A 72,089-nucleotide genomic window follows, 5' to 3' on the forward strand; every position below is an offset into this window, starting at 1 on the left:
GCTCATCTGCCTACAGGTCCATGACAGTGAAATCTTTGCTGCCTGGTGCAGACCCAATCAGTGACTGAGAAAGCCTAGCCAGTGTGGTAGCCTGAGGGTAGTAGACCTGCACCTACTCAAAGAGCTAAATTCCAAGCACACTGGCAGCATCTTTGCTAACTCTGATGATTTCGATTAGCAGGATAATTTTTTAAAAATTGTACAGGCGTGAACACGTTATGTTATGTTATTATTTCCAACAATACTAAGTTATTAAATGTTGTAAATCACTGCTTTTAGTTTTGATAACTTTATGCCTTTTCAAATGGCTACATTTACAGACGAGAAGAACATCCTTTGCCAGGGTTTTGCATGGGGGCTGTATGAGGGCGTTGCTAGTTGCAGTTAACAAAGGACTCAATAAATTTTTTTTTGATTTTTTTTTTTTTTTTTTGAGACGGAGTCTTGCTCTGTTGCCTGGGCTGGAGTGCAGTGGCGTGATCTCTGCTCACTGCAGGCTCCGCCTCCCGGGTTCACACCATTCTTCTGCCTCAGCCTCCCGAGTAGCTGGGATTACAGGCGCCCGCCGCCACACCTGGCTAATTTTTTGTATTTTTTAGTAGAGATGGGGTTTCACCGTGTTAGCCAGGATGGTCTCGATCTTCTGACCTCGTGATCTGCCCGCCTCGGCCTCCTAAAGTGCTGGGATTACCGGCATGAGCCACCACACCCAGTCGACTCAACAAATTTTAATGGCTCAACACTTAAAGTAATACAGAGAGATTAAGGCACTTGCCCCTTGGTCACACAGCTAGGAAATTAAAGGACCAGCATGGCCGGCCCAGGCAATTTGACTTCAGAACACTTGTTCCTCACCTCTTTCCTATATTCCCATCTAACATGCTAAGACACCTCTGAAATGTTGTTTCTTCTCACTCTTTCTCATACTTGGGAGGTGATGTGTATATGTTCTTGCTCCAGTATGCAGCTAATTGGAGACATGGAAACGGTACATCACTAATACATCAAGTGTTCTATAGATCTATGAAATTAGCTTTTCCTAAGCAGTATCTGTGAAATCACAGGTTAGCTGAGCTACGCATAGCTAATATGCATTAAAATAAATGCATAAGTGCCATAACAAGTGTTTCCACTTGTACCGCCCAAAACCATCTCGCGTGTGACAAACTTGGGGAGGGGAACCATTAAATCTAGAGACTGTGCAGTGTATGTGCAGACCCTGTTCTGGAATCCTCCATGGGGCAGAGCAGACAGGCCCTTGTTTCATGCACAGCCTGCCTCTTCCAAGGATGGCACAATGACCTTCACATACTTTGCCCATAAAATGGCACAAGGTGACTGAGAGAGCCTTCCAGGATGCAAACTTTGGTTGGCAGGGCCTGACCAAGTGCTGGAGAGGTACCTGAACAGGACCTCTAACTCCGCCCTCTGCCGGCCCCACCCTCTGCTGGCCCCGCCCCTAACCCTGCCCCCTTTGCCTCCTGCCCCGATTGCCCAGCCATGGAGTTTGAGATGGAAAGAAGGGAGGATCCCACGCTTTCCGAGATGGCACTGGCGTCAGTGCTTCCACAAGAAATCCTGACAGAAGAGGCAAAGAGGCTGACTGCACAGTCCTTTCAACCAAAATGCAGTGTTTTGTCAATATCAGCCCTGGGAGGAAACGGCTTGGGCCGAGTTAAAGTTAAGAATCTGACTTAATCCCTAAATCTGGCAACATAAAGGGTGTAGACACCCAGGCCTAGCCCTGACTGGGCCTTTTCCCGGAATGGGCTGCGAGCTTTGGGTAGCAGACAGCTCTGGTCTGGTGCTGGCTCTGTCACTTTGTAGGCATGTGCCCTTGGCTACAAATTTTTTTAGTTCCAAATTTCCTAATATGCCAAATGGGGCTGAAACACCGTATGCACATGGTTCTCCTTCCAGAACTCCTGCCTTCAGACCCAATATTTATTTAAGAGTAATGAAGAGTGAGAATAAGTCAACTCATTCCACCAACCTGTGACTTTTATCCAACATTCTATTACCAAGTGTAAAATGTGCGTGTACGACAAGGTCCTCTGACTTTGGGAGGCTTACTAATTGACTGTGCTCCCCTTTTAAAACAGTCCATTTATGTAGCACTTTTTTCAGTCTCAAAGTTCTTTCCCTTAAACGATCTCAAAGTTCTTTCCCTTAAACCCTAACAAGTTTGTCATAGAAATAATTTTCCTGCTACTTACTTATAAATCTTCCAGCCATGAGATAACAAATATCCTCCCGCTCTCCCTCCCCCACCCCACTGGCATCTGCTCCACACAAACTCTTACCCAGACACCCAGACACCTGACTTACATCAAGCCCATCTTTTTTCTTCTGTGTCTCTAGCTGAACTGCCATGAGAACAGTGACGGTGTTGAGGGTGAAGGGTACTTGTCAGGGAGATCCTGAGAAAGTTAAAGGGCCAGGTAGGAGAATGAACTAGTGTTCCCCAAGTGTGAATTTCTGACCGGAGCAAACATATGCTGTCCATCAGCTTGATGGTATTTGCTCCACTTCCTGCCTCTGCCTCACTAGTGGTTGACATCTTCAGCAAACAGTGGGAAGTTCCTTTCCTACAGAATCACGTGGGCTGAGAAACCCTTTGACAATAAGGATGCGCCAAGCTACTCCAATTTCTTTCTGGAGATAATATATGGAGAAAATAAAATTACTTGCTGCATTTAATTTTGTATCTAACTGAACTAGAACATTTGTAATTAAAAACACTTTAAATGGATCCAATAAATTATTAAAAGTTATGGCTAGCGAAGCAATATTGTGATCAGTGGTAGCTAGAACAATTTAACCAGGAGAGGGGCTTCTTTGGGAGAGATGTGGGGCTGAAAAAAGTTTTATAAGATACAGAAGTGAGGCCGGGCACAGTGGCTCATGCCTGTAATCCCAGCACTTTGGGAGGCCGAGGTGGGCAGATCACAAGGTCGGGAGATCGAGACCATCCTGGCTAACACCGTGAAACCCTGTCTCTACTAAAAATACAAAAAATTAGCCAGGCGTGGTGGCGGGTGCCTGTAGTCCCAGTTACTCGGGAGGCTGAGGCGGGAGAATGGCATGAACCCAGGAGGCGGAGCTTGCAGTGAGCTGAGATCACACCACTGCACTCCAGCCTGGGCGACAGAGCAAGACTATCTCAAAAAAAAAAAGGATGCAGAAGTTCCCTTGGCACACTTGGCTAAGGAAACCTGGCACAGAGGATATGAAACTGGGGACTTGAGGCTCCCTGAATAAGAGATGGAGCTTGTAGAGGACACACTATGTGCCTGGCGTTGGCCTAAGCACTTTCCAGCAGATAACTCGCTTATCCTCAGGGCAACCTTATGAGGTAGGTACTATTATTACCCATTTTACAGATAAGGAAACTGAACCATCTGGAGGTGGACAAGCCAAGACGGATCCCAGGCAGCCTGGCTCTGCATACGAAACTGCTGTATTCTTTGCCCTCTGGTATCTCATACCCGGAAGGCAGGCAGGGAACAGAGGAGAAAGGTTGAGGCTGAATCGTTACATAAGTGCAAGGGCCCCAGGGTCCTGAATGGCACCTGAGAAGAGAGGGGCCCAAGCTACTAGGCCGTAGAATACACTGCCTGGTGTCTGCCACATAGTAGATTCTCCATAAGTGTTGAACTGAAATCAAGCATAATTACCTGAGCTATCAGCCCTGTCTCTCTAGTTCATCGACATTTCTCTTAATTCTTTGATTTTGTCAAACTTGGTAAACCATGGAAAATGTGTATTTCTTAAAAAAAAAAAAAAAATTGTCCAGTTCATGGAACACTGCAACAAGACATGTGAGAAGAAATCTTACTAGTGTTTAACTCAAAATCCCGAGAGGCTTGCGCAGAGGCTGGAGCCCAGCAACCATTGCTTGTCCTTAGAGCCCATTTAAGGGGCACCCTCCTATCACCACCCATTAGCTTTCTCCCGGTGAAGCATGAATATTTTCACAGTGAAGCTTAGGTCTAACTGTGACACTCTCACTGCCCACAAAATACACAGGATTCCAGTGAGCAAATAGCCCCGCCCTGAGTCTACCCGGCATCGGCCACAGGCATGCGTAGCAGGAACTGGGCGGCTGAGTTCGCAGGCAATCAGAATGGGGGCTGCTGCTAGCAAGGTTAAAATCATCTGTTCTGCCAATGTCACCCTCTGCCCACCCTCTAGGCTGTGGTCTGGGTCCCTCAGGATAGCCACAACTTGGGAGGCAGCCACTGCTCCCCTTGCTTTGGGCCCTGAGCTGCGTCCTGTTTACCTTCACCTTCCTGATACATTCCTTGGGTGCTTTGCTTGTGTGTGCAGGGGCTTTGATCAACTCTGCCTTCCTGGGCCTCAGGGAGAGAGACGGGCTGCTTCCGGGTGCTCATGACCTTTCCAGCAGTAAGCCAACAATGTATGACTCCTGCATTGCCATTGCTTGTTTGAGGTAACCACCCCATTTTCATTTCTATCAGAAATGCCTTTTTCAAATGTCAGTATGTTTGAGAGTTAGGCTTAGATTCTAAGCCCGGCAGGCAGAGACGAGTGTTGGAGCTGGGGCCTGGGAACCAGTGGCCCTGAGTGGCACCAACTCTACCACTCCTTATACCAGCAGGCTTAGAGCAGAACAACCAGGTGGGGACAGCCAATAGGAGTTGGGTAACTTTTCCATGTTGGCCAGTGTGCCTCACAGTCTAGCATTTGCACAGTCCCACCCTAGCTTATATACCTGTTCTGCTTCACCCAGTTCAATGGCTCCCTACAGCCTGTAGGACAAAGGTCAGCTTCCCTCTGGCACCCAAAGGCCTCTGGGCCCTGACCTTGCAGAGCTCTGTTTCTGGGGCTGCTCATTTTTCTCTCTCTTGCACCCCATGCAGCAGCTATCATGAATGATGTGTTGTCGTTCCTTGGCAGTAAACTAGACTGTTCCCTGGGTCATGCTACTTCCTCTGCTTGGATGCCCCTTCCTGGTTTCTTCTTCTGGTTCAACTTATTCATCTATCAGTGCTGGGTTTAGCTCTACCTCCATCTGAGAACATGTCTCTGACTTTGAAGGTTGGATTAGTCCAGTCTGCTTCCAAGTATCATGGGATGTATAAAGAATGGGAGGCTGTAAAAAGTAGCATCAAGACACAAAGAGACCAGGGTTCAAATCCTGGCTCTCACATTATTAATCATGTCATTTTGGGCAAAGTGTTAGCTTCTCTGGGCTGCAGTTTCACCACATGTAAAATGAGGGTATTAACAGTATTTGCCTTAGAACATTGTTTTGAGGCCTGGGGAAGTCCATGTCTATAAAGGGCTATAGTGGGTTGAATTGTAGCCCTTTAAAGAAATGTCCACTGGGGACTTTAGAATGTAACCGTATTTGGAATAAAGATTTTTGCAGATGTAATTAAGGATCTCGAGATGAGATTTCCTTGGATTTAGGGTGTGCCCTAAATTCAATGACAGGTTCCTTATAGAGAAAGGCAGAGGTAGATTTAAGAAAAAGAGACACAGAAGGAGGTTATGTGAAGATGGAGGCAGAAACTGGAGTGACACAGCCACAATTCAAGAAACGTCTGGAGCCACCAGAAGTGGGAAGAGGCAGGGAAAGATTCTCCTCTAGAGTCTTTGGAGAAAGTGTGGCCTTGCTGATATCTTGGTTTTGGACTTCCAGCTTCCGGAACTGTGCGAGAATGAATTTCTGTTGTTTTAGGCCGTGGAGTTTGTGGTGACTTGTTATGGTAGCCCTGGAGAACTGACACAAGGGTGTGTAGCATATTGTGGATACTCCATGAAGATGACCTGACAGTATTACTATGGTTTCAATGACTCTGTGTTAAATTTGTCTTCTCTGAGGTGTGTCTGTCTACGCCATGTCACATGCCCCCCAAATTTCAGCATGTGTTTTTCTTAACTTGTGTTTTCAATGCTTAGCACAATGTCTGGCACATAGTAGGTACTCAAGGAAAGATTTCGAGCAAGGACATGCTGATGTGGTACTGTCACCTGGAGGGGACTATACTTCCTCTTTGGCCATCCTGTGATCACACATCCTGAGGGTTCTCTGCTTGGTCACTGACCCTTTGATGACTTGAACGTTCGGGTTCAGTGTTAGTACAGTCTGTGGTGCCCAGTGGCAGTGCAGTAACCAGCAGAAGGGCGGGATACCCACTGGTCTCTCAATGGATGGGCACCAGGGGATGCAGCAACAGTGCTGGGCTTATCCTCCAATGGGGAGGGTATTGCCCCATGAAGAGAGGCTGGGACCGGGGAAAAGGTGCCAGATGATAGCTGAGCAGGCTAGTGGGTATGCATGGTTGATGGATGAGCTTCTGGGGACCAGCGTCAGTGAGTGGCTTGCCATGGTCACATAGATACTTTATGGCATCACAGTGCGACTGTTCAGCACTGGGGTTCAGTGGGCTCTGGGGACCAAAACCCTGGGCTCACAGCCCAGGCCGACATGCTCCTGCCTGCACTCTAAGCCTGTGGGGATGGTGATAAAACCACCAACATCGAGACTAGGAATTTGAGGTTTAGAGAATTTGAATGATTTGACAGAGGTTGCTTAGGAAGTGGTAGTGCCAAAATTTAAATCCAGTTCTTGTTCATAATGTCTGGGCTTAGCAGGGGAGTAAGTAAGAAGGGGACAGTGGCCTGAAAGAGGGTGATTGTGTTATTGCTATCTTATATTTTAATTCTACATAGTTTATAAATCCCACAATACAATATTGCTTTCCTTTAAATGGTCGTTGTCTTTTAAAGAAATTAGACAGTACTGTGTTATATGTATCTACATGTTTACCATTTCCAGCAAATTTTTCTTTTCTTCTTATATATCTGAATTTCCACTTAGTATTCTTTCCCTGCAGACTGAAGAACTGTCATAGTTCAGGCTTGCTGCCAATGAATTTTTTCCAGCTTTCCCTTATCTAAAAAGTCTTTATGCTGCCCTTATTTTTGAAAGATGTTTTTTCTGGCTATGTAGTTCTGGGTTGACAGATTTTTCTCCTTCCAGCATTTTAAAGATGTTAATTTATTTTTAAAAAGTATTTATTTTACCATGATATTTTGAAGAGTATTTTGCTATTAAGATTTTTTTTTTTTAATTTCAGTATTTAAAAAATACTTAATTGGCCGGGCGTGGTGGCTCACGACTGTAATCCCAGCACTTTGGGAGGCCAAGGTGGGTGGATCACAAGGTCAGGAGATCGAGACCATCGTGGCTAATACGGTGAAACCCCGTCTCTACTAAAAAACACAAAAAATTAGTCGGGTGTGGTGGCAGACACCTGTAGTCCTAGCTACTCAGGAGGCTGAGGCAGGAGAATGGCGTGAACCGGGGAGGTGGAGCTTGCAGTGAGCCGAGATCGCACCACTGCACTCCAGCCTGGGCCACAGCAAGACTCTGTCTCAAAAAAAAAATTAAAAAAATACTTAATTATCTTTTCACCTCCATTTATTTTCCTGGTGTAAAGTCAACCATCTTTCAAAGCATTATTATTCTCAAATCTCCTCCCTTTTATATTAACTGTTAAGATATTATTAATATTAGTTTATATAATTAATATTATTATATATTATGAAGATACACTTTGTTAACCAATATTATTATTAGTATATCTTGTTGGACTGGTAGCAGAAAGGAACTTTTACTTTCCTTTTCACACTCATCTTTGATTTTGTTCTATGATCCTGTATAATTTTAATTAAAACTAAACAAATCTTTAAAAGCTGATATGTCACAAACTATGCGCCAGGCCTGTCATTAGGACTATATGTCCATTTGGGATTAGGATTCACCCTTCCCACTCTTGTGCTAGCTCTTGAGTTGCTACCCTAGGATGTTCTCATTACTTCCTCAGTTGACATCTTGCAGCCCTATTATTTATACACTAAGAAATACGAGGTGAACATTCAACCATAAGGATCACTACCACTGGTCTTTGTATTTTTGAATCAGTGACAAAGTATGGTGGCTATAGTGCTTTTTGAGGGTACCAGTAGTATCTTTTGAGGTTAAGAAAACCTTTATCCAGAGGTTGCAAGCTAGAACTTCTAGGGCAATTTTTTTTCTCCATCCACAATATTTTTTGAAATTTTGAATCTGAAAGTCTAATTATCTCCAGCTAGCCAATACCCTACAATTCCCAAATTATAACTGTCTTATACCTGGCTGGATACACACATATGGGTTTGCAGAATGGTTCCCGAAGACATTTGAGTTGGTCACCCTGCATCCTTTGATAAAAGCAGACCTGTGGTACTAGGCCACAAAGGACTACATTCTAGAAAGAAACAAAGATAAAGTGGAGTGGGACACACTTGCCTTCTTTCTTCCCAAAGCACAAGCCAGCACAGGCCCCATCATCTCCAGGATCAAGCCCAAGTTGCCTTTGTTTGATTTTCAGACTCTCTTGGCCTAGTATCAGTCTGCTTCTTAGCTTTACCTGTCAGTGCTGCACTCTCCTCCTGTACTCACCCACCCCACCCACCCTTTGTTCTGGTCACACCCAAGCAGTTCAAGGCCCCGTAGCTGGCCCTTCTTCATCTTAGCTGAAATGGCATTCCAGATTAGCTCTGTTACAGCGGTCATTGTATACTGGGAAGTGGCAGGATACAGGGTGCACAGGTTATGATTAAGGGGCCCCCAGCTATATTTGAGCCCACAGATCCATTTTGTTTGGCCCACAGGATGTTTGAAAATATTTGAATCGCCAACCTTTAACACCCTGGAGTTTTCACATAAAATTCTAGATTTTCAGCTTTTCTTAGAAAATGAATGATCTGAAAATTCTAGATTTCCAGCTTTTCTTAGAAAATGAATGATCTGGCAACACTGGGTCCATATTCCTGTGAAGCCACACACAGGGGCATCTGAGTAGCTACTGCTCCTTTATATAAGGCATGAGCTCTTTCCTGTTCTCACATCTGCCACCCAGCCTGCTCTCTCAAGCACATGCTGACGTGGCCCACCCCGCAAGCGTGAAGATTTGTACTTTTTGTTTTGGGGAAAGAGGAAAGAAAAGCAAGGAAGGAAATTAGGCAGGTGTGGTGGCACGCACCTGTAATCCCAGCTACTCGGGAGGCTGAGGCAGGAGAATCGCTTGAACCCGGGAAGCAGAGGTTGCAGTGAGCTGAGATCACACCACTGCACTCCAGCCTGGGCCACAGGGCACGACTCCATCTCAATAATAATAATAATAATAATAATAATAATAAATAAAAAAAGAAAAAAGAAAAGCAAGGAAGGCGTGATTGATTCTGTCTGCGAGGTGTCTGGGACAATGACAAAGGAAAGGACATTTGTGCTGGAGCACTGGAGATGGTACTTGGTGAACATGAAACAGACCATGAATCCAGCAAGTCTTTGGCATTATTTGGGATGTTCTTGTGCTGAATGTGAAGGCTGAGGCTTCCATGCTAGAAACGCGACTGTAGCCCTCATCTTTCTCGTTCTCACATGCATTATCAAATACCAGGTCTCACTGAAGAATTGCTAAGAATCTCTCTAGTCCATCCCTTGTTCTCTCTCCTGTAGCACCATCCTAGTTCAGGACCACATTAGTTCCACCTGGAGGACTTGTGCTCATTCCTTAGGGCCTTGCTAATCTACGTGTGGCTGCAAGACTAGTGACATCAGCACCTAGGGCTTCCTTTAGACAGGTAAGACCTAAGACCTCACCCTAGACCTACTGACTAGGAATCTGCGTATTAACAAGATCTCCAGCTGATTCCTATGCACATTCAATTTTGAGAAGCATTCCTCTCAGGCAGTGGTTCTTGACCTCGTCTGCGCATTACAATCACCTGGGGAGCATTAAAAAATGCTTTAGTTTCTGGCAGCACCCAAACCAATTAAATCCAATCTCTAGGGGTGGGACCCAGCCGTTGGAGTTTATTAAAACTCTCCAGGTGATTCCAATTTGCAGAAAATCAGTGCTTTAGGACACAGGTTCTCAAAACTGGCTGCCCATTAGACTCACCTGGAGATCTTTTGCAACTTCCTAAAACCAAGCCGCATCCCAGGCCAATTAAATCAATGTCTGGGGGCCGGTCAGACACAGGTATCTACACTGGTGAAATTTCCCAAGTGATTGTGGAATGCAGCCAGAATTGAGATCCAGTGTTTTGGGACTCTGCTCAGGAATCTTTCATTTCTGGAGACCCCCTCACAATATGTCCCCTACTTCAATGATGCCCACCCTCCATGGTGCCCTATGCATATTGCACCATCTCTCTAATTATCTATTATGTACCTGCCCTCACCCACCCCATTTGGTTGGGAGCTCCTGGAAAATAGGGACTACATTTTACGTTTCTTTGTTTTTCTTATGCCTTGCACAATGCCTGACGTTTACAATATACTCATTAAGAGGTTATTAATTTCTTATTGCTTTTATTATTATTCCAATCCTGAGAGCTGCGTAAGGCAAATAAATCTCGGGACCTCAAAATCACTAAGTCAGGGGAAAAGTCAAACTGGGAACTATGTCAGACAAACCTGCCTCCCATTTTATTCCTAAATAAGATAGCTACAAAGTTAAGAAGTGACATACCTCCTTCACAATTTCCTTGTGGACAAAGGACAGACAGAACTCAAAGTCATCCCTGCTGAGACTCACCTGAGACAAATGCTATCTGATTGCTTCCTCTGCCTTATTTTTTATGTAATAATGCAGATTCACTGACCCAGACTAAATGGTGTATTCAGTGGAAGGCTGATCAAGGACTCAAAAGAATGCAACCTTTTGTCTCTTATCTACTTCTAACCTGAAAGACCCTACTTCAAGTTGTCCTGTCCTGCCTTATCTGACAGAGCCAATGTTCATCTTACACATATTGATGCCTCATGTCTCTCTAAACTGTATAAAAGCAAGCATGGCCAGGTGCAGTGGCCCACACCTGTAATCACAGCACTTTGGGAGGCTGATGTGGGCAGATCACGAGGTCAGGAGTTCGAGACCAGCCTGGCCAACGTGATGAAACCCCGTCTCTACCAAAAATACAAAATTTCGCTGGGCATGGTGGCACGCACCTGTAGTACCAGCTCCTTGGGAGGCTGAGGCAGGGGAATCGCTTAAACCCAGGAGGTGGAGGTTGCAGTGAGCCGAGATCATGCCACTGCACTCCAGCCTGAGCAACAGAGCAAGACTTCATCTCAAAAAAAAAAAAAAAAAAAAGGCAAGCTGGCCGGGTGCAGTGGCTCACGCCTGTAATCCCAGCACTTTGGGAGGCCAAGGCGGGCAGATCACGAGGTCAGGAGATCAGGAGCATCCTGGCTAACATGGTGAAACCCCGTCTCTACTAAAAATACAAAAAATTAGCCAGGCGTGGTGGCAGGTGCCTGTAGTCCCAGCTACTCAGGAGGCTGAGGCAGGAGAATGGTGTGAACCCGGGAGGCGGAGCTCGCAGTGAGCTGAGATCGCGCCACTGCACTCCAGCCTGGGAGACAGCGAGACTCCATCTCCAAAAAACAAAAAACAAACAAACAAAAGGCAAGCTGTACCTCGACCACCTTGGGCACATGTCATCAGGACCTCCTGAAGCTGTGTCAGAAGTGTGTCCTTAACCCTGGCAAAATAAACTTTCTTAATTGATGGAGACCTGTCTCTAATTTTGAGTTAACAGAGTCTATGGTGAGAGTTGTAGTAAGGAAAGCTCACCCTGGTGCAGGGGATGCTGGATGATGGCAAACTCTGGAGGCAGCAGAGCAGCTAGGAGGCTGTTGCAATCGTCCAGGTAGAAGGCGATGAACAACTGAACGAGTGTGGTGGCAAATGGGGAAATAGGGCAGAGGCCCAATGGCAAGGGCATCATGAGGTAGAATCAGTAGCTATATTAGTTGGCTGGGCTGCTATAATTTATCATGTCACAGTTCTGGAGGCTAGAAGTCCATGTCAACATGTGGCAGGGTTGGTTCCTTCTGAGAGCCGTGCGGATGAATCTGTTCCATGCCTCTCTTCTAACTTCTGGCGGCTTGCTGGCAATCTTTGGTGTTCCTTGGCTTGTGGCACATCACTCTGCCTTCATCTTTCCATGGTGTTCTGTGTGTGTGTGTCAAAATTTCCTCTTTTTATAAGGACACTGGTCAAATTGGATTAGGGCCTCCTCACTCCAGCATGACTGTCATCTTATTACCAGCAGAAGTTATCCAAGTCACCAGCGGTGAATCTGTAAGGGTCTGCAGCAACCTTGATCCTTGCCTCTTCAGAAGAAAGAATTCGATTGAAGGGCATGAGGCAGAAGAAGAGATGGAGGCAAGTTTTAGAGCAGGAGTGAAAGTGTGTTAAAAAGCTTCAGAGCAGGAATGAAAAGGAAGTCAAGTGCACTTGGAAGAGTGCCAAGTGGACATTTTGGAGGTCAAGTGCAGCATGTGGCCTTTGACTTAGGGTTTTACACATTGGCATACTTCTCCGTCCTGCGCCCCTTTTCCTTGATCCTTCCCTTAGGGTGACCTGCTCACATGAGCCATGGCCTACTAGCGCTTGAGAGGTGAGCATGCGCAGTGTGACTGGCTCGCCTGAGGCCTTCTTCCCTTTTCTGCTGGAATGCCCCCAGAAGGTCATCCTCTGCCATTTTGCCTCATAATGCACATGCTCGAGCCCAAGCCCAATTCCTGAGATTTTATTAAGAAGCTGTTGGCCGGGCATGGTGGCTCATGCCTGTAATCCCAGCACTTTGGGAGGCCGAGGCGGGCAGATCAAGAGGTCAGGAGTTCAAGACCAGCCTGACCAACATGGTGAAACCCCGTCTCTATGAAAAATACAAAAATTAGCTGGGTGTGGTGGCGTGCCCCTGTAATCCCAGCTACTCAGGAGGCTGAGGCAGGAGAATCACTTGAACCCAGGAGGCGGAGGTAGTGGTGAGCCGAGATCATGCCGAGCTGAGATCGCGCCACTGCACTACAGCCTGGGCGACAGAGCGAGACTCCATCTCGAAAAAAAAAAAAAAGAAGCTGTTGATCACCAATTTCAGGTGTTTTCTATCTACAGGGAAATTGCCTTTCCCTGGTGCTGTCACAGTGTGACAACTGCCTAACCATCACCTGGTGGCCACCTGACTTTCCTGTTGGGGTGTGGGTCGGGGGAGCCCTCTTCTGTCACGCTCATGCCTAACTAGCTACCTTCTGTAACAACCTTAACTAATTCATTTGCCACAACCTTATTTCCAAATAAGGTCACATTCTGAAGTACTGGGGCTCAGGATTTCAACATACGAAGGGGAGTGGGCACAATTCAACCCATAACAGCAGGTATGGAGTTTTTTGTGTGTGAACTGTGTCATGTGCAAGCACTTGAACTTCAGGAATTTTGGCTTTTCCATTTTAGAGATAAGCCACATTTTTTGCTGTGAGATCAACACACTCCTTTCTAAGCTTTTGTCAAAATCATAACTTATGAAAAGCAACTCTGGGGATGTTGACAAAACTGGAAAAACAGATGTCTTGAGCCAACTGGAGATCAATATGAGCCGAGCAGAAGCTTGAGAAACTCAGGTGAACAAAAACGTAAATAATTGGTCTTGGTTGTTCATTCACCAGTTATCAATTTCACTACTTTGAGCTGATGATTTTGGCAGACTTAATACCCTGAGATTTCACAAGTGAATGTTCATAGAAACTATTTACAATAACTGTATACCTGCTCACAACAGACTACAGGATTTAGATTCTCTTTCTTTTCCCTCCTCTCTCCCTCCCTCTCTCTACTTCCTTTTTAGGCACAACTGTTAGTACAGGGCTTTACTTGTTAATTGTTCTTTTGTGATTTTGTTTGTGGCAATTAAATGCAGTGGAGGTTTGGTAATTAGCTGCTGTAATTAGAAACACCTTTGGGTTAGGAAGGTGTTTCCTTTTCATCACTTTAGGAGCTCTAGCACTCCCTTCAAAACGCCTGCACTTGGCTGTGGGGGAGGGAGGGAGGGAGCAGCTGCACACCATTCACGCTAGAGGCGGCTTTCTGCTAATAACACCACTTTGCATCCTGCCTTCAGAATCCTCCCTTGCAGCAGCAAGCAGAACTGAAAAGTGTGCAGGGCTGCTCTTGCAGTTAATAATTCCCAGATCTCCTGCAGGCCCCTCGGCGCACACGTCTAGGCTGGAATCTGGACAGCGTTATCCTGGACAATTCAATCCCTGCCAGAAAGGTATCGCCTCCCCAAAGATTGTCTGTCTGCCTTTCTTCCTATTTTGGGCTAAAGGGACTTTCAGGAATTATATATGTACATATTTCATGTTCCACAATGGGAACACTTGTATCTCACGTCAAAACAAAAGTTAAAGAAAAATGAAAAACCTCATGAATTGTCTTTTTAAAAATTCTCTGTTTCCTGAAAAACAAACAAAACACCAAAACAAAAAAATCTCAGACTTGAAATAAAACCCTGGTGAAGACCTCCAACTGGGAGTACTTGCTGCCTGATCTCCTGGCTGAGGGAAAGGGAAGTAGTGTTTCTAATCCATTGTTACCAGACGCTGAGCTTCTGGGAAGAAAGAAATGCATCTTAAATTGTTATTTTCCTCTTCTTTTCCCAGTCTTGACTCCTTTTCTTCTGCATTGTTTGGCAGCTTCAGATTTCATACTGACTAAGGGAGCTTGCTCAAGGGACTAAGAGGAGTTTGAGGGTGCTCTTTCTGGGTTTAGATCTGTAGGTACCTGCTGGACTCTGACACCCTTAAAACCAGTGAGAGAAAAGAGATGGGGGCCCAGTACCCAGGCCCTGCTGGGAGCTCTCCTCAGACCGGTGTGCACCCAGAAGTCCAGATTCACTGGGTGGGGATGGGGATGGGCTTCTCAAGTTTCCCCAGAAGTACCCTGAACACCCCAAACAAGTAAATGCCTCACCCTCACGTCACCTCTCCTGCCCTCCCCTCGAGATCTGAGGAGGGGGACAGTCTTTTAAGTGGTTCTGCTCAGGTATGATATTTAGAATCTTTTTTAACTTTTAGAAAGTCATGGGCCGGGCGCGGTGGCTCACGCCTGTAATCTCAGCACTTTGGGAGGCTGAGGCGGGTGGATCACGAGGTCAGGAGATCGAGACCATCCTGGCTAACACAGTGAAACCCCGTTTCTATTAAAAATACAAAAAATTAGCCGGGCGTGGTGGCGGGCGCCTGTAGTCCCAGCTACTGGAGAGGCTGAGGCAGGAGAATGGCGTGAACCCGGGACGCGGAGCTTGCAGTGAGCCGAGATGGCGCCCCTGCACTCCAGCCTGGGTGACAGAGTGAGATTCTTGTCTCAAAAAAAAAAAAAAAAAAAAAAAAGAAATTCTTGTGAGTTTGGTATTGTACTCCATAATATACCGACTTTGGTGCTAGGGGAAAGACGACATTTTCTCCACCAGATCTGTGATGAAAATGGATGCTCCCGTGCAGATGGTGCATGTCTATTACAACCTGGTGGGGGATGCTCCCGTGCGGGTGGTGCGTGTCTATTACAACCTGGTGGGGGATGCTCCCGTGCGGGTGGTGCATGTCTATTACAACCTGGTGGGGGATGCTCCCGTGCGGGTGGTGCGTATCTATTACAACCTGGTGGGGGATGCTCCCGTGCGGGTGGTGCGTGTCTATTACAACCTGGTGGGGGATGCTCCCGTGCGGGTGGTGCGTGTCTATTACAACCTGGTGGGGGATGCTCCCGTGCGGGTGGTGCGTGTCTATTACAACCTGGTGGGGGATGCTCCCGTGCGGATGGTGCATGTCTATTACAACTTGGTGGGGGATGCTCCCGTGCGGGTGGTGCATGTCTATTACAACCTGGTGAGGGAACAGGTAGGTGGGTGGGGCTGATAACCTGCTGCTGACAAAGGTCAGTGGGAGGAAGGAAACAAATGCCTCCAAATTCTCATCAGATCGGAGGTGCCTCAAGGGCTTGTCAGCCCTTGGAGTGACAGCTGCCTCAGTTGCTCCTGTTGCTGACATCCGGTTTCCAGAGGACAGGGCTTGGTAGGCTCTTCTCTGCCCCACACCCTCAGGGTGCTGTCGACCCCCTTTTCCAGATGTGGAGCTGTGCTTCTCCGACTTACAACCTGGCTTCACAGCCAGGACACAGTCTGCCTGTCTGGGGCTTTGCTTTTGTCTTTCTTCCTTTACTCTTTGAGTTTGGGAACAGGAATCTTGAACTCAAAAGAATTCCCTGGCCACGCCACTGAACACGGAGGCCAGATGCAGCGTGCTCCTGATGTTAGCTTGTCAGGAAACCTAAATGTGTTGTGATGATGTAAGTCCCCTAGCGGCAAATGGAGGATGATCACAAATTTGGGAAGAGTAGCTTGCTCATGGTGCACAGTCCCTAAATCTCTTGCAATCCAGAGAGCTTGAATGAAAATACAATTGGCATCGAAAGCCCCTCTTCTTCCCTCTCAGGTTTCCTTCCATGCAGTGATGTGATGCGTGGGAGGGGAGCTTACCACGAACTCACGGACACCTGGTTAACTGACCTTGATCACAACAAAACCAGGGGGAGAAAGGCACTGTGCCAGGAATTCCTCAGCAAGCAAGCTCAATGCAATCTCATTTTCTCCACAGTCATCCCTTTCTCCTAGGAAGATGCCTTGGGTTCGCCCAAGCTGTATCCCAAACTCAGTTCCTCTTTCTTGCTTCCTTTAAAATTGCTTTTTCCTGGAGACATATTCTTCTTGCTGAGTTACGTTCTTCAAATTCTTTTCCGTCAGCTCACTTCATTTCTACCCAAAATATCATGTACAAGATATTTCCAAACACACATGTCTATCTCCAGTGCCACATAGAAGATATTTTTCTCAAACATCATATTTAACCTAAAACTTCCTTCTTATTTTAATGTAATGCATTTTCACCCTTAATCACTACTATGTGCTGACTGGCGTGGTGCAGAACTCTGGGATAAGGGCTGAAACACCAAGGGCATTGTTTTGTCATTCCACAAAGTTCAGTCCAGCCTCTGTCACTGCTGATCAGTGAAACGGAGGCTCTCAGAACCTCAGTCACCACAGCAGAAACCTGAGGATGAAACTCCCTTCACAGAGATGGTTGGAAGGATTAGATGAAGATGTCTGCTATTTTTAGCGTGGTGTGTTATATACAAAGTCCTAAGCAATTTAAGGTTTTCTATTTTCTTTGAAGGAGCAAGATTGCTAAATGGATAAAGCTCCCAAGAATATTTTGGTTTGGGATAGAAACACATTGAAACCAATAGTTTGGGGACCCAGCACATTTTGTACAATATATGGATATGGATATGGATTTTCTCCTTATTTGCTAAAAACTCTCTGTGATCACTTGTTGGATCTTAGTCTTTATAAAGTATACGAAGGACCTTCTGTTGAGTATTTAAAGACATACGTGATCTATCTGCAGGCTGGAAAAGTTCCTTCGAAAATGGAAATGTCTTTGGGAGTAGCAGCAGCAGGTTTCCTTCCTCTTATCTCTGTGTTGGAAAATTTTTCTTTTAAAAAATGTTTGTTTTTTATTTCCATAGGTTTTGGGGGAACAGGTGGTGTTTGGTTACATGAGTAAGTTCTTTAGTGGTGATTTGTGAGATTTTGGTGCACCCATCACCTGAGCAGTACGCACTGCACCCTATTTGTGGTCTTTTATCCCTCACCTACTTCCCACACTTTCCCCCATGAGTTCCCAAAGTCGACTGTGTCATTCTTATGCCTTTGCATCCTCATAGCTTAGCTCCCACTTATGAGTGAGAACATATGATGCACCTAGCACTTAAGCCGTCATGACTGAATTTTATGATCTGGAAATTTTATTGTCAGTTGGCAGCACTGACCATTTGGCCTAGGCTCAATAAAGGATAATCTAGCTTCTCTCTTACTGCAGCTACAACAAAGACTCAAAACAGAAAGTAGAAGGATTGTTAACCAAATGACAGAAATTTACAAAAAAGAAGGGTGAAGTATGGGTGGGGTGACCAGTTTTCCCAAATTGACTAGGGCTGTCCTGGATTTTACCTTTTTGATTGATTATTTTGGGGTAATAATTTAGATTTCTTATCAGAAGATTACGAGGCCTAGAACAAAAGTGATTTGTAAATTTGTTGGTAGGTTGAAAGTGGGGGAAGAATTGGAAAAATAAATAGTGGTTATCATCTTAGAATTCTTAAAAAAAAAAAAAAGAAAAACATATATGATCTAGATGTTAGAGCAAACACAGCCCTTGAATTTAATATCAAGGATTGATATATAACATTTGCATTGTCCCCCTCAAGGGTCTGATGGACCAACCCTTTGCCCAACTTTAGCCACTATTTCCATAGGTCTAGAATCCTCTCTTTCATCCAGTCTTAATTCCCCTCTAGAGATCTTACTGGACGTACACCCAAATTAGAAAATTGTTGGGAGGATGAAATCAGAGAATGCTTAGCTGGCATATAGGAGTTATCAACACATGTAGCTCTGATTACTTCTGTAACTTGCTATGGGAAGGTGAAGAAAGCAGACGTTGAGTATATTAAATATATCTTAGGCTCTGATTGACTTTGATTTGCTTATATCAGTGGCTCTCAATTGGGGATGATTCTTTCCTAAGAGACACTTGGCAATGTCTGGAGATGTTTTGATCCTCATGACTAGGGCTGGCAGGGAGAGTGTTTCTGGGTGGGCTACTGGCATCTAGCGTGTAAAGGTTGTTGCTAAACATCCTGCAATGCGCAGGACGCCCCCACAACAGAGAATTCTCCAGTCCCAGGGTGCAGAGGTGGGGAAACCCTGCCTTAGATGGATCTTGACTTTGTTAGGCTCTGTGTATGAGGGGAAGATTTGCTTTCTTCAGTAAATTAGAATAGTGACTAAAAGTTCTAGGTTTTGCAAAGGTGTCTATTCATGATCTTTCAAGAAAATAATATAGGATTTAATAAAAGCTACTTTGATCTTAGCATCTTGGCATTTTAAAAATTACAATGGTGAGGCTGGGCGCGGTGGCTCACGCCTGTAATCCCAGCACTTTGGGAGGCTGAGGTGGGCAGATCACGAGGTCAGGAGATCGAGACCATCCTGGCTAACATGGTAAAATCCTGTCTCTACTAAAAACACAAAAAATTAGCCGGGTGTGGTGGTGGGCGCCTGTAGTCCCAGCTACTCCTGAGGCTGAGGCAGGAGAATGGTGTGAACCCGGGAGGCGGAGCTTGCAGTGAGCCAAGATGGCGCTACTGCACTCCAGCCTGGGTGACAGAGCGAGACTCTGTTTCAAAAAAAATAAAAAAATAAAAAATAATAAATAAATAAATAAATAAAAATAAATAAAAAATAAAATTACAGTGGTGATAGTCAAGTTTTAATTCTTTAATGAAAACAAGTTATTGCTAAAAAGTCTGATGTGTTTGCTGTGAACCTAAAACTGCTCTAAAAATAAAGGTTTGTTTGTTTTTTTTTTTAAACTAATGTGAACAGAAAAGTGATTGTGGCCAACGGAGGTTTGTGATTTATCTGTGACTCTTTTCTAAGTGAAAAGTTATAGTCAAATAAATTCCAGGAATAAAACTCATTTCAAATAAGATTATTTAAATATTTCACGTTTCCTAATCACTAGATTAAACAATAAAAATCAGATCTTTCATATCTAATAATTTTTAGTCATATTATTTGGTACTTCTAATCACAGAGATATTAAATGTTTCTGGTTTCTGTGGACATAATTTTGGTGAATTCCTTTTCTTTTGTATTTAAAAATTCTTAGAACTGTACATATTTTTGGGGCACATTTGGTGTTTTGATCCATGTATACAATGTGTAATGATCTCATCAGAGTAACTGGGATATCCCTCACCTCAAACATTTATCTTTTCCATGTGCTGGACACATTGTACAAATCTTGTCTTCTAGCTATTTTGAAATACACAGTAAATTACAGTTAACTAACAGTTATAGCTAATGAAAATTATAATGATAAATTTAAAAAAAAATTCATTGTGATTTAATCAGGTATGGAAATAAACCCCACAGCTATCATACTGTTCAAGGATTGCTAATCTTTAATATCTAAGACAAACTAAGATTCTGTATTCTTTTTTTTCTCTTTATTTGAGACAGGGTCTCACTCGGTCACCCGGGCTGGAGTGCAGTGGTGCGATCCTGGCTCACTGCAGCCTCGACCCCCTGGGCTCAAGCAATCCTCTCATCTCAGCCTCCCAAGTACCTGGAACCACAGGTGTCTGCCCCCATATCCAGCTCATTTTTTAAATTTTTGTAGAGATGGAGTCTCACTGTGTTGCCTAGGCTGATCTTAAATTCCTGGGCTCAAGTGATTCTCCTGTCTTGGCCTCCCAAAGTGCTGGGATTATGGGCATGAGCCACCATGCCTGACCTAAGATTCTGTATTCTTAATCCTTTTGCTATACCCGCTCCTGGTTCTGAACTTATTATTTTGTTGGTCACTTAACCACCTTGGGCCTCAGTTTACTGATCAGAGCAATGAGACTTCAGACAAAAAACCTTCCTAGTTGTTCACAACACCAAGATTCTATGCTCTTGTAAAGAATGGTTAAGTGTGTATGTGTACCTGAGTTATGGGGGAGACCTTTTGAGTAGGGGTTACTGTCCAGGGTCTTGTTGAGATATGAATGTACTGGGTACTTATGCCCCTAAGAATTACATGTCTGGAGTTCAAGGGGACCTCAAGGCCACTAAGTCCTCTTTTTGCTTCTCCTAAACATCCGTCTTCCCCAGGACTTTCTCTTTTCCTTTGTTCTCCTGGTGTGTGTTGACTGGGGGCTGTTGGCCTGAGGGCTGTGCTTCCTGAGACTCTGCCCAGGCAGGCTGTGAGGGGCCTGGGCCCCATCTTGACCCCAGGGATCCTTATGCTGGGAGCTGGGGTAGCTTTGGAGGCTTTGGCTATCACCAGAGATGACTCCTGACCTAGACCCTTGAATGAGCTTGTTCCCCTGTGAAGGATGGAGATTAAGTGGAGTTGGAGTTCCTCAGGGGTGCCTAATAACCTATCTAGGATAACTCAGAGAAGAGAGCTATGGTGGAGTGTTGAAATACTAGCCCTTGTGAACTGTACCTACTGGTATGCATGCCCTCACTTATTAGTTTCCTTTCACATTGCTCTAGGCTTGGCCAAATAACTTGCTTTGGTCAATTGGACATTAGTAAACATGATACAGGCTGAAGTTTGATAAACTCTTGAGTTTAGGCCTTGCCCTCTTGGAATTCTAAAACGATGCAAAGAGAAACCCAGGAAACAGCATCAACAGCCAGGCAGGTGAGCCTGGTCATACTAGCCCATCCCATGCCAGCTGAGCTATCAGATGACTGCGGACATGAATGTCCCTAGCCAAGACGGCAAAAGAACAGCTCAGCTGAGCCCAGCCCCAAGCTGCTGACCCACAAAACATAGCTCCTGTTATGGGAGCCACAATAAATGCCTTGGGTGGTTTGCTGTAACGAAATTGGTAACTGATATGAGCTGACTGCTATTTAGCCATTTGCTTATGAGATCTGAATGAGAAAATCAGCTCAGCCCTGTCACCCTCCCCCTGGCAGTGCCTCTTGTTTGCTGTCTTTACATCTTCTCTTCTGTGCTCTCAGAATGCCCTGTGCCCATTGCTCATTATACTGCATCAATTTGTTCATTCATTTCTTTCTTTCTTTCTTTTTTTTTTTTTTTTGAGACAGAGTCTCCCTCTGTTGCCCAGGCTGGAGTGCAGCAGTGAGATCTTGGCTCACTGCAACCTCTGCCTCCCGGGTTCAAGCAATTCTCCTGCCTCGGCCTCCCGAGTAGCTGGGATTGCAGGCTGGTGCCACAACACCCGGCTAATTTTTGTATTTTTAGTAGAGACGGGGTTTTACCATGTTGGTCAGGCTGGTCTCAAACTGCTCTTGATCCGCCCGCCTCGGCATCCCCAAGTGCTGAGATTACAGGCGTGAGCCACCGTGCCTGGCCTGTTCATTCATTTCTCTCTGACCTGAGCACCTTTTCAGTTTAGTATCTCCAGGGCTCAGGACAGAGACTTGTAAAATGTTGGTGCCCAATGGACACATGGAGAAAGAGGGTATGAAGCCTGGCCATTCGTTCATATTATAGAAAACGCTGAAGCCTTCCCAAGGCACCAGCTTGCTTTGCAGCTGACGGGCCACCGAGGCAAGGTGTGGGAGTATTCTGCAGCTAGTCATGGCAGCCAGTCAGGACTCTCTTAACTCTGCTCCTCATCCAACTTGCATCCTGCCTCAGTGTCCACCAGCTCTTGACTTTAAAGTATTTGAAATGTACATCCTGACATGAGCCAGGAGCCCCAGGTCATGGTCCTTTCTGATGACCTGCCATTTGGCTTCTCACTTGGGACCTTTCTGCAGCAGAGCCCTGGCTCCATCCTCTGTCCCTACCCTATCCTATTCCCCGTCCCTCTCTCTCCTGGCCTCTGAGATTTGGTGAGGGATTGTTTAGGTACAAAGTCCATTGGTGGCCACATTAAGTGACTTAATTATCAGAAGAGGAGCGATGTGGAATGAGGGACAAGGTGAAAGCTACTCTGTGCACAAAGACTCGGTCCTTTTTCATTTCTCTTTTTTGTTTTTTTCTTCTCTGCCATGACAAAAAGCTTATTCTTGTTAAGTTGCTTTATTTGAATATGAGCCTAAAATAATATCACTAAAAAAAAAATCACTTTGGAAATAGATTCCGAAGAAAGGTTCAAACTCATAAATGGTCATAGAATTGTTCTAATGTTTTATATTGGAACTCCACACTTTGGCATTTGTCTCTGAAGGAGGCAATTGTTTTACATTCAGCCAGGCTGAAAATGTCTGGAAGCTGATGGAATCCTTCTGGAACATCAAAGGATGGGAATCTGGCTTCATTTATACTAACATCATCTATTATCTTTTCTTCAGATTTTAAGTTTATAAAAATCTCATGAATTAATGATCTCTCTGAGGGTATGAGAAATTTGCATGGACAATTCAGCTGAAGAAGGCAGTAATTTACACACATGCACACATAAATAATTCCAACAAAGGTAAGCCAAGACAAAACGTGTTTTGTCTCATACCTTGAAGTTCTTTGATTTGAGGTTCGTAGAACTAAAAGGGAGACAATGTTTTAAATGTGTCTTTCAAAGAAGAGTCTTCTCTTTTAAACCAATTCTAATTCAATTCTGTTAGAATTTTAATTGTTCCTTGAACCTTTAAGGAGACTGGGTTTACCATTATTCATTTGAACCAGGGTTCAAAAGGGTCCTGTTGATTAAAATAACAATTTTTGTCACATAAATTAGAACATTTACTAGCCAGACTATCATTTATCAAACATTATTGTAAGCTCTGTAAGCTCAGCACAGGCTAAGCACTTCAAATACATGGTTTCATTTAATAATCCCAATAATTTGACTAAGTATGTATTAATATCCTCTTCTCAGAGATAAGGAATCAGGATGAGAGGTTCAGCAATTTGCCCAGGGTCACTTAGAAAGCAGGAGCAGAGTAGGATTTATAACCAGCTCACATGAACTCAAAGTTCATTCTTTTAACTCCTGTTGCCTTTGAACATTCCCGTTGACAGTCTTTGGAAAATGTGTCATCTCCTGTTGCAAGGGACAAATGTGCAGTTTAAGGAATAGGCATCAGGCTTTTAGAATAACTGACTTTAAGTTTTAGACTTGTCCTTCTCTGTCCTTGTGTGGGACCCATGAAGTAATGCTGCTTTGACATCTGCGGCAGAGAAAGCCACTGTCCACCCAAAATTCATGGGCCCTTCCATGGTACAGGATGCTTCCTGGAAAGCAGCTGCTTAGCTAGGGATGTTACTTAGTTTCACCTATGAATGGAAATGATGTTGGTGGCACCCAGGCAGAGGTGGCTAAGCAGTGCATGTGTCTTCCTTCCCTGCCCTTGGGGAGGTGACACGCCAGGAGAGCTGGACACTGCCTGTGGGAAAAGGGTAGAGCCTACTCCCCTCCAGACCTCCCTCCAGGCCTTCCTCCTCCACTCCAACCAGAGCAAACACACTAAAGTGTTAAGTGAGTGAGAGCTACATTTTTATTGTTAAGCCGTTGGAGTTGTGGGGTTTCTTTGTCATACAGCAGTTAGCGTTACCCTAACCAAAAATATAGCTTCCTTTAACTTCCCTTTAGGAGAAGTGAGTGGATTAAACAGCTGAAAAGAGGGTAGTGTGCCTCTTCACCAGAGTGGATTTCCCGGTTATGCAGTTACTAAGTCCTATGCTGATGGTCACACGTTTAGAATATGGGCCTGGAGGGATGAGAGAAGAGGGCAGGTGGGTGCTCAAGGTGAGGCTTGGGGGAGAAACCGAGGTTGAGAATGTTCTCTCTTTAGCCCAGGTGGTACATTTTCAATTATAGGAAACTTGAAGGAGACGGTGGTAGATAACTTAAGAGAAAGAAAAATGCGAACCAACGTGGATGTCTTTAAAATGAGTGAGCAGGCTGAGGCGGGCGGATCACCTGAGGTCGGGAGTTCTCCTGACCAACATGGAGAAACCTGTCTCTACTAAAAATACAAAATTAGCCAGGCATGGTGGCACATGCCTGTAATCCCAGCTATTCGGGAGGCTGCGGCAGGAGAACCACTTGAACCTGGGAGGCGGAGGTTGCGGTGGGCCGAGATCGCGCCATTGCACTCCAGCCTGAAAAAAAAAAAATCCATCTCAAGAAAAAAAAAAAAATGAGTGAGCAGAAGTTCCCCGAATGAACACCTTTCTGAGGAGATTTAACTTGATGTCTGATCACTTTAACACAAGGCACATTTGTCTTTGTGTCTTCAAAATCTCGGGTCCTCTTCTGCAAAGAAAAAGATTAAAAGCACATCTTTTTTTTTTTTTTTTCCTCTTCTATAAAGTAAGTCTCATGTTACGTCCCTTATTTGTAGCTTTTCAAGGCACTAAGATGATTGAATATTGATTTGGTTAAAAATGGAGAACAGCTCTTTCTGTTTATACTCTGCAGTTCATCCTCCTGCTGTTCCCCATATCACTTCTATGCGCTTTCTGAAAATCAGTTTAATTAAAAATGTCATGCATGGTTGATTGAATTTCATCTGAAGAATAAGTGATAACAAAAATTGTTTGGTCTTATAACCAAGCAAATAGATATTTGGATACTAGGTATGGAGAGAAATAAAACTAATTGTTTAAACCTCAGTTAATGAGAACATACTGTTTTGCCAGTGCAGTGTTGGAAAAGAACGCATCTTTATTTGATAATGGAAAATATTAATAATTACTTAAAGCACTTTGTTGAAGTAACTATATGAGAGCTACATGTTTCTTGTGGGTAGCCATTACTCTTTGTTAACAATTGTTTTAATACCAGAGCTCTTTCAGAGAGTAATAACAGAAGTATACCTTTTACTATTGTTACCACAAGGGGGTCCCGATCAAGACACCAAAAGAGGGTTCTTGGACCTCGTGCAAGAAAGAATTTAGGGTAAGTCTATAAAGTGAAAGCAAGTTTATTAAGAAAGTAAAAGAAAGGGGCTGGGCGCAGTGGCTCACACCTGTAATCCCAGCACTTTGGGAGGCCGAGGTGGGTGGAACACGAGGTCAGGAGTTTAAGACCAGCCTGACCAAGATGGTGAAACCCCGTCTCTACTAAAGATAAAAAAAAAAAAATTAGCCGGTGTGGTGGCAGGCGTCTGTAATCCCAGCTACTCGGGAGGCTGAGGCAGACAATTGCTTGAACCTGGGTGGCGGAGGTTGCAGTGAGCCGAGATCACGCCTTTCCACTCCAGCCTGGGCGATGGAGCGAGACTATCTCAAAGTAAAAGAATAAAGGAATGGCTACTCCGTAGGCAGAGCAGCAGCATGGGCTGCTCGACTGAGTAAACTTACATCTTGATTATATACTAAACAAAGGGTGAATTATTCATGAATTTTCTGGGAAAGGGGCGGACAATTCCCTGAACTGAGGGTTCCTCCCCTTTTTAGACCATGTAGGGTAAACTGTCATGACACTGGTGGAAGTGTCTTTTAGCATGCTAATGCATTATAATCAGTGTATAATGAGCACTGAGAACAATCAGAGGTCACTTTCATTGCCATTTTGGTATTGGTAGATTTTGGCTGGTTTCTTTACTGTATCCTGTTTTCTCAGCAAGGTCGTTGTGACCTGTATCTTCTGCTGTCCCCCATCTCATCCTGTGACGAAGAATGCCTAACCTCCTGGGAATGCAGCCCATTAGGTCTCAGCCTCATTTTACCCAGCACCTATTCAAGACGGAGTCACTCTGGTTCAAACACCTCTGAAGCTATGCAGTTCATACGAACAGTTTAGTTTAATGCAAACAGTACTTGTCTGGTGATCACAGAAATAAGTCCCTGAAATTTGAATCAGTCTAGGGGAGAAAATTCTTCTTTGGATTTAAGAGAGTCCAGTCTTTCCCCACTAGACAAGAACAAGGAAGATAGCTACAGGCAGCCATCTTTCTATCAGGAGGAGAATTAACCTTAAAAGAAAGCCAGTAATAAAATGTGGTACATATACTGAAGAAGGAATTCATGAATTTTACAAGTACAATCAAAGACAACCAAGAAATTTTTACTTTTTCCTTCAAAAGCTAAGTGTAGTGTACCCACCCCCGACCCCGTAGTCTAAGTTAGAGAAGAATACTGCCTGCCTGTTTTTCCTTCCGTGCTCAGTGAGCCTTACCTGTACTCCCCAGTTTCACATTCCTTGAGGCTCAGTGAGTTCCTGCTTCACCTGCCCAGCACAGCTGCAAAGTTACAAGGTTGATACAGAAACATGGCTTCCTAAGGGTGTAGAACATACAGTATAGATAAATGTAAAAGACTGATCGCCGGGTGCTGTGGCTCACGCCTGTAATCCCAGCACTTTGGGAGGCCGAAGCGGGCGGATCACAAGGTCAGGAAATCGAGACCATCCTGGCTAACACGGTGAAACCCCGTTTCTACTAAAAATACAGTAAATTAGCCGGACATGGTGGCAGGTGCCTGTAGTCCCAGCTACTGGGGAGGCTGAGACAGGAGAATGGCATGAACCCAGGAGGTGGAGCTTGCAGTGAGCCGAGACTGCGCTACTGCACTCCAGCCTGGGCAACAGAGCGAGACTCTGTCTCAAAAAAAAGACCGATCAACTGCCTTTGTTCTTGCTTCTGTAAGTGTGCTTCCTGCATCACCACTGACTACTTAAAAGGTGGCTGCTTTCTTTGTCCAGGGCTCAGACTTCCCTGGATGCTAGTCCTACTAAGCCAGGTGATCACCTTTTAATAGACCTTTCGTGAACTCACTCTGTTCAGTCTCTCCTATCTCTGATTATCCCGCAACAGTACACCGTGGCATACTATACAGCCACAAAAAAGAATGAGATCATGTTCTTTACAGGAATATGGATGGAGCCAGAGGCCATTATCCTTAGCACACTAACGCAGGAAAAGAAAACCTAATACTGCATTTTCTCACTTATAAGTGGGAGCTAAATGATGAGAACACATGGACACAGAGAGGAACACACACTAGGGCCTATCAGAGGATGGAGGGTGGGGAGAGGGAAAGAGAGAGAGAGAGAGAAAAAAAAGGAAGCCAGTAGGGTTTATAGCAAAGAGGAGAATTTGCTTTATCAGACCTTGTCGACTACTGACATTTTGGGCCAGGTAATTCTTTGTGGTGGGTCTGTTTGGTGCATTGTAAGATGTTCAGCATCCCTGCCTTCTTTGCAATATATGCCAGTAGCACGCCCCCAACCTCAGTCATGACAATCAAAAATGTCTCCAGACAGGCAGGGCACGGTGGCTCATGCCTGTAATCCTAGCACTTTGGGAGGCCGAGGCGGGTGGATCACAAGGTCAGGAGATCGAGACCATCCTGGCTAACACGGTGAAACACCATCTCTACTAAAAATACAAAAAAAATTAGCCAGGCGTGGTGGCGGGCACCTGTAGTCCCAGCTACTCAGAAGGCTGAGGCAGGAGAATGGTGTGAACCCGAGAGGTAGAGCTTGCAGTGAGCTGAGATGGCGCCACTGCACTCCAGCCTGGGCGACAGAGCAAAACTCTCAAAAAAAAAAAAAAAGTCTCCAGACATTGACCAATGTCTTCTGCAGGGCAAAGTTGCTCTAAAGCAGTGCTGTAGTAATATAACATGAGCCACATATGTAATTAAAATTTTTTTTGTAGCCACATAAAATTAAAAGGTGAAATTCAAGCAATTTCTTTTATTTAATATTTAAAATGATGATTTCAGCTATAATGATAAATTATTGAGGTGTTTTACATTAACTTTTGTGTACAAAGTCTCTGAAATCTAGTCAGTATTGTATACTTGAAGCATATCTCAGCTCTCACTAGCCGTGTTTCAAGTGTTCAATAGCCACATGTGGTTAAAGCAACCACGTTAGACAGAAAAGCTCTGAAGCCACCAACACAGGGACTTACCATGCCTTTTATCTTACAGTTGAGTCCATGAATGTCCTTTTTTTTTTTTTTTTTTTTTTTTTTTAAGGACAATTTTGGTGTGATCGTCCGTTCCTGTTCCTTGTGGCTGAAAGTATCCTAATACAAGCCTACATGGGTGTTTCTGAAAATTAAAGTATTGAAAACCTCTAGTGGACATCTTTGCTAGCATTTCTTATTATACAAGCATCATTGTCTAATAGTGGCAGTAGCATTCCTTGTGTGGCTCTAAGGAGTTGCTTCTGTTTAGACAGCAGGGACACCTGCTTGCATGCCCAGTGCTTGTGCAGACATGGCTTCTTCATGAAGCCTTTTCTTGTCTATGAGCCATGCTTGATTCTCATTGCATTTTCTTGAGTCTTTTGGTCATGAACTTTATTGTCTGACTGCTAAGCCCTGGCCTCCCTCTTCCCCATATGCAGTAGTTCTTTGCTTGTGAGCACGTACCTTGGGCTAAGCATGTTTCAGGGTGGCAGGAATAGCAGAGGCAAAGGAGAGATGGGCTGTGTCATCAAAGTGAGTGAGCAGAATCAAGGCACCTTTCTTGACTACAGCTGGGAACTGCAGTAAAACCAAAGGAGGGCATTCTTGCAGAATTGTCAAAATCAGAAACTAACAGAAATTTACAAGGAAGTTGTTTCGGGAGATTTTTTTTTTTTTTTTTTCCAGATGCGGCAGGTTTGCTAATTGAAAACATTTGGGTGTTGAAACCCAGGTTTTTACTCTGAGAATGAGAAATGTTAGAAAATCCCATAGTATGATCCTCTTTCCCATTTTATAGATGAGAAAACTAAATTATAGAGAGGCTAGAAAATGAGCCCAAGTCTATGCAGTGTTAGTAACACATTGAGGAACATAACCTGTTCTCCTGGCTAACCAAATATTTCCACCTCAAAGTGCTGCCTCCTATATATTTTTGTTTGTTTGTTTTGAGATAGAGTCTCACTCTGTTGCTCAGGCTGGAGTGCAGTGGTGCTGTCTCAGCTCACTGCAGCCTCCACCTCCCGGGTTCAAGCAATTCTCCCTGCCTCAGCCTCTCAAGTAGCTGGGGTACAGGTGTGCATCACTGTGCCTGGCTGATTTTTGTATTTTTAGTAGAGATGGGGTTTCACCATGTTGGCCAGGCTGGTCTCGAACTCCTGATCTCAGGTGATCCACCTACCTCGGCCTCCCAAAGTGCTGGGATTACAGGCATGAGCCACCACACTCGGCCACCTGCCTCCTATATTTATTTAGAGTTTATTCAAATAAATTCTACGACGCCCCTTACCCAAGTGTTTTTAGTTACTTAAACATTTTCTTTTGAAATATATTTGGATATACATGAAAGTTGCAAAAATAGTGTAGAGAACCTCCATGTACCCTGTACCCAGCTTCCCCAATGGTAAGATATTGCATAGTCCTGGCTGGGCGTGGTGGCTCATGCCTGTAATCCCAGCATTTTGGGAGGCCGAGGTGGGCAGATAATGAGGTCAGGAGATCGAGACCATCCTGGCTAACATGGTGAAACCCCGTTTCTACTAAAAATACAAAACAAATTAGCTGGACGTGGTGGCGGGCGCCTGTAGTCCCAGCTACTCGGGAGGTTGAGGCAGGAGAATTGCTTGAACCTGGGAGGTGGAGGTTGCAGTGAGCCAGGATCTCGCCATTGCACTCTAGCCTAGGTGACAGAGTGAGACTCTGTCTCAAAAAAACAAAAACAAAAAAGCCACTCCTTCTGGCTTCAGGCAGAATCGAGAAGCATGAGAAAGCTGCCCTTATTGGCTGGCTCCTGCTGTTTGGTTCTCCCCTTGTCCCCTGACCCCACATAGGGATTCCTTTGTGCCTTGTCTTCTTCCTTCCTTCTTTGCCCCTCCTCGCCCAGGTTTCAAGGCTTCAATCAGACATGCTCTTTTCTGTGCAAGTCATTTAGACCCTTTCCTTTGCCAGGTGAGGCTGGATTAATGAGACAAGTAAATCCCTCAATTTTGAAATAAATTTGGCAGATTATCCCCAAGACATGCTGTGACTGTCACCTACTCCTTACTTTTCTTTAGGAATGAAGTCATTACAGCCTGACAGTGAATGGTGGGTATTTCTGGGATGCTGTGGGAGGCATATGGATGATATTCTTTTCATTTGAATTATGTAAAATACCTCTCGTTATTAATGGATGCCAATTGATCAGGTTTCTCCTGCTGATCATTCTGTTGGATGTCTAGGATGTGTGTGTGTGTGCATGTGTGACTCTGTTTGTGCGTGTGTTTACTGGGTGGTCCTGGGTGGTGGGGAGGCAACTAGATGCTTTATGAGAAATATAATGAGACTGTTTATCTTTAGTTTCCATGTTCGGGGAAGTTGTCTGTTTCAAGTTAAAGGATAAATGCTCAGGTCAAGCTAATCCCAATCATTTTCTTTTATTTTTTTCTGGGGCATTCTATTTGAGTTCAATCATCATTCCTTTTGAATTCATTCTGTTTTATTAAAAAGCAAATGCTCACAACTCTTCAGTCCTTATTGGGGAAAGTTTTCCTCCAGGCATGAAGGGGGCCTAAGGGTAAGGTGGTTGAAGTAGAAAGATCAGCACCATCTCACGGTCCAGAAGCACGGAGGGACAAGGAATGGCCTCCCTGGCTGTATCCTAACTCGTGAATAAACTTTTCTTAGGGTCTTTGTGTGTTTGCGTGAACTGGAATTCCAGCTCTGCCATAGCCCCTGCCCCCAGAGCACAGGGAGAATGGAAAGGCAGTGAATGATAGAGCTGCTTCTTAGGGCAGATTCTAATTTCTTTCTGTGAAGGCTGCCCTGAAATTCAAAGAAGCATTATTATTTCATCCAATTTAAAACCCTGCCCGATGCTGAATGGGCAAGAACCTAATTTCACCTTTGGAGGCAAATGGGAAGCTTTTTGTGCTGAAAGAAAGAAGAAAAGAGGATTCTGGAGGATAATTGAATGAAAATCCCTTTAAGGTGCCAGAAAACTTCGCCCTTCCAAAAGGGATGAAACGAGGTCAAAATATATTTGTTAAAAGTGTGGGGCTTGAAAGCCTTAATTATTTCTTTGGAAAGTCGTGTCTTTTAAAGGCTTAAACAAAAGCTTCAAGAAGGTAGAGGCTGGGAGAAATTGCCAATGGCTTTAGAAAAGGTGAAGCCCAAAGGAAAGCAATTACTGGTTAACAATGGTATATTAACAACGATTATTCTTCCAGATTGGGGGACCCTGCATTGGGGTTGGGATGTGATTTAGGAAGGTTGCCTGGTGGTCCTGCCCAGGTCTTTGCACAAGAAGATGCGGGATGGAGGAGTGACACGGTCAGACATGACTGAACAGGCTGGAAGGGAACCTGGGTTGGCTGATTAAGGAAGGGAAGAAATCATCCTTATTTCATATATTCTACAGAAAATATTATTTCTCTTGGGGCAGAATGGTGGGCTGCTGTAGTGAATGCTGTCTGGATTTAGACAGATGTATTCTTAATCTCCAATCCCTCACTTACTAGCCTCTTACTAGGCACCTCACTTACTTAGTAGCCTCACTCACTTAGGCACCTCACTCACTTAGTAGCCTCACTTACTAGGCACAGCCCTTTATCCTCCTCTTCCTTATCTGTAAAATGGGGAAAATATTCCCTGCCACAGATGGTGAAAATTAAATCAGGCTATTCCGGGCCTGATGCACAACAGGTGCTCTATAGGTGTGGGTTCTCTGGATCTCTTGTTTCTCCTCTGCTTGGTTTGATTTCTGGATAGGTTCCCTGTGGCATTTTAGGTGCTTGCTTTTGGATTTTCTGTGTCACAGTGAAGTTCACTCCCAGTGCTCCGTTTGGCCATCTGCTGTTGATCGCCAGGGGCAGTCACACTCTTCATCTCTTCCTTCAGACCCAGGGCTACCTCTGCACCAGCTCCCCTTGGGGGAGTTTCCAACTAGCAGAGGATCCAGAATCATTCCTAAGATTAACAAAATAGCTGGGCACGGTGGCTCATGCCTTTAATCCAAGGCGGAGGCCAAGGCGGGCAGATCACGAGGTCAAGAGATTGAGACTATCCTGGCCAACATGGTGAAACCCTGTCTCTACTAAAAATACAAAAAATTAGCTGGGTGTGGTGGCGTGCACCTGTAGTCCCAGCTACTCAGGAGGCTGAGGCAGGAGAATCAAGAGGTGTAGGTTGCAGTGAGCTGCTATCGTGCTACTGTACTCTAGGCTGGTGACTTGTAGAGTCTTGTAGAGCAAGACTACATCTCAAAAAAAAAAAAAAAAAAAAAAAGATTAACAAAATATTGGAAAGAGCTTGCATTCCTGCCTCCTTCATGTTCGCTGAGTTGCAGGCAGTATTTCCCTCTGCCCTGCAGACGAGGTGCAGGTGAGTTGGTTAAAACAATCCATTTTGCCCCTTTGGATTGTTTTGTGTCATGCAAACTTTCCCTTGACTGTTTCAGTTTGCATATTTATTCTGTTCTGAGATTCAACCAAGAGCTCTTCCTGGTTCCCCATCAATTGCTTTTCCTAGCAGGAACTGACAATCCAGCAGAAACCGCCCCTCAATGCCTTCCCCACCTCCTGTCTTGATTGACATAACCCTCTCAGACCCCGAACCAGTGAAGTGTGTGGGGGCTCCTGGCCAACCTAACTCTAGATTAATAATGGACAGTCAGGTCTATGGGTGGCGAGGAGTTGGGGAATCCCTTCTCAAGGAGCCCAGAGACCTCTTTGAAAGGATTACCAAGCCTGGTTAAAAACAGACACTCTTGGGGCCAGACATGGTGGCTCACGCCTGTAATCCCAGCACTTTGGGAGGCCGAGGCAGGTGGATCATGAGGTCAGGAGATCGAGACCATCCTGGCCAAGATGTTGAAACCCTGTCTCTACTAAAAATACAAAAAATTTAGCTGGGCGTGGTGGCAAGTGCCTGTAGTCCCAGCTACTTGAGAGGCTGAGGCAGGAGAATGGCATGAACCTGGGAGGCGGAGCTTGCAGTGAGCCGAGATCGTGCCACTGTACTCCAGCCTGGGTGACAGAGCAAGACTCTGTCTCAAAAAAGAAAAAACACCCTTGGGCTTGTCAAATTAGTGAATGTAAAGATTTCCCAAGGGTTTCAAAGAGTGGCCTGCCAGCCAGCTTTTGAGGAAACTGTTAATTCAGAGGCAGGAGCCTCTATCTGGTTTACTGGTTGGGAAAAAGTTTCTATAGCACTTGTAGGCTTTGCAGGCATTGGTCCTCTTTTTCTCCCCTTAGGAAGTCAAATAGAGTCTTCTGGCAAGAATTGGGCAAGAAATAGCAACCATTTCCTACTTTCTTAAATGGTCCAGTAAAGGGGGCTTCCTGGATGATGTGATTTTTAGCTCATTTGGGGAGGCCATGCACGTTATCAGAAATATGAACACAGAACTTGTCCTAGTGGATACGCTAGATTTCATAGTAATTAGGTGTTGGGCATTTTGACAGAGAGAAGAAAGGATGTTAGAGTAGTGGCAACAGCAGCTTGAATTTCTAATTATGTTTCCCCTTTTGGGGCCCAGGGGATACACGTCTTCAATTTCTTGCCTGATCCTTTTTTTTTCTAAATTGGTAGAACTCAGTTCCTGAGGCAGATGGGAGCACTTTTTAAGAAGATGGAATTTTCTAACAACCAGAGCTATCTCAAAAGTCATAAGCTTCCTGCCCCTGGAAATGTGCAAGCCGTGTCTGTCTGCAGAGCTGAAATTCCTGCGTTCTCAGGAGGCTGGGCAAATGCTAAGATGGAGGTTCTGAAATCTGATTACTGCACCAATCACTGTGGGAGAGAGTTAGTGATATATCTACTCTCAGACCCGGAACTACACAGAATCAAGATCTATTAAGGTGGGGTCCGAGAATTTACACTGTTTAACCCTCTCCAGGTGAATCTCCTGAACATATTGCTCTAAATTCCCTTTTAATCTGAGATCCTAAGAATACCAAATTTGGACTGAAACTAAAGCTTGGGCTAAAGCTTTCTAGGAATGCTCATCACCTGCGATGCTGGAACTGCTCTCTAGGTGAGCTCTGGGGTTTCCCTTGAGTGTGCAAGACCCTTCTCCTTGCTCCCAGCCTTCTCCCCTTTTCTTTGTCTCCTCTTCCCTTTCTGCACTTTCTTTTCCCTATCTCTCCTCCCTTTTGTCTCTCTAGGGTCAGTTTTTCTGCATGTTTTCCTGACTAGGTCCCCACTGCATTAGTGACATCAACCACCCCTGACCCTACACATCTGTAGGTGTGAAACCCTGTGTGCAAAATTTCCATGCAGCTCTCATCGGCCTGACCCCACCCAAGATAGCTGGGTAGGCCCTTGGGTGAAGACAAAAACCAGCCCAGTGGGAAAGGCTGCTGGGGTGGGCTGGCATGCACCTGAGGTTTCCTTCAAAGCTAGAGAGAAAAGGGTTAGCTTCTTATTTTTAGAAGTTCTCTTGAGCTCTAGTTCCTATGTAAATCAGTGTAAAACACTCTAGAATCAGAAAGGCCATGTGTGTTATTTTCTCCGAGAGCTTTAAATACAGGATGGTTTGGCCACAGACTTAGTCATAAAATGAAGGCTCCACAGAGGCTGACACAGGTGAACTTGAGTGCGGATCTGGGGCAGGAAATCAAGATACTTTGCTTTGTCGTTAGAAACAAATCCAGTAATGTTATTTCCATTAACTAATCAATTACTTGATTAACTCGTGTTCATCATACACTTATTGAGTGCCTACTAAATGCCAAGTACCAGTTGAGGACTAGGAGGAGAGAGAAAACATCTGCTCTCAAAGATGCGAGCCTCGCAAAGGGGAAAAAAACAGATGAACAGACAATTCTGAGGTGCAGAGAATGTGAAGATTGTATCACTGACTTCAAAAAGCACAGACCCTGACCAGTCTGGGGGTTGTGGTGGTAAGGACAGTTGTCTGTCTTAAAGCCAATCCTCAGGGCCTGGTGGTGTATGTCACTGTCTGTGGCCCTTGCCTCAATGAACATACATGACACAGCAAGGTCCCTACTCAAACAACAGCAGCAGCAACTTAGCAATTATATGAATATGTTGCCTCCAAAATGATAGATTTTTCTTTTCTTTCTTTTTTTTTTTTCTTTTTTTGAGACAGAGTCTCGCTCAGTCGCCCAGGCTGGAGTGCAGTGGCGCGATCTTGGCTCACTGCAAGCTCCGCCTCCCGGGTTCACACCATTCTCCTGCCTCAGCCTCCCGAGTAGCTGGGACTACAGGTACCCGCCACCACCCCCGGCTAACTGTTTTGTATTTTTTAGTAGAGATGGGGTTTCACCTTGTTAGCCAGGATGGTCTCGATCTCCTGACCTTGTGATCCACCCGCCTCGGCCTCCCAAAATCCTGGAATTATAGGTGTGAGCCACTGCACCCGGCCCCAAATGACAGATTTTTCTAAAACAACATTGAGTAGCTGTGTGGTATTGTAAAAGGACAAGAGAATTTGAAGTTAGACCTATTTGACCTCTGCAAACTGAGGGGTCTTAGGAAATTCACTTTATCTTCCTGTTGTCAATTTTCCTACCTGAGAAACAAGGATTCCTCAGGGGTGAAAGTCTAAATAAAGTAAAGGAAAGGAAATTGCCTGGCGTGGGTGGTACATATGAGACACTCAAGAAAGGATGTTTACATTTTTGGCGGGGCGCGGGGGCTCACGCCTGTAATCCCAGCAATTTGGGAGGCGGAGGCAGGCGGATCACGAGCTCGGGAGATCCAGACCATCCTGGCTAACATGGTGAAACCCCGTCTCTACTAAAAAATACAAAAAAATTAGCCGGGCATGGTGGCGGGTGCCTGTAGTCCCAGCTACTCGGGAAGCTGAGGCAGGAGAATGGCGTGAACCCGGGAGGTGGAGCTTGCAGTGAGCCGAGATCGCACCACTGCACTCCAGCCTGGGTGACAGAGCGAGACTCCGTCTCAAAAGGAAAAAAAAAAAAAAAAAAAATACCACAACTCAAAATACTAGACTGCATAACCAGAACTGGCTTTGCCAAAAATTGAAATGGGAAATAAATTGGCACAGGCTATCAATAATTCAACAAGTAAATTAAATTTAAAATCTGCATTTCCTGGACCAGGCGTGGTGGCTCACGCCTATAATCCCAGCACTTTAGGAGGCCCAGGCAGGCGGGTCACGAGGTCACAAGATCGAGACCATCCTGGCTAACACAGTGAAACCTCGTCCCTACTGAAAATACAAAAAAATTAGCTGGGCGTGGTGGCGGGCGCCTGTAGTCCCAGCTGCTCCGGGAGGCTGAGGCAGGAGAATGGCGTGAACCCGGGAGGTGGAGCTTGCAGTCCGCCGCGATCGCACCACAGCACTCCAGCCTGGGCGACAGAACGAAACTCCATCTCAAAAAAAAAAAAAAAAAAAAATCTGCATTTCCTGGATAAAATGGACAACAGAACAAATAGTTTTGGTGACTTCTGGAACAATCAACATCCAGTGCAGTCTCAGAGGCCTCTGGAGTGCTGGAACCATCGAGGGCAGCTATGAACAATATGCTATCACTTCTCTCATCCTCTCATGACAAGGTACATGTGAAAACAAGTATTGGCATCAGTAAGGTCCCATAAACGTAGAGGGTTATTGGTTACAATCAGCAGAACAATGGACAGGAAATGCATTTCTTTCTTTTTCTGTCATTTTACTCAATAAGAATTTGGAAGCTGCTCAGTAAAGGCTCCTGAGCAATTTAGCTGTTAGTGTGGCCCTGCTAAAAACGAACCAAGCTGGCAAAGAACAGGGCTATACAATGTTCATGGCATTTTCATGGCTCTTCAAGGTGAATTGAATCTGGATTTGGTTGATTGTCTAGGAATGACAGTAATTTATGTTGACTGTTGTGTGGTTTCTATGTGGCTGGGCTAACAGCATTCTCTGGGATGATGGGCCATATGTGGGTAATGAACTGGTTACCACACTGAACTCTACAGTGGAATGGAAACTCCCTGGTTGTCTGTCACACACCTAGGAGTGCAGGAGAAGAAGACGGGGAGAAGAGAGATAGGCAGAGATGATTTATCATTGCAGCGTCATGGGGAGATTGGCATAAGCCTTTGGGTTCACTGAACTGGTCCACAGGAGAGAGCCAACTTTTGAATTTACTCTTTTAGCACCATCTTTAATGAACGGGCTTTTAAGGGTTAGTGCCTTTGAGGGAGGAGTGCATCTATACGAAGGATATGGATGTGGCAAGGGAATTGCCTTGGGCGTGTAGGATACACACAGGCTCATGTGGTAGAACAGTACTTGCTTCCAAGATGGCAGCTTGGGCTCTGCATTAGCTCTGATGGTGTGTTGACAACAGGTCCTCATTCACTTCAGTGGGGCAAAAACGAGGGGCTCGGTTCCTAAAGTTACATAAAAACAAGAGAAGTGATATGGTGCAGTGAGTCTGCATTAGTTTGCTAGGGCTGCCATAACAAAATACCACAGACTGAGTGGCTTAACCAACGGAAGTTTGTTTTCTCACAATCCTTGAGGCTGGGAGTCCAAGATGCCGGTGTGGGTAGGTCTGATTTCTCCTGAGGCCTCTCTCCTTGGTTTGCAGATGACCGCCTTCTCACTGCATCTGCACACAGCTTCTTCTCTGTACACACACACATTCCTGGTTGTCTCTTTCTCTTCTATAAGGACACAAGTCTCGTTGGATTATGAGTCCCACCCTTATGAACTCATTTAAGCTTAATTGTATCTTTAAAGACCTTATCTCTAAATACAGTCACTTTGGAGATTAGAGCTTCAACATATGAATCTTGCAGGGACACAATTCAGCTCATAACAGATTCTCAAAAGATTGTCTTCACAAAGGTTTCTCCAGTATGTAATAAGATTTTCTCTAGTTCATGACAAAATGAGTAGAATAAGTGTCTGGTCCTTTACTCAGTTAAGCTTAACTAACCCTAATCTCTCCCTACACTTCCATTTCTAATGACACACTTCCTCTAATTTCTTTTGGCCAAAATTCAAATGTCCTGCACACACCAAGATTCAAATAGTCTATGTCTGCCAAACTCTTGTCATGCCTTCCTCATCCCTGCTCTCACAGTGTAGGTAGGGAGAGAGCACACACACATGCACACGTGCACACATGCACACACACACACTCCTTTCTCAGTAAGGGCAGTGACTTAGTTACCTCTTTTGGTGCCAACGCGTCTTTCTTTGAATGTTGGTGACAGTGGATGGCAGTGTCTGATTGGACATGAGGCTTCTCCCTAAGTGCTTTTAATGAGGCACCCAGAGGCTTCAGAGAAAAGAGGGCTTCTTTAGGGTACAGTGGAGCAGAGACATGGGGTTGGCATCACTACCAAGCTTCAGCCATCAGAAGGAAGCCAACCCTATGGTACCTGGCCCGAAGACTCTCATTTGGATTTATCTAGAGTCCAGCACCCCACAGGGCCCATGGCTTGGTCTTTCAGAAACAAAAGGCTATGAATAAAGACTGATATAGCTGTTTTCGCTAAAAAACTCAATAAGCTTTGGAGCACAATTGTGTTGCTTTGATATGTTTCCAGCAGCATTTTGCATGAAAAGAAGAGGGGACAATTTCTTTTGCTTAGCCAACCAGGTGAAGGAGTTCAGTAGAGACGGTTCCACCCAGTGCAATTGGCAGTGATGGCTGGTAGGCCTGGTGGTCCCCAGCACGGAATGCATCCAATATGGTGATGCAGGAAGCACTAGCACTGGGCAGGAGTGGTTCATCTGTGGTCAGTGGGTGCAGGGCAAGATCCAAGGGAGGTGGCCTGGCTTGCAGTGTTGGCTGCCCTTGGACACTCCTGAAGAAGTAAGGATGTTGTCAGCCATTTGCTTTATTAGGGGAGGATACATGATAGGTTTCTTGGGCCTCCCTAAAACAGTTGGGTCAAGCTGGGAGTCCCCAGCATATCAGGTTTGAGTAGGAAAAAATAGCTAAATATGGCTTGTTATTTTTGACATGTGCATATTTTATATGCAGGGCTTGTGTGGTCTTTGGAAAGTGATAGGTACAAAAGGATCACTTTCTGTCATCATCACTAATCTGGGGTTCATGGAGGAGGTGAGATTTCAGGAGTTTTTTGGACGATGGCAAAGCTGTATGGGCTAGCAGAAGAAAGGCATTCGGGACCCCAAGCGTGTTCTAGAGAGTGCAACCTTTTTCAGCCACACCTCTGCAGTCTCAAGCTCTGTGGTGATCCCGACTGTGCATTGCTCTGTATTTGTTCATTTTGGAGTCCCTTAGAGATGATTCAGTTAAAACAAGGACATCCTGTGTTCATCCTTGGTCTTTGGGGATTTGGTGGGTCAAGAGGTAGAAGTTGTCACTCTTCTATTTCCCAGTGCTTGGGATAGCGAATCACGAAGATGTTCACTCCTTCCGTGCCCTTTCCTGGGAAGCCATGGAGTTTCACACTAATAGCAGCTGCTGTCTGTCATTTCACCGTCACATGGACGGTATCTTTAATTGAGACAGCTACCCAGTGGTCTTTTAGAATGAGGTTGAAGTCAAAGATTTCTGACTGTTTCTCTATTAAGAACCATTTCATTCAAGATTATTTGCCTGTTGGTCCTGTGTTTAGAAACACTTTGTTCACTAAACACAGTAGTTGGCTAAGTAATCCTTACTTTCCTTTTTATTTTAGTAAATGATACACTTATTCTCTGCAAGGCTCTGGTCTTTGTGATTTTGCCAGTGATCCCAGGTTGTGTCAATTCCGTGCTGGACCAAGGCAGAGAAATGTGATGATTCAGCCAGCCTGGGCCATCCCCTGTGAGCCAGTGCATGGGTTTTATTAGCGTTTTTGGAATGCTGAAAGGACTTAAGAGCATTGTCTTCCCTTTAAGGAGCTCTGAGGCCTTAGACCCACAGAATGGGAACCATTCCTTGAATGTTTTTGAAGTTGTTCTGCTGTGTGGTCTGAGTGAGGGAGAGGACAAAGAGTAGAGAACCATCTGCGTATCCCTTTTGGGGCCCGCCATGGTGGAGTACCTTCGTGGCATACTCGTGGCATTGCCAAAATATTTGGAGGCTTGGTTGGCACGCCTGCCGATCTTGGCCTTGAACCCACTTACAGTGCGCGAGGGTATAGTGGCTGCTCCTTGTGTACAGACACGGGTCACTCTGTCCCTTCTCTACCAGGGACACTGTGAGCCGGGTGAGGGGCGAGGCAGATGGAGGAGGGAAAGAAGCAAAGTCAGGCAGGAGAGGCAGCAAGACAGGGCATGTGAGGAGCAAAGCCCCGAGCGGTTGCCAGGGAGAAAGAAGAAAGACTTTCATGCTGACATTGTTTTCAAATAATTGCAGTTACTGAGAAAGAAACCACAGCTGATGACAGCAAATTATTGAGCCACTGAGATTCAGAAATGCGTGTAATGAGCGGAGAAAGCTGTGTGAGTCCACACCAGAGAGGGGAAGAGACAGAGAGAGGAGAGAAAGAGAGAAGTGGGGAGGGAGGGAGCAAGAGAGAGAGAGAGAGAAAATTCCAGTGGGGGAGGTAGTTGCTACTGAAGTGTTCATCCTCCCTTGTGTTAGACCAGAGTGCTTATACCTTTTCTTTGCTTTTCTCTTCTACTTTTGGGAAAACAAATGTTGTATAAATGCCGGGCAAAGGGATGATTCATAACCCAGGTGGGTTGGAGCAGGAGAGCAAGAGATTTCATCACACTACTCAGAACAGCATACAATTTAAAACTTAGGAATTATTTTTTTCCTGAAATTTTTCAGTTATTATTTTTGGATTGCGGTTGACCGCAGGTGACTCAAACTACAGAAAGTGAGTGTATAATGAAAGGATGGGAGGACTACTATATATCTATAGATCTATATCTATAGCTATACCTATATGTATCTACTTACACAATACAGATATATATATACCTATATATATCTATCTACTTATACAATTACAGGACAAAATACATGGCTTATGTTTCATGGTTTACACAGGTGATTTATTGCAGGTGTAACAATTCCAGTACATGTCCCGCAGTTGTGAAATTCCTGTTGTTTGCCTCCATGGCGGTTGGGAGGTGGGAGCACGTGTCCTCCCCAGCCTTGTTCCATGCCCTGCTCATTGCTTCTGTTTGTGGAAGAGCAGGGTGGCTTGTCAGGAACAAGCAGCTCCGCTTTCTGGGTCACATGCTACACAGCCAATGACTCATACAGCAGGTGCCCTGATTGCTTGCCAGAGAGCTGCTAGATCCCCAATCTACTCCTTCTCTCAGGGCAGTGGCTATCTCAGGGAATGCCTGGTCGGCAACAAGGTGGAGAGAATGCAGAGTGGAGTGAGGAGCCCACCGATGCTTTCCTCCAGGCCCTGGAGAGCCTGGGGTCTGAAGAAGAGCCCAGAGGCCCATGTGTGCTACCATAAAATTCTAGGAATGCTCCATCTGCACTGCAGGCCTGAGAATACCCAGTGTGACAGCGCTGAAAACATTCCTGGTTTATGCTTCTTAGTACCAGTCTGTAAAAATAACAGTCCAACTGCATGAGATCATGGGGAGTTTGTGTGGGGCCAATGCTGTGGGCCTAGTCCATGCTGACTGGCATTTGGAGGCTGGCACTCTGGGACTTGTTGGTTTGGGAAGGGGAAGGGATCAGAGGGTAGGAGTGGAGCTAGGGAGTGGGAGTAGAAGAAAGAGAATGAGAAAAAGGATGAATAAGCCAATCTTAGCAGGAGATGTCCATCAGTTAAGGAGTAACAGGGAAGGGTGGATAACATTACCATTTATTGGGCATCTACCATGTACCAGATAATGTTTATATTTTTTCTTATTTTATCCTCTCTACAATTAACTAGCATTTTAAGCCCAGTTTTTCTCCAATGGAGAAAACCATGTCGTAGATATAGTAAGTAATTTGACTGAAGGCTGTTAAGGGGGTAGAGACAATATTCAGCCCGAGGTTTTTCCCACCCCAAAGCCTGGGTGATTGTTGTTATGCTGTAGGATTTTCACGTTAGGAAGAAGTCAGTTTCATCACGAGTGCACATCTCCAGCTGGAATTTATGTTGCTGTGCGGAGCTGCTTTAGCTGATTTTATTTGACTGAACTCAACGGTTGTTTTAGGAGCCCTGGGATGAAGCTTTGCTCTCTCCTTTCCAGGCACGAGTGATTTGGGATGAGCCATATGCACAAACGTGATGGCTGTTGGGTCAGGTTGTTAGGGACCAGTGGTCAATCTCTTAGAAAATACTCTCAGCCTCTTAGAAAACACCCCTGAGGAGAGGGTAATCCAGACTCAACTCTGAGGGACAGAAATGTCCCCACCAGTCCCCAGGTTCACCATAGGAAGAAGGACCACTAGTATCATTTGTGGGGGCACCCCTTCACTTGGGCAAAATTCAAAGTAATTTAAAAACTTGATTCAGTTGCACCTCTATTTTTCAATAAGAATATAGAAGCTATGGACTATCTTCTATTTCTCAGATGTTTTAGATGCATGGTGTATTTTAATTTTCACAACCCCATTGAGAAGGTGGAATTAACTCTATTTTATGGAGGAAGAAGCAGAGGCTCAGAGAGGATATTAGCTGCCCAGAACCAAACTATGACTAAGTTGTTGTTTTGAGGTTTAGACTCATTCATTCAGTCTGATTTTAGAACTTTTTTTGCCCACTAATGTCTAGCGCATTTCCAGAGGGACCAGGGAGGCCCCTGTCTCATTAGGCACACTGGGTGTGCTCTGGTTAAAACAGGACCCAAGGTGGTATTTATTACCAACTTAATAAATTATGTTGAGAATTTATTTAAAAGCCCTGTATAATCCAGCTGTTGAATGACACTGTTCCTTAAATGGAAAACAAAGATCTTTTCTCTCTTCATAGAAAGTGGCTCACATTTTTACAAACAAAATTATGTGTTTTATAACAGCTTTCTTGAGAGAATTCACACACCATTCAACTTACCCATTGAAAGTGTAAAATTCAGTGGTTTTTACTACATTCGTAAGGGTGTGCAACCCTCACCACCACTAATGAATATTTTCATTTCTGCAACAAAATTACATTTTTAATCAGATAAAGTAAATTAACGTTACATAAAACTGAGAAACAGAGGAGGATCTTTCCCGATTGTACTGGCTCCATTTAACGTTTATCATTATTGCCACACTTTCCAGTCTTTATTTACCAAAGATGCAGTCAGCTAGTTCCAATCATCTGTGCGTATTGTTTTATGTCTGCTTTTTTAAGTTGACATTTTCCATGTTGTTACTTTGCATTTTTAATGGCCCATAATATTCTCTCACATTGATGTGCGATAATTTACGAACCCACTGCCTTTTGCTGAACCATTAGGGTTTTTTTTTCTCTATCATAAATAATGTTGCAGTGAACATCTTTGCACACGAAGCTTATTTCCCCTGTTGAATATATTTCATTGAGCTGTAGTTCCAAGAGTTGGCTTGCTGGGTTAAAGGGTATGAATGTTTTATATCCCTCTCTCTCCTCCCCCATGTTTATTTCCAGAGAGGTGATACAATTTCAAAAAAAAAAAAACCGATATAGCATACATATATATATTATACATAAAAAGTCATTTAATGTTACCAAGGTTTTGGGTTCATTATGTAAATCAGAGACAGGCAAAATCTGTGAGGTCAAACGTCACGCATTTCTTGAGAGCCAGGAACGATTGTCCTTTATGTGTCCCACCTGGTGACTTAAATAACTTTACCATTTTCCTTAGAAAATTATTCCCATGGAAAATGATTCCCTCAACCTCCTGACCTTTTATTGGTTGCTGTCAGCCTGGGGCAACACTTTGTTTCCAGCTGTTCTTAAAAGCCACTTCTTTAGCATTTAACCCTTTGAAGGCCCGCAGGGGTGAAGAAGGGTGGGTGAATGGCAGGGGCGGGGGTGGGGGGTTAGGAGGGTGAGCGGGGCAGAGAGGGCTAGGAGGAGGGAGGGGGAGAATCCTTGTACATTTGCACCGCTATGCCTTCTGGTTAGGGTGTGCTGTGGCATCCTGCTACAAAAGCCAAACCCAGGAGATACACATGGTGGCTGGAAAAACGACAATATCCTCAACTTGCTCTGTTGCAAACAGCAACAATTCAGGAAGCTCTGATGCCATTAATGTGCACATGAGAGCAGCTATTAGTAGCCAGAGTGATGCTGAACGACTGAGAGAGAGACAGAGGCTTTTTAGGGCTCAGGAGTATTCACCCCGATGCCTTACCTTCCCAGAAACGTTGTGAACTTCAGGATTTGTGGTGTGCTTAGACGTCACCAAAATCCCTACTGGATTCATAAAATTCTGTATCAGTTAAGATGCTTTTGGCTAGAAAGCTGTAGAAAATCCAAATCAAACTGGCTTAAAAGATAACAAGAGTTTTCATGTTGTTGAAAAGTCTAGAGGCAGGGTTGACACTTAGCAAAGCTTGATCTGGAAGCTCAGGATGACACTGAATAGTTTTCTTTCTTTCCCCTCCACTTTCCATTGTGTCAGCTACATCCAAGGCTGGCTCCCCATGTGGTCACAAGACAGTTGCCGGTTGGCGGGGAATGTGTGCTTTCTCGTTCATGTTCAGTAGGAGACAGGTTATTCTTTCTCTCAACCATGGAGCATAAGTGCTAGAATTCACTGCACCTGGTCAAACTTAGGTCAAATGCCCGTTTCTGAATGAATTTTTTTTGTATGCGTGATGATGATGTTTCTTACACATTTTTTAAATATCAGAAGTAATTAAATACGTTCATATAAGTAATTTAGAAAGTAAATCGTGTTTATATTTATTTGAGATACATGTGATGTTTGTATTTATTTGAGATAGATGTGATTATTTTATATACGCATACACACAGTGAACCAATTTTTTTTTTTTTTTTTTTGAGATGGAGTCTTGCTCTGTCGCCCAGGCTGGAGTGCAATGGCGCGATCTCAGTTTGCTGCAAGCTCTGCCTCCTGGGTTCATGCCATTCTCCTGCCTCGGCCTCCATAATAGCTGGGACTACAGGTGCCCGCCACCATGCCCAGCTAATTTTTTGTATTTTTAGTAGAGACAGTGTTTTACCATGTTAGCCAGGATGGTCTTTATCTCCTGACCTCATGATTCATCTGCCTCGGCCTCCCAAAGTACTGGGATTACAGGTGTGAGCCACTGCGCGTGGCCCACTGAACCAATTTTTGTGTTGAGAGGGTGAGGCTACTGATACGTGAATCATGGTTTAGACCAAACACGGCCCACTCGTGGAGCTGGGGCTGGGATCAGTCCCATTCAAACTGTGAGACTTCAACATTGGGAAGGCAGCTAACAGCACCTCCTATAATTCCTGTGGCAACCTCCCGGAGAAGGAATCACCCCATCTTTCCTTGAACTGCTTAAGTGACAAATTTATGTGATAAATCATTCTCTTTCCCCAGAATACAGTCAGCCCTCCCTATCTGAGGGTTCCGCATCCACAGATTCAAACAACAATAAAAATAATAAAAATACAGTATAACAACAATTTACATAGCATTTGTATTCTCTCAGGTATTATAAGTAATATAGACCGTGGCTCACGCCTGTAATCCCAGCACTTTGGGAGGCCGAGGTGGGCGGATCATGAGGTCAGGAGTTTGAGACCAGCCTGGCCAATATGGTGAAACCCCGTCTCTACTAAAAATACAAAAATTAGCTGGGCATTGTGGCGGGCACCTGTAGTCCCAGCTACTTGGGAGGCTGCGGCCGAAGAATTGCTTGAACCCAGGAGGTGGAGGTTGCAGTGAGCCAAGATTGTGCCACTGCACTCCAGCCAGGGAGACAGAGCAAGACTCCGTCTTGGAAAAAAAAAAAAAAGTAATCTAGAGATAATTTTAAGTATTTGGGAGGATGTGCATAGGTCATATGCAAATACTACACCATTTTACATAAGAAACTTGAATATTATAAATTTTGGTATGAGGGGGACCATCCTGGAACAAACCCCCTGCGGATACCAAGGGAAGACTGTATGTGTATATTTGGAGCATGTGCCCCTGATTCCTGAAAGATAATAAGGAAAAATGGATTCTACAGACGCAAATTTTTCTAATGAGACAGAATTGAGTGACCAACAAATATGGCTAAGAAACATGAAGAGGATTATTGGGATATTGAATGACAAGCATGAACTGATGGGCTTCCCAGTAGCTTGTGAAAACTAGAGGCCTGACCTTCAGGGTGACTGCTGTGTGTGTGTCTCCCACTGGGTTAGCCGGCCCTTCATGCCCTCCCCAGAGCCACTGTGAGGGAGTTGGAGGAACAGGAGACAGGAGTAGGTGACACTGGGTTCCAGAAGCCTCCAAAGGAGCTGTTCTGCAGAAAGGACCTGGTTCAGGATCTGCCCCAAGAACGCCCATCACTCCCTTGTTTTCTAGACTTTCTTCCACTGTCAGAGGCCTTTGAACCAGAGCAATGCCATCTTGAATAGGAGCTGGGTAAAATAAGGCTGAGACCTCTACTGGGTTGCATTCCCAGATGGGTAAGGCATTTTAAGTTACAGGATGAGATAGAAGGTCAGCACAAAATACAGATCATAAAGACCTTGCTGATAAAACAGCTTGCCGTAAAGAAGCCAGCCAAAACAAACCTACCAAAACCAAGATGGCGACGGGAGTGACCTCTGGTCATCCTCACTGCTACACTCCCATCAGCGCAAGGACAGTTTACAAATGCCAGGGCAAGTCAGGACGTTACCCTATATGGTCTAAAAAGGAGAGGCATGAATAATCCACCCTTGTTTAGCGTATAATCAAGAAATAACCGTAAAAAACGGGCAACCAGCAGCCCTAGGGGCTGCTCTGTCTGCCAAGTAGCCATTCTTTTACTCCTTTAGTTTCCTAATAAACTTGTTTCACTTCATTGTATGGACTTGCCCTAAATTCTTTCTTGCACAAGATTCAAGAACCCTCTCTGGGGGTCTGGATCAGGACCCCTTTTCCTGTAACACTACCACCCAGTTGGGCATGTCCTGGGTGCCACATGAGGTGCGTTTGTCACAATAGCTGTTGAATTCTCTTTCTGGACTAAAAAGGACACTTGAAGTTGGGCCGGAGCAGAAGTGCTCAGACTTGACCAGGTGTGGCCTGCGTATGGCAGGCACAGGGACAGCTGAAAGGCAGTGTCCAGGGGAAGACAGAACGGGGAGCCCAGGAGACAGCTGGGAGTGGGGATCAGCTGAAGGGCTGGATATGGAGGTGGCTTTTGGGTGGATGAACCTGGAGATCCAGTAGTAAGTGGACTTGAGGAAAGTTCTAGAACAACTCCCAGAGCTGCAGGGGCACTGTGCAGGGTGTCTGCAGCCTGAACGTGGAGTCCTTCTGAATGGAAGCTGCCCTTTGCTGCTTCGGGAGCCTTTGATTATGCCCAGAGGAACAGGAGGCTTTGGAGGCCTGCAGAGTAGGAAACTGCCTTCTCTACCCATCCTCTTGCCAGTGGGCTGCATGATCCTGGGAAGGCGCTTCCCCTTTCCAATCCCAATTTTTTTCATTTGTTGGGATCCATTAACTGAGTGAGAGAGTCGGTGGTTGATTTCTGAGGTCTGCTTGAAAATTCTGCAAGCTGGAGGCTTCTCCTAAGGAGTTAATTGTTAATTCAAGTGTAAACTGAGGATGGCGTTAAGTGTGACCTCCTCCTGGGTTATTTGCATTTTATAATGCACTCCTAGGAGACCAAAATTCCTAGAAGATCCTAAAAGAATAGTGGTTTGGGTGTGTGGGGGTAGGGGGGGAGAAAGAGAGGAGTGAAAGGGAGAGAGTTCTTTGTTTAAAATACTTTAAATCGACAGAGCAAGACTCTGTCTCAAAAAAAAAAAAAAACAAAAACAAAACACTTTAAATCTGAAATCTATCCCTGCTATATGGAAGGGTGAGGATTTTCTGAATCGTCTGGGATGCTCAGACCCTAGTAATACTCATGGTGGGATGTGCAGGAACTATTTTGAGTATTTTATTTAGCTACAGTAGTTCTATATGAACTAATTGAAATGCCAGATGTCGACTCAGTGTGATTTTCCACTTGATGATATTTGGAATTCTGGGGGTGGAAAGCAATAGATGGTGCAATAGATTAGGTAACACTAGGCTCTTTAGTAATAAGAGGTCACCTCTCTGGCTAGATTTGGCTTTGGTTCTCTCATTTCCCATCTGTTATCCTTGCAACAGGGCCCAACCAATGCTCTCCAGAACATACGCTCCTTCAGGCTGAGACTTGTCTGGAGCTGTCATCTAGAGCCTGGAAGATAAGAGGTGCTCAATAATTGTGGCTGAAGTTTGCCATTATCAGCTCTGTCTTGTAGATAAGACAACTGGGACTCTAAGAAATTCACTTGGCTGGACAGTGGCCAGTTCAGGTGGCTCCTGGGCGTGTTGGTCAGAAAGCTCAGGTTTCCTCTCTGGCCTCCCAGGCAGGTGGTCTCGTAGTCTAAGGACAGGCTGAGTTTGCCCTCTGCTGCATAGTTAGGGGCCTGAATAGGGGCTTTACTTTTCCTCCAGCTCTCAGGCTCCAGCCTGGCTGCCTGGCTGTCCAGCATTCTGGTCAGAGGCTGCTGGAATTGGCAGCCTTTTAGGAGAAAGTTTGTGAGACTGAAAGCAAACTACCTGCCTCTCATCCCAGCACCTCCCACCCTGCTTTCTCAGAAGTGAATAAATTGAGCTTGGCACTTCAAAGAAAACCACCGACAGTATGTGTTGGCAATGATAACATTCAAGCTTTAAAGCAAAAATTAGAATTTTGGAAAACATATTCATTATCATGAGCTTGACAGGTTACCAGCACTTAAAGACCTTTCTGATGAGATTGGTAGTGATACCAACAGATGTGACTTTTTTGATATTGTATAATGAAATATGTTAACATTTGGATGACTTGTGTAACTGTGAACTGATATTTCCCAAATGACTAATGAATGATTCTACAAAATCATGCATGGATAAAAGATCTATTCAAACTGGATGGTGGATTTTTAGGGAACAGTGAAAAGCTCTTCAATATAATTTTGGATTCCACATTGCAAATAACCTTTAAAAATTACCACTTACTGAGTTTCGGTGTAGTAGCAAAGAATATATCAAATTATCTGCAATTATTAAATAATTTCTCCCTCTCCCAACTAAGCATCTTCATTTACTTCAACCAAAATAATATATTACAACAGAACACAGAAGCAGATGCAAGAATTCAACTGTCTTAAGCCAAACATTCAAAAGAGTTGAAAAAATGAAAAATATTGCTGCTTTCTCATTAATTTTTTGGAAATTATAATTTTTTATAAAAAATGTTATTTGTGTTAACATGTAACGAGTTTAAAATTGTTAGCTTTAGGCCGGGCGTGGTGGCTCACGCCTGTAATCCCAGCACTTTGGGAGGCTGAGGCCGGTAGATCACGAGGTCAGGAGATAGAGACCATTCTGGCTAACACGGTGAAACCCCATCTCTACTAAAAATACAAAAAATTCAGCTGGGTGTGGTGGTGGGCACCTGTAGTCCCAGCTACTCGGGAGGCTGAGGCAGGAGAATGGTGTGAACCCGGGAGGCGGAGCTTGCAGTGAGCCGAGATTGCGCCACTGCACTCCAGCCTGGGCGACAGAGCAAGACTCCGTCTCAGAAAAAACAAAAAAAAACTTTCTCAGTTTTGTTTTCTAACATGGAAAATATTGGATATAATAAATGTAAGCAAAAGCTTTTTAGGATGCTAAGTTATTTTTAAGAGTATAAACAGTACCCTACCCCCTGCCAAAAACTTTTGAATTGCTGATCTAAAATATACAAAGAATTCCTACAAAGCAACAAGAATAAGACAGTATCCCAACAGAAAAAATGAGCAAAGGATGCAAACAGGTAATTTACGAAAAGAATAAACAGGCATACAAAGAAAGAGTTGTTCAGATTATTAATCAGAGTGCAGATAAAAATGTGACACATTACCTTATACCTACTAGGCTAGCAAAACATAGAAAGCCAAATAATGACAAGTATGGTTGGGGTTTGAGGACAGAAAAACCCTCCTGTATAGTTGGTAGGAGTGAGAAAAGTATAGTAGTGATTCTGAAAGCATTCTAATAGTAGTTATTTCAGTTAAATATGCATAGTTTTTTTTTTTTTTTTGAGATGGAGTTTCGCTCTTGTTGCCCAGGCTGGAGTGCAATGGCACAATCTTGGCTCGCTGCAACCTCCGCTTCCTGGGTTGTGCCTCAGCCTCCCGAGCAGGCATGCGCCACCATGCCCGGCTAATTTTGTATTTTTAGTAGAGACGGGGTTTCTCCACGTTGGTCAGGCTGGTCTCGAACTCCTGACCTCAGGTGATCTGCCCACCTCGGCCTCCCAAAGTGCTGGGATTACAGGTGTGAGCCACTGCGCCCGGCCTTGCATAGTTCTTATGACTCAGCAATTCCATGTTTGGATGTATGAACAAAATAAATTGTCATGCACAAGTCATTTGGTGTGTGTACAGATGTTTATTCTCCCTACTTGCAGGGACAGAGATCTGAAGCCTCCTGGGAGCCCATCACTAGTGAGTGGATTGGGAACACGTAAATGAATGCTACCAGATGTACCCACACCATGGATATATCCCAAAGAAAGTGCTACAAGAAATGAGAGGAAACAAGTAGAAGCAATCTGCAGCATGATATTGTTTATGTAAATTAAAATTACAGTCATACAAAGCAATTCATGTTTTGCAAGAATACAAATTAAAGAATTTACATTGCATTGGTTTCCTAGGGCTGTTAGGAACTGCCACTCACTGGGTGGCTTAAAACAAAATAAATTACTCTCTCATAGTTCTGGAGGCCAGAAGTCCAAAACTGAGGTGTCGACATGGTTGGTTCCTTCTGGGCCTCCGAGGAAGAATCTGTTCCATGCCTGTCTCGTGGCTTCTGATGGTGCTGGCAATTCTTGGTCTTCCTTGGCTTGTAGATGCATCACTCCAGTCTCTGCTTCTGTCTTCCTTCTCTGTGTGCCCATGCCTCTCTTTGCATTTACATTTCTCTCTTCTTATAGGGACACCAGTCACATTGGATTTAAGGCCTGCCCTACTCTAGTGTGACTTGACTTCAACTTGATTATATCTGCAAAGACTCTATTTCTCTGTTTCACAGGCTCTGGGTGGACATGAATTTTGGGGGAACACAATTCGGCTGGGTACATAGAGCAAACATATGAGAATGGCTGGCCACACGGGGGAGGGAATGGGAATGTGAGGTGGGATACACAGGCATAAACAAACAATGGCCAAGCAAGAGGTGGGCCTGGACACAGCCGGCAGTGGTGTGCACACACTAAGCGCCACACAAGGAAACTTCTCCGAATCCATTTTGGCTCTAGATTCAGGAAAACAACAAAACCAAAACAAAAAACAATAATGAAAACAACAAAACCTCACCTGGCTAATTTTTTTTTTTTTTTTTTTGGTGAGGTGGCACATGCCTTGTAGTCCCAGCTACTCGGGAGGTTGAGGCAGGAGAATTGCTTGAACCCAGGAGGCAGAGGTTGCAGTGAGCCGAGATCATGCCATTGCACTCCAACCTGGGCAACAGAGCAAGATCCGTCTCAAAAAAAAAAAAAAAAAAAGTCTCCTGAGGATTCTTGACCCACAATCTGACTTTCACATGGGTTTGAGGATAGAATTTACACTACCCAAGAATTCCAAGAGATCCCAAGCAAAAACTGAGTTAAAAGGAGTAATGATTTGGCAATGCCTTCTGCCATTTTGCCAAAGTAATTACAAATCCTCTGAAGAAAAAATAACCTCTTAACTCAGGCTTCAAAGAACTTCTACAGACAAAGTTCCTCAAAAGTCAAGAGAGGTAAAACAGAACATAGAACTTCACACAAGTAGAGGAAGAATATGGAATAAGACAATCAAGGAAGGCAAACAGAGAAAAAGTAACATAGAAAAAAAAAAACTTATAGAAAGCACAAAGACTAAAATGGACTCAAATATATCAGCATTCAAAATAAATATAAGTGATTTAAACTTGCCAGTTGAGGCAGGTTGTCAGAACAGATGAAAAAGAAACAGAACCCAGTAACATGCTTTTTACTTGAAACATGAGGACCCAGAAAGTTTTAAAACATATAAATGGAAAAAAGTTTTTAGCAAGTAGTCCATGAGTGCTCATTTGTGAAGCTTTATTAATATCAGGCAAAATATGCTTTAGAGCAAAAAAGTCTTACCAGAGTAAATGCAGAATATAAGATGGATTCAAATGAAAATGGATTAATGCTATTCATTAATTGCATTAATTAAAAAAAATTATTACAACAGATGTAGAAAAGTTATTCAATATAATTTGGCATTTATTCACAAGTATTCTTAATAAACTAGAAGAGAGCTTTCTTAATCTGATGAAGGCATTTCTCAAAATAATCTACAACTAATCTCATACTTAATGATAAGCTATTAGAGACAATTTATTTTTATTTTATTTTTATTTTTTTGAGACAGAGTCTGGCTCTGTTGCCCAGGCTGGAGTGCGGTGGTACGATCTTGACTCACTGCAACCTCCGCCTCCCGGGTTCAAGTGATTCTCCTGCCTTAGGCTCCCGAGTAGCTGGGATTACAGGCATCTGCCACCACGCCTGGCTAATTTTTGTGTTTTTAGTAAAGATGAGGCTTCATCATGTTGGCCAGGCTGGTCTCGAACTCCTGACCTCAGGTGATCCCCCTGCCTCGGCCTCCCAAAGCACTGGGATTACAGGCGTGAGACACCACGCCCAGCCCAAGACAATTTAGGAACAAGACAATCATTCCTGCTCTAGCTGCATCTTTTAAACTTTGTACAGTAATCCTAGATAAAGTAGCAAATTAAAGTAGTATAAGGATTGTCATCATTTGGACATGAACATACAGAAAACCCCAAAGATCTATAGGCAAATTTTAAGATTAATAACTTATATTAATATAAAATGAATATACAAAACAAAATTGCATTTCTAGGCCAGCATTTGAATATGTGATTTCAAAAGACCTAATTTAAAATAACAAATACAAGTGAAGTGCTTTGGAAATCTAAAATGTTCAAGACTTTTACAGATAGAACATATTCAACTTTATTTAGGTCTTTAAAAAACTTAAAAGAAGCACAATGTTATAGATATGATGTCTGGATGTCATAATGGGATTAACATTCTCCAAACTGATTTATAGAAATTCCAACTGGACTCTCCTTTAGACGACCACAAACTGGTTCTGAAATTTCTATGGAAGATCAAGGGGCCAAGTATAACCAGGGCATTCCTGAATAAGAAAACCCAGGAGGATGTTTGCCTGATACAAAGATTTAACATGAAGCTACAATTATTAATATATTGAGAGTCCTCTTGGGCAGGACCTTCCACCAGGTCTTCCCTGAAAAAGGCGCTTACCTTTCCCTGGCCACCTGCGGCAGCAACGGCAGGGAGCATCATCTACAGCTGCTCACCCTTGGCTGTTCCCAGGTGGGAATAAGATGCCAATCCAATCCCACGGACGCTGCGACTCTCAAATTCTGTGTTAATACTTTTGATGTTGCTCCACCGGCTCGAGGTGAAGGGACAGACATCGCAGTCCCCCCTCCTGTGGAGATGGGTGGGAACCTCTACAGCCAGCTTCGTGCCTCCGGGGAAATTGATGGTGACACCAGTCCATGTGGGCAGAAGCTGCTTGGTGGCCCCTGGAAGGAGAACCCCCCATGTGATTTAATGGGGGCACATGGCACCTACTGTTGTCCCCAGCCTCTGGGACTGCTGCCAAAAAAACTGAAATGCTGAGACAAAGAGTCACGTTTAATATCCTGCTATGGTGATTTCTAAAATAGGGTTGTGACAAATGGGACCTGATCAGTTCTCACTGACCCTCTGCCCGTCTGTTTCTGTTTCCTTTGTGTGTTTGCTCAGTCAGAACAAGTATTTATCAGTTGAGATGATGAAAGGCATTGAAGCATGGAATTATCGGTGTGTGCTGGGCTCCTCTTCACATGAGGGTGATTTGTCCCTACATCAAAAGAAGAGGTGTTGGGGCAGAGGGCTTAAAATCTGACAGACGTTGATTGGAACTTTGGCTCTAAGTAACTCTGTGGTGGAACCCCTGTTGCTTTCCTTCTCAGAGCCTCAGTTTCATTGTAAAAGGAGGAGGAGGGTGCCTCCAGGCAGGGATGTGTCCACAGCAGAGGACCCAGGTTGTTGCTCAATACACAATCATCCCTTCCCTCCTCAAAGCCTTGAATAGAGCAAACGGGTGTCTGTGTAACCACATTTTTCTTCTATACCTTATAGACTCCAAATAAATAGCATCAGATAATAATCATGTTAACAGGAGGGCTCTTGCCCCATTAAAGTTGTAAAGCGAGTTTCTCCCATCGTTTTAGACCATGTCCGCCCACACGCACACATTCTGCGGTGTGAAATCCTGATGCCTCCACCTTCCCCTTCCCTGTTTGTGGGCTGTTTCTCTTGGCAGCAGCCTGGAATCCAGGCCTTCGATGGCTGAAGTGATTGCTACCCCTTTCTGTGTGTGAGAGCAAGAGAAGCGGGTGGAGGGAAGGGACAGGAGCTCGGGAACAGGGGATTAACACATATCCCCCTGGCGGGTCATGCTGCTTTCATGGGCATCCTAATCCCGGGGTGTTTCCTCTCCTAAGCAGAAGGCACTGGGATTGATTGAACAGATGTTTTTCTGTTACTGTTATTTAAGGCTCTCTTTTGGTGGGTATGATACCATAATATCTTGGGGGTATTTAAGCCTTAAACAGCACCTACCTGATCACACTTGCTTGACCCCCTTCCCAGTCTCAGACATTTCTCATGATCAGTCACCTTGGTTGGAACTCCGGCTGGTGTCTCCAGATTCAGACCTTTGATCTCGCTGTGTAAGGGATGGGGGGCTTGGTGGTGGTGAGGCAGGGAGTGACAATTGGAGTTGAAGGTGTCCCTGAGATTCTGACCCCGTTTTTCCTTTCCTCTTCCACTTAGGAACATCTGCCCAATCCCCGGGGTGGTGAGGCTATAACCACAAAGGTATAAGAGAAGACGACTGGTTTTTTAATGGGTAAATGATATTTATTTTTATTTTTTAAATTAATTTTTTTACTTCAGTAGGTTTTTGGGGAACAGGTGGTATTTGGTTACATGAATAAGTTATTTAGCAGTGATGTCTGACACTCTGATGCACCTGCCCATCACCCAAGCAGTTTACACTGTACCCAACGTGTAGTCTTTTATCCCTCACCCCCCTCCCACCCTTCCTTTGAGTCCCCAGAGTCTAATGTGTCATTCTTATTCCTTTGCGTCCTCATAGATTAGCTCCAACATATAAGTGAGAACACACCATGTTTGGTTTTCCATTCCTGAGTTCTATCACTTAGAATAACAGTCTCCAATTCCATCCAGGTTGCTGCGAATGCCATTATTTGAAATTTGTCTGGTAGGCTGGGAGGTAAAGTAGTGTGGCAAGGCAGAGAGTGAGGAACAGGCTCGCAGCATGCTCCAGAACCTAGCGTGTTCCCAAAGGTGGCAGTTGTCAGTTACATTCCTACGTTGGCCAGGGTTCAAGGGCCCGGAGCAGGGTACTTTTAAGAGAGGCTGGTATTAATATTTGACCAGAAGTTGTCTGTGGTATAAACAGTGCCTTCATCCCAACTTCATTCTTTAATTACCTTTGTAAAAATTGTATTATTTATTTATTTAGAGACGGGCTTATAAGACTGGCTCATTTTTGTATTTTTTGTAGAGCTGGGGTTATTCCATGTTGCCCAGGCTGGTCTAGAACTCCTGGCCTCCCAAAGCGCTGGGATTACAGGAGTGAATATCTGTGCTCTGCCTTTAATTACCTTTCTTCCACGCACAGAGGCTTTGGATGAGGTTGTATACATGTGTGTAAACTAGAGAAAGATTTCAAGGAAATACATAATATAGGAATGTTGTAACCCAACAGGCGCTTTCCATTCATTCATTCATTCATAAAGCCTTATCAAACATTTATTATGTGTTCCAGGATACAGTGGCGAAAATAACGAACACATCTGTTACCTGGGGCTTACCTGTCATTATTGGACATTAATCAAATAATTGCACAGATAAACATATAATTTCACAGTGTGCTCAGTGCTGTGAAGGAGAGCACAGTGACATGAAAGAGGATATTATAGGGGATGAGGGGCTTTCCTGAGAAAGTGACATCTGAGCCAGGAATCGAAAGATGAGTAGAGGATAAGGAGGCAGAGGCAGGATGGGGTTGGGGGCTGAGACTGGGGTGGGAAAAAGCCAGTCCAGATGATGGAATGGTACAATGAAATGTTTTAGGGCATCCTAGCTGAGGTGAGTGGAGTTTTGGGGGGCACTGCCGCAAACCCCCTGTGTATCATGGATGTCAAGAATATGAGGATAGGCAGGTTCCCCTAGATCCGGTACTTCCAGCAAATGACCGTCTAATTGGTAGCTAGGCTTGTGGAAAGAACCCTCCTTTCCAATTGTTTATATACTTCTTTGTTCTGTAGACAAAAGCATTTTTGCTGTTATGTGAAAATGTGGGTTGTAAGTGTGGTGATTGCATGCAAGTATAGGCCTACTTGCTCTGCCTGGAATAATGATTGGAAGAATGGCAGGTGGGGTCAGGAAGGTGGTTGGGGAGTGAAGATGGGGGAATCAGGAATGGAAAGAAGAGAGGATACTCCCTAAGCAAGGCTGGGGTCTTTGCAGGAGGTGGGGGCGTTAAGTAACACTAGGTATGAAATCTGAGGCATGAGCCACCATTGTGATTGCAGTGGAATGAGGTTGCTCCCGTGACCAGTCAGGAAGGATCACATCGCCCCAAGGCTGGGGATAAAGGGAAGGGGGAACCTCTCCAGTTTGGAAGTTAAACACCACAATTCACTACCTAGCAGTTGCATCCTAGGATCTGTGACTGAGCTACGCGTCAATTTGCTGGAGATGGCTTCTGCCTCTGATTCTTCAAGCCCCACACAGGCTGCTGGTTTCTCCAGTCTTCCAAGCTGGCCCTGAGTGTTATAATTCAGACAACTCAACATGGAAAGAGAACATACCTGAGGCTGAGGGGCTCGGCTACTCTCCCGTAACAGCGAAAGGGAATTCCAGGAAAGCACTGGGCTTGGGGTCAGAGGGTGTGCGCTCACCACCACTGCTAATTCATTGACCTCACAAAAACATTCACTAATTATAATGATAACCATAGTGTTTATAGTTTACATAGGATTAAATTACGAACTTTCACATGCCAGGAGTTGCACGAAGTGTGTTACCTCCAACAGGGTTCAAATATTCCCATTTAACTCACGGGAAAGAAAATTACTAAGTGCAATGTGTTGAATAGTGTCCCCAGAAAGTTCTGTCCAAATCTTAAACCCTAGTTCCTGTGAGTGCGGCTTTATTTGGAAATAGGGTCTTTATAGGTATAATTAAGTTGAGGATCTCCAGATGAAGTCCTCCTGGATTTAGGGTGGGCTTTTCTTTACAGGGAAGGAGAGGGAGGTTTGACACAAAGACACGCAGAGAAGGCAGTCATGTGAAGACAAGGCAAAGATTGGAGTTCCTTAGCAAGAAACCAAGGAACACCCACGGTTGGCAGAAGCCACCAAAACCCAGGAGAGAGGCATGGAACAGACTCTCCTGTAGAGCCTCCAGAGGGAACCAACCCTGCTGCACCTTGACTTCAGACTTCTGGTCTCCAGAATTGTGGCAGAATAAATTTCTGTTGTTTTAAGCCACGTAGATTGTGGTAATTTGTTACAGTAGTCCTAGGAAGCTCATACACTTTCTCAAGGACATCTAGACAGTAAAAAGTACGCCAGGATTTAAACCCAGATTTGCAAACTTCAGGTCCCTAGCAAATATGCCATAGGAAGTCTTTGGCTCATCTTAACAGAAAAATGGGAGGGTTAAATTCTATGACCCGAGGTCCCTTTGAATGCTGTGTCTGTGGATTCAAGGGCCAATCCAAAAGTGAGATCTGAAGGTGAGATTCAGTCTTGTACCTGAGGAGGCAGGTTTGACCACCACTGGGCTCCAAGGACCTCATGTCTGAGAATTCCCTGGTGATACTGACTCAATGTCTCCATTCATGTGTTGCAGGAGACCAAGATGAGATAGAAATAAAAGGAGAGATAAGAATAAAATCTAATAAAATCTAATACCTGGGTCCAAAACACCATTTACCCAAATGCCAAATTGGAAGGACCCAACAATGTGATAGAGAACACATTCAAATGAGCACACTGCAGGATGGGACTGCGTCGGGCCAGGCAGTGTTTGCAGATACAGATGCTCAAAGCAGGGGTGGGAGAGTTCTCTCTGCATCAGGCCAGGCAGTGTTTGCAGATACAGATGCTCAAAGCAGGGGTGGGAGAGTTCTCTGTTATATTCTGCTCATGCCACACCCAGTGCCTTGTGGGGTGGGACCCAGGGTAGCAAATTCCTTAAAGAGGGACAAGGATGGCCAAAGCCCTTTGAGATGGGAGAAAACACCTATGAGTGAAAGACGTGGCTGACGTATCAAAGAAAGGTCACATACACTGGGATCCCATTTCACCAACAAACCAGTTCTACAGAGGGAGGGGCCACAGGAAGATGGTCTAAGGAAGGGATTTGTAATGATCAGAGCTGTCTAAAAGCGAAGGACCTATCGTTGATCAGTAAAGCATTCCTTATTATTGGACATGAACCAAAACCATCCTGGGGACCATTTGGTAGAGCTGTGGTAGTAGGTTTTGGATCATCAGATGAGATGCTGGATGGGATAGTTTTATATTTCCTATCAACTCGGAGATGGCAGGGATTCTAGCTCTGGTATTTCAATGCCTTCTCCCCTTTCTGGACTGCCTGCCCCTCTGTAGTTTTTGTGGGATGGTTTTGGCCAGATCCTTTTGAAGGACCTGAGATTCATTCAGAAGAGGCACTAAGGGTAATCTGTGTTGGGATGTGATGCTCCAGAGATTGGGGCAAAATATGTGCCTGAAAGAGCTGGAATTAGTGTCATCTAAGGGCTAAGCTCAAGTCCTGGGAGCAAGGTGTGGCCCTTCACAGGAGAAGGGGACAAAAGGTCAGAAGCCATAAAGGAAGAGCCAGGAAGAAAATGGAATATAAAGTGGGTAAAAATGAATGACGGGAAAGTGGAGAAAGGGAGGGGGTGAGACACACACACACACACACACACACACACACACACACGAGAGAGAGAGAGAGAGATGGGCTCTGAACAGAGCCTCTCCCCAGCAGTGGGGGCAGCCCACACACACACACACACACACACACACACACACACACACACGAGAGAGAGAGAGAGAGAGAGAGATGGGCTCTGAACAGAGCCTCTCCCCAGCAGTGGAGGCAGCCCATAGCTGCTCTGTTCTTGGGCAGTGGTCTCTGGACAGCAGAATGCACGTGGATGTTGGAGTTGCCAGACCTAACCCATCAGGAGTGTGGGGCCAGTTTGGAAGGTTTCCTGTCTTGCTTAGGGAGGTCACTCGAGGAAAGTCCAGAGTATTTCTGGATAATCTAGTGGTGAATTTGAGAGGATAACAGAAGGACCAGGGAGTTCAGTTAGAAAGACAAGACTGTGGGCTGATCCCATTTTCCATAAGAGCAAACCTTCCCAGGGAGCTTAACGAACTCACCGTGCCGGGTGCTGGGCTGAGCATCTCCTGCACTTTGACACATTAGTGGCAGCAACAACTGTGTGTGATGGCAGCTGTTTATTGTTTTAATTTTACAGTTGATGAAAATGATAGTTGAAGCCATTCAGCTGCTAAGTGGCGAAGTTGGCCGTCAAGCCTGGATCGGCCCGACCTTGAGGCTGGTGCCTCACCACTCCTCGGGTCCTGAGGTGCTCAGGCCACAGGTTGTTAATGTTGGAAAAGACACCAGAGATTCTCTCCCGCAACCTGTTCTTTTGTTTTTTTTTTGAGAGGGAGTCTCGCTCTGTCACCCAGGCTAAAGTGCAGTGGCGTGATCTCGGCTCACTGCAAGCTCCGCCTCCTGGGTTCACACTATTCTCCTGCCTCGGCCTCCCGAGTAGCTGGGACTACAGGTGCCCACCACCACGCCTGGCTAATCTTTTGTATTTTTAGTAGAGACGGGGTTTCACTGTGTTAGCCAGGATGGTCTCGATCTCCTGACTTCGTGATCCACCCGCCTCGGCCTCCCAAAGTGCTGGGATTACAGGCATGAACCACCGTGCCCGGCCCGCAACCTGTTCTTTTTAGGAAGGAGAGAACCATGGCCTGCAGAGGGAAGGACGTGGCTTTTCTCAAAGTTTTATGTTTGGAACAAACTTCCGAGCTGGGGTTGGAAAGCTGGGAATCCTGCCCTGGGTCTCCAGCTCTTTGTCTTGTTTTGGTGCTGAGGGAGCCTGGCTTCTTGCCCTGGTTCCATCACTGACAGCTGAGCAAACCTCAGGCTCTCCTTTTCCTTGATGGTAAATTAAAGTCCTCCAGCTTAACTGACTCCTGGGCTCAGGTGGTTTATTATCAGGATTAATTACATGGCTAGAGAAAGGGCTGAGCCTTTCCTGGGGAAACAAGGCCACTTAAAAGACACTATTACAGTATTATTTTTTAACTGCCCTGATATATTTGTAACCAAGACTTCTTAGAATGATATTAAAATATAAATACAGAAAGGATCCAAAATTTAAACTGCAGTTTTTCCTGCCATTTCCTTGTCAGCATAAGGAATATTGAGTTTTCTATCTAAGTGCCCATATAAAATATGAAGTACCTGGGTAACGGGAGCAATTTGCTACTTAAATTGGAACCTTGCAAATCAATTATCAGGAACTAGAGCATGCATTTTCTCCTAAGCCAAAAAAAATTATTCTTCAAAATGACATTTGGCTGCTCACTGCATGTCATAATCAAACGAGGAGCGAGCTCTAGTGCAGTAGCTCCACATCTAGGTGAAAAGGGAAAAAGAAATTATCCCCAAAGCTGCAAATCTTCTAAGATATGTGATCCTATATTTTCAAGACTGAAGCAAGCCTTAGGAATTTAAAGAGTTTAAGAAAGTAAAATTTGATTCAGATTCACTTCTTTACCGAAACTTGCAAAGCAAAAATCCCCAGTTTCTGTGGGTGGCATTTTATTGCCTGGCTATAGGTCTAGACAGTTCTAGAGCCAGGGGTGCAGGGTGTGGGGGAAGGGCAGTATTTCATAGTATAGCAGTGGAAAAGGAGCTTAGAGTTTCTTTGGTATGGCGATTCTCAGTCCTGGCTGCTCAGTGGAATTGCCTGGGATGCTTTTAAAAACCATGGCTGGGGCTGGGCATGGTGGCTCATGCCTATAATCCCAGCACTTTTAGGGGGACCAAGGCAGGTGGATCACCTGAGGTCGAGAGTTCGAGGCCAACCTGACCAACATGGAGAAACCCTGTCTCTACTAAAAACACACAAATTAGCCAGGTGTGGTGGCGCATGCCTGTAATCCCAGCTACTCGGGAGGCTGAGGGGGGAGAATCATTTGAACCCAGGAGGCAGAGGTTGCGGTGAGCCGAGATCACGCCTTGCACTCTAGCTTGGGCAACAAGAGTGAAATTCCGTCTCAAAAAAACAAACAAAAAACCATGGCTGGCCAGGTGCAGTGGTTCACACCTGTAATCCCAGCATTCTGGGACACCGAGGCAGGCAGATTGCTTGAGCCCAGGGGTCTGAGTCCAGCCTGGGCAACATGGTGAAACCCCATCTCTACAAAAACTACAAATATTAGCCAGGTGTGGTGGTGCATGCCTGTAGTCCCAGCTACTTGGGAGGCTGAGGTGGGAGGATCAATTAAGCTCAGGAGGCAGAGGTTGCACTGAGCCAAGATCCCACCAGTGCACTCCAGCCTGGGCAACAGAGCGAGACTCTCTCAAAACAACAACAACAAAACCATGGCTACCTGGGTTCTACTCCTAGAGATTCTGATTCAATTGATCCACGTTGTTGGAGCTCAGCTCCTGTATTACTTAAAAGATTTCCCAGGTAACTGTAATGTGCAGCCAGGGTTGAACCTAAGCTTCTCACAGGAGTGCTGTGAGGATTAAGTGAGATAAATGAAGAAAGCACACCCAGAGCAGTACCTGGAACCCAGGTGCTTAAGCATGGTGGCTTCCGTCCCCCGGCCTCTGGGTTCCTCCATCTCTCCCTGCCCCACCGTTTCCACACCTTCTACCTCCCTCCACCCCATCATTCCCATTCCCTGCTCACCCCACCCCTGTTCCTGATGAGTTAATATAAACAAAATCCTTTTCAAATCCCATCTAAGTGCCTGTTGTTATGAGCCTGTGTGTGTGCGTGCACTTGTGCATGTGTGTGCGTGTGCACGGGCATGGCGGGTTCCATACTCTCTTCAGAGGCAGGCGATTGGGTGGGAGGCGTGGATCTATGACTTCTGGCAGAGTGTAGGGAGCTTTCCATTTGCTCACGAGGGTTCCTCCTTGGAGCATTCATTGTCATTGTAATTCAGGTATGCAGACTGCCAGTTCAGACTGTCTAGGCTGGAGACAGGTGGCTGAGTAAAGGGAAGCATTGCATGTTCCTGCGGTCCGGGGGCTCCCCTTGGGAGTGAAAAAGGGAGGGCGATTCCAGATCTGCAAGAGGTGGTGGGCAGCCCAGAGCATCCCGTTTGTTGGAAGCAAGGCAGAGCAGGCTTACAGTCAGCTGGCCCCCAAGTGCTTTCTCTTGCAACCCTGAAGCCCTTGGGTCTTGCAGCTACTGCATATTTAGGTGTACAGGGGTGAAGAGGCCCACATTGGAGTGTTCTTTTCCAGCATGCATTTTGGGCTCATTCATTTGTGAGAGGGCCACAAAGGAAGCCCACCTGAGCCAGAGTTTGAGAAAGTCCGTTTCATCATGGCTGACCTTAAGAAGCGGAAGTAGAGTACACAAGTGCTCAGGGTCATTATCACATGCATCATCTTAAGCATTTATCTTTCTGTGTGTGTGTGTTGAGACCATTTAATATCCTCCTTCTAGCTATTTGAAACCATATATCATTGGTAACTATAGTCATCTTACAGTGATATAGAACATTAGAACTTATTCCTCCTATTTAGCTGTAATTGTGTATCCCTTATATGTATAATCTATACAATTTTATGTATAGAAACATCACAATATACTCCACAAATATGCACAATTACTCATCCATTTAACAAATAATTTTATTCTTACCAAAAGAAGCAGCAGAAGTGTGCAAAGCAAATATTTGCCCCTTCATGGATTGTTTCAAATCCTTTGGCAAATTAGATGTGGGTTATTGTTAGGGCTGTAATGAGGAATCAGTGTCTCAGCTGGCAGCAGCAGGGATCCGAGGCGACCTTAATCTACCTCTTCAAACCCCTGAAGAACTTTCCTAAGCATCTGGCTGACCTCAGACCAGCCCTCCAATGCCCTTCTCTTCAGGAACCAGTGGAAGGATCCTTCTTGCAATTGCTAATTTCTCTCCTTCATTATAAGTCATGCTATACATATTTATTTGGTGGTTTGCTTGTCTCTATTGTTAAGCAGTGGCTTTAGCTGTACCTTTATTTTTTTTTGAAATTGGGGAAGATTTGAGAAACCAAGTAACCTTGGAAGTCTGCTGGAATGAGCTTAACTTTTTATTTAAGATGAGCTTTAATTGACCATAGAAGTGAAAAGTTCTTACCAAAGACGGATATTGGAAAGACATACATCAATGCTTTTATTTCCTTATTACTATTTGTATTGGAATTAAACTCTTTCAAATGAAGAGTCTGGGTGTAAAAGAAAAATTATGGGCCACTTCTGAGATTAACACCCCTAATATGGTACATCTAGACATAGTGAGAGCTTTTCATCAATATTTTGCCGATGTAAGTCTGCCGCCCTCCGGGATGAAATTGCCCAGGCTGGGAGAGTAATTTGATCTTGGAGTGACTTTAATCAATGTGCTTCTGTTAAGCAAATATTTCCAATTTTTCAGCAGTTTGTTTGCTGTGTAAATTTCCTTTCTCTGCCAATATGCTGAGCTGGCACCATTAATTTCCATAGGTGGGACAAGGCTGTTGGCTTCCCTGGGTTACTTTTCAGCGTGCTGGGAGCTGGAAGGATAGAATTTCACGAGCCATTGCAGCCAGCTGCTGAGCACCTGGGGCAACGTTTGCAGCAACCCAGGGACCACCCTCTAACACCAAGTGCCCCCCACGTTGCTGAGGAAGGTCCAGTTGTCTGAGGTTTACTTTGGACACATTTTTAATCATCGTGGTTGGCACAGACAGGAAGGCTGAGCCAGAAACGAAATATCTGGGAGCCACAGATATTCCAGCTGGGGTAAAACTTTCTGGAGTGACCTCCGCCAAAGACTGCCGGTGGCAGCTGCAATGACCCACACTCTTCTCCTAAAGCAGTACCTTAGGAGAGAGAAGATTAAGAGATTCCATGCCGTGTGTCTCTTTCTGGGTCACTCAAAGGGATTTGAGGTCTTCTTTCAAGTTACAGCAACTGAATGCATAAAAATTGCTCAAGGGGAAGCATCTTTTTAATGTGTTTTTGTCCACTCTCCCTTTAGCCCTCAGCAGACAGAAAAATCCCTTTTAAATGTATTTCTAAACTTATGTTGTAAGGAGGCAAATGAGAAGCAAAGCTGAAATTCCAGAGGGAACAGAACACAAAAGCGCTTGTGCACGTGCACCCTCACCTTGCACACCTACACCCCAGAGGCCAGCCTGGCCCAGTGGGCTCTGTTTATTCAGTGTTGTCTTTTCCTGATAATTCTGCTGATGACAGGGAAGCAACCCTTCTTCTTCTTCAGTCTGCAATATTTCACCCTCCAATTACTGTTTCAAATTTTGTTTTCAAGACTCTTGCCCAAATGCTGGACTTAGGGAGCCCAAGGCTCTCATTTTTGTATTTCTCTTGTGACACTTGACATTGGCTGCCTTGTCCCACTGCCTGTGCGAGCTCTTTTGAAGACAAGGAGTCTTACTGGAGCTGAGTCCTGACTCCCCACTCAGTGTCAGGCATGTGGAGGCAAAGTGCTTCCTCTGTAGCTCTGGGTAAGAGCTCTGACCATGCTGGGCTCCAGGAGGTTGGCCCTGCAGCTGGTCTGTGTGTAAGCTGATGGCTGATTGGGCACCGTCATTGTGCAAGCCACATTTATAATCAACTTCTATAGAAAACACTGGAGACAGAAGGGCATAATAGCTGTAATATATCTTGGTCTTTTGACGAGAAGGAATCGCCAATGCCTGGGGTGAGAATTTTTCCTTCATGACGCATGACGGCAACCTCTTCTGAGTGCCTTCTCTGTGCCAAGTATGGTGTTCAGTGCTTTCAAGAATGTTCTCTGGCTGGGTGTGGTGGCTTGTGTCTGTAATCCCAGCACTTTGGGAGGCTGAGGTGGGCGGATCACTAGATGAGGAGATAAAGACCATCCTGGCTAACACGGTGAAACCCTGTCTCTATTAAAAATACAAAAAAAAAAAAAAAAAAAAATTAGCTGGCCGTGGTGGCGGGCGCCTGTAGTCCCAGCTACTCGGGAGGCTGAGGCAGGAGAATGGCGTGAACCTGGGAGGTGGAGCTTGCAGAGAGCCGAGACTGCACCACTGCACTCCAGCCTGGGCGACAGAGAGAGACTCCCTCTCAAAAAAAAAAAAAAAAGTTCTCTGATTTAATTTTCGCAACAAATGGAAAGAGACACACTTCCATGATGAGCAAACAGTTTAGAGATACATTTCTAAAGCTAGACCCAGAATTGGTGAAGTCAGGGTTACCTGGCTTCAAGGCCCTTGCTATACTGGGTTCTAATCCTAAAACTTTTCTTTGTCCAAAATTTGGGTCCCAAGTTATGTGAAAGCTTGAGATAAAGACCAGAGTTTCATTGCTGGTATGATAATTTTTCATATGTAAGATCTGGTTTAGAGTTTTGTGCTTAGACTGGAATGCATTCCAACCTGGTTTCCTGGTCATCTTTTTAACTCTGGCCTACAGTGAATTAAACCTTCCACCAACTAAGTTAAGACCAAGTGTGCTGAGACTGTCATTTCTGCTGGACATATGAATAAGTATTCGGAGGTTGTTTTTTATGATAGGCAACGGAGAAAAATAACTTTCTATTTTTCCTAAGCTGATGTTTTCCCTGGTAAGAGTTCTTTCATGATTTTGCTGCTATAGAAGAATGAGAGCCATTTCCAATTGGATAGACACAGTGATGGATTAGTGTTTTGTCCTCTAAATCCAGAAAAAAACTTCTGATTTCCAAATTGCCGAAGCAGTGCTTATATGTGGTTCTTTGAATGATTGGTTGGCATCAATTAACAATAGGTAAATATTCCTGACACATAAAAGTCGCCAGCTATATGATAAACCACACAGTAGCAGCTTCAAAGAGTTTGCCTTTGGAAAGGTGTTTTTAACTAAAACAAGTCCAAGAAACATGAAACAGCAAATTCATACTCACACACTGGCAGGCACTGCAGTTAATACGAGAGAATATATTACTTTCTGGTAGCAATCAAGAGGTCTTGATTAGCAAAGGAGGACCTTATTGGAAAGTATGTGGTTCTTAAAACCCCTAACACTTCCAGGGTTATATACCATAAATAGGACTTTTAGATAGGAGGATCATCTGAGAACACATATTTAATTTCTTCCCCTCCCTAATTTCCACTGGGAAGAAACCAGAGCCTGCTCCAGTGCTATAGCGTGACACCCGCATTCTGGAAATGTTGAGGAATCTCTGCGGGATTGGTACTGCTGGATGGAGGAGGAGTTTGCCTGGGCTTCCCCTTGCGTAAATGAACAGCTTGCTTGGGAGGTGAGTGGAAGGGATCTCAATGAAACGCTGCTAGTACAGGGCTGCAATCTTATATCTGAGATTCCAAAATGTGAGTAGATTTGAAAACGCATAGCTTTTGCTGTCAATCAGAGTTGGCACCAAAACTGATTTGGCCACAAAAAGTAACCTCCTGAATAACCTGAACTATGATGGATCGTAGTCATGACTCTGTGAACACAGGAAAAAAGAATTCAGTGGATTAAATGGTGAAAAGCGTGATGGATTAATTTCTGTCCTGGACAATACACACTTACCTGTAAATAAGGGATGATGGCTGTTTACTCAGTTAGAGACTATTTAGAAACACATGATTAGTGAGAGCAAGGACACAGGAAGAGTTTTAAAAATCATTGGTGGTGCTGCTGCTTCATCTGAGCACGTGCTCCCAGCCCAGCATGCATGTCCAACCCCAGCCTGCTCATGACAAGAACCCCAGATGACACCAATGCTTCTCAGATGCAGAGGTGGAAGCACTTACCCTAGTTAGATTCAACGTGAGCTTGAGGTTATAAAGAATGATTCCTTAAAGAAAGAATTAGAGCAGGCGGGGCGCAGTGGCTCACGCCTGTAATCTCAGCACTTTGGGAGGGCGAGGAGGGCGGATGACGAGGTCAGGAGATCGAGACCTTCCTGGCTAACACAGTGAAAGCTGGTCTCTACTGAAAATACAAAAATAAATTAGCCAGGCGTGGTGGCGGGCGCCTGCAGTCCCAGCTACTCTGGAGGCTGAGGCAGGAGAATGGCGTGAACCCAGGAGGCGGAGCTTGCAGTGAGCGGAGATCGCGCCACTGCACTCTAGCCTGGACGACAGAGCAAGACTCTGTCTAAAAAAAAAGAGTATATTTATGGTCTATATCCCATTATTTCACCAACCAGTTTATTTATTTCTTATTTTATTTTTTGAGACAGAGTCTTGCTCTGTCACCCAGGCTGGGGTGCAATGATGCGATCTCGGCTCACTGCAACCTCTGCCTCCCGAGTTCAAGTGATTCTCCTGCCTCAGCCTCCTGAGCAGCTGGGATTATAGGCGCCTGCCACCATGTCCGGCTAGTTTTTTAATTTTAATTTAATTTTATTTTTTATTGAGACGGAGTCTCACTCTGTTGCCCAGGATGGAGTGCAGTGGCATGATCTTGGCTCACTGCAGTCTCCGCCTCCTGGGTTCAAACAATTCTCTGCCTCAGCCTCCTGAGTACGTGGGATTACAGGCACCTGCCACCATGCCTGGCTATTTTTTGTATTTTTAGTAGAGACGGGGTTTCACCATGTTGGCCAGGCTAATCTTGAACTCCTGACCTCGTGATCCACCCGCCTCGGCCTCCCAGAGTGCTGGGATTACAGGCGTGAGCCACCATGCCCAGCCAATTTTTGTATTTTTATTAGTGATGAGGTTTCACCTTGTTGGTCAGGCTGGTCTTGCACTTCTGACCTCAGGTCATCCACCCACCTCGGCCTCCTAAAGTGTTGAGATTACAGGCGTCAGCCACCATGCCCGGCGTCACCAAACAGTTTATAACAATATACATTAACTGTGGAAAAACTCTAATAGGATTTATATGATTTTATACACTTTATCCCACTCACTGAAACTCTCCCTATATTTGCAGAATGTTTTCTTGATTTTAAGAAGTTGTCTGAAACCTGCCTGGGATGTCCGTGAGTGAGTATGGTGGGAGGTGTAGATACTTTGCCCAGAGCCCTGGGGTCTGTTTTTAGAATTTTGTTTTCATAGGCTTTCACTTTCTAGGGCCAGCTCTTGAGACCTGAGGCCCTTTCTGGGAGGACTGCCCTCAAGGCTGCTAGTGTAGACTTTGTGCCTGAATCATTGGAAGTGCTGTAAGTATAGTACCTGAGAACGTACGCCTTACCTTCCCCCCAGCCCTTAACTAACGACTGAGTGGATGCTGCAGTTTCTTGGCCTCAGGTGACACATCTTGGAAGTGTAACTTACACTCCACAGTAGCTCTCCAAGATGCTTTCCTGTTATCACAGTTGTCCTTCTCCTGTGTCTACCTTTCTGTGTTCTGAGTTCTGAAACACAGCTGGCCCCAAAGGACACAGAAAAGGAATTGAAGACCTGTGTCCTCTTCCTTGGTGGGGCTAGGGCTGGCATAGAAGATAGGCCACAGAGCCTTGACAGACTCTTCTCCATCCCACCCTCCCCTCCTGGAAGTTCACCAGGCATTGCAGGCTGCATGAGCCCCTAGAGGCATGTGTTCCTGCCAGTCCTGGGTGTCAATGGCCAACAGAGCGCATGGCTGACTCCTACTGAGAACAACTTTTCTAGACAATGATTGGGTGCTATGGCCTGAGTGATGCCTAATTGCTGGCCAGTATACAGATAAGAATTTCTGGGACATGCTGATGAAGGTCCTTGAAGCTCCAATAGCTGTTGGTTCTAGAGTCCCTTTGCTGTCTCCAAATGTTGGCTTTCAAAGAGCAAAGTAATACCATACTTTATTCAAATATGTGCCCTCTTTTCTTAATTTGGGCCAGACTGATATGACCAGAGGCTTTTATGTTCTTAGGCGGAAATCATCTCAAATCCATTGATGGATAAGCAAATTCCTTCCTCTATAAATTGAGAAAAAGGAGAAAATCATTACTGAACATATTTTAAAAAATGCTTTGCACTGAAGAATTACAATAAATGATTACTCTTGTGTCTTAGTCTGTTCAGACTGCTATAACAAAATACTATAGACCTGGTGGCTTATAAGCAATGGAAATTTATTTTTCACATTTCTGGAGGCCGGAAGTCCAAGATCAGGGTGCCAGCATGGTCAGGTTTTGCTGAGGGCCCTCCTCCAGATGAGAAGATGATGACTTACTCATCTATCCTCACATCATGGAAGCGGGGAACTTTGGTCGCTTTAGCCCCTTATGGGGAACTACTATGGGGCACGATCCCATTCATGAGGGCTGTGCTCCCATGATCTGATCATCTCCCAAAGTCCCCACCTCCTATCACAATGAGGATTAGGTTTCAACATACACATTTTGGGAGTACACAAACATTCAGACCATAGCATATTGTTAATAAAAATTGCAGAAAAGAACATTGAGAAACATGGACTAGATAAGCAACAAGGTTGAAGGTAGAATTACCTCTATGGTAATTGCTTCTCGCAAAGAAGGAACAGTTGAGAGCAGGAAATCCTGCAAGGAGACGAAAACTTTTGTTAAATTTAAAATGCCAATTACAGGCACCTGCCACCACGTCCGGCTAATTTTTTTATTTTTATTTTATTTTACTTTTTATTGAGATGGAGTCTCACTCTGTTGCCCAGGCTGGAGTGCAATGGCATGAGGCAGTAAACAGCAAATTGGAGACTCTAGGAATTTAATCAGTAAAAATACCAGCTTGAGAAATTTTCCCAGGAGTCAATCTAAAATGAGAGAATGGATAAGAGTTGTGAGCACTTGTCTAGAAGATGTGATGCATACAAAACAAAAATTCAAGAAAGAAAACAGAGCAGAAACAAGAATCAAATAAATGGACGTCAACTTGCCTGAGTTGAAGGAACACATCGGAGTCTTTCCTGTACATTAGATAAAACCCATGATAAGAAAATAATCATCTAGAGCCATACTGGTAAAGTTTTGCATATAAAAATATGCAGGATGAAAAGAGCAGATTAAATATCAATAAACCAAATCCATTATTTTCTAAATCAATAGCATAGAAAGGCAATTGAATCAAGTCTGCAGAGTTTTGATGGGAAAGACTGCAGAGTCCTTCCTGTATGCAGAGCCACATGACTCTCCTGTGCCCTGGACACTTTTGCCTTGGTGGGCCTCTTCCTTTACAAAAAGACATTACAAGTTATCTTTGTAAAGACAGCTGGGTGCAGAGGCTCATACCTGTAATCCTAGCACATTGGGAGGATGATGTGGGAGGATTGCTTGAGTCCCGGAGCTTGAGACCAGCCTGGGCAACACAGTGAAATCCCAACTCCACACACATACAAAAATAAAATTACGTGGGCATGGTGGTGCACCTGTAGTACCAACTACTCTGGAGACTGAGGCAGGAGAATCGCTTGAGCCTGGGAAGTCAAGGTTGCAGTGAGCTGTGATTGAGCTACTACACTCTAGCCTGGGTGACAGAGCAAAACCCCACCTTTAAAAAAAAATGACTAGTAGAATCCAGGCTGGATTACATTCATTTTTTTCTCCCAACTTTTAAAGAAAATATTTTTTAGGGGTTCCTGCAAATATCTTAGGCTCTTGGCACTGTGTCCACTGAGCATAATGGAGAAATTGGCCCTGCCTGTAAAAGAAACTTTCAGACCCACCCCAGGGGCTCCAAAATGTCAAACGCTATTTATAAACTCTTCTTGAAAAACTGGAATCTTTTCGAGTGGTTCTGGACATATAATCATATCATGAATTAGGAAGTTGCGGTTTCATAGAATTGGCCATAGACCATATAAGACATAGAAGTCTGAACAATTTTTATTAATATGATTATGAAAATTATTCCCTAAAGAGTAGATAATGCTAAATATATTAAATAATATACATTTAAATATATATTTATATACATTTAAAATCCGAAGTCATTAAAACCTTGAAAATTATGAAAGCAAGGAAGAAAAAAAGGCAAGCTAACTATTTCTGCTCACAGGTAGGGCTTATAGTTTTTTTTTTTTTTTGGGAGAGAAAAGGGATTTTATTTTATTTTATTATTTTATTTTTTTAAATTCAATTACAACCTTTATTTCTTTCAGGATTTAACCTTATGTGAATCATATTAAGACAATGATACATTTGCATTTTAGGTGTTTATGATTCAACTAAGTTTCCGTCTGCTTTTTCTTTTTTTTTATATATATATTTTTTATTATACTTTAACTTCTAGGGTACATGTGATAACGTGTAGGTTTGTTACATATGTATACATGTGCCATGTTGGTGTGCTGCACCCATTAATTCGTCGTTTACATTAGATATATCTCCTAATGCTATCCCTCCCCCCTCCCCCTTCCCCCCACCCCACAACAGGCCCCAGTGTGTGATGTTCCCCTTCCTGTGTCCAAGTGATCTCATTGTTCAATTCCCA

General features: G+C 44.6%; 1 long non-coding RNA gene across 1 annotated transcript; it reads left to right on the plus strand.

Annotated features, from left to right (window-relative positions):
• Window positions 1-13,936: 13,936 nt before the first annotated feature.
• LOC129050206 (uncharacterized) lies at window positions 13,937-51,644 on the plus strand. The gene is made up of 5 exons (XR_008513791.1): window positions 13,937-14,142; window positions 22,816-22,940; window positions 25,305-25,364; window positions 33,895-34,163; window positions 50,736-51,644. It is a non-coding gene; the product is annotated as an uncharacterized LOC129050206 (long non-coding RNA).
• The last annotated feature ends 20,445 nt before the right edge of the window (window positions 51,645-72,089 follow it).

This window comes from Pongo abelii, chromosome 16, assembly GCF_028885655.2.
Source record: "Pongo abelii isolate AG06213 chromosome 16, NHGRI_mPonAbe1-v2.0_pri, whole genome shotgun sequence".
In the NCBI taxonomy this organism is placed as follows: Eukaryota; Metazoa; Chordata; class Mammalia; order Primates; family Hominidae; genus Pongo; species Pongo abelii.